Consider the following 71,393-nt stretch of genomic DNA (forward strand, 5'->3'; position numbering starts at 1 on the left):
GTATAAGATTAGGTTGTTTATTTGAAATTTTAATTTTGTTTCTCCAGGTAGGTCTGAATCAATATAAACGTCCCTTTTATAACTGTTTTTGCTTTGTCTCATATATTTTGCAATGCTGTGTTTTTATTTTCATTTGTCTCAGATATTTTTTGATATTGTCTTTGATTTTTTTGTTAACTTCTTGATTATTTAGTAGTGTGTTGTTTAGCCTGCACATGTTTGTGTTTTTTCTAGTTTTCTTCTTATAATTGATTTCTAGTTTCATACTATTGTCATCAGAAAAGATACTTGACATTTCAATCTTAAATATATTAAGATTTGTTTTGTGGCCTAATGTGTGATCTATCCAGAAAAATGTTCCAGAGACTTAACTTGGGGTGGTGAACACACAATACAGTGTACCGATGGTGTGTTTTAGAATTGTGCAACTGAAACCTGTATAATTTTGTTAATCAGTATCACCCAATAAATTCAGTAAAAAAAACAAAGAATATATTCTATGTGCACTTGAAAACAATGTGTATCCTGTTATATTTGGATGGACTATTTCTATAAATATCTACTAATTCCACCTGGTCTAATGTGTCTTTTAAGGCCAGTGTTTCCTTGTTGGTTATCTCGATGATGCATCCATTGATGTGGGTAGTGGGTCATTAAGGCCCCTACTACTATTGTCATACTATCAGTTTCTCCCTTTGTAGTGACTAATTTTTGCTTTATGTACTTAGCCATTTCTGTGTTAGTTGCATAAATGTGTATAAATATTATGTTATTATTATGTAATGCCCTTTGGCTTTTATTAGAGATTGTTCCGGGTTGTTGTGTCTGATATAAGTATTTCTACACCAGCTTTATTTTCATTGCCACTTGCATGAAATATCTTTTTTCTTCTCTTCAATTTCAGTTTGTATGTGCCTTTAGGTCTGAAGTAATTCTTTGTAAGCAGATAGGTGTAGCTCTTGTTATTATTCACTCAGCCAATCTTTGTCTTTTGATTGGAGAATTTAGGCCATTTACATTTAAAGTAATTATTGATAGGTATGTACTTAATTGCCATTTTATTAATTTCTATCTAATTGTTTTGTAGTTCACCTCTGTTCTTTTATTCTCGTGCTTTTTTCCCCTTGTGCATTGATGACTTTCTTTAGTGTTATGTTTGAATGCCTTTCTCTTTCGTGTGTGTGTGTACCTGTTACAGATTTTTGGTTTGTGGTTACCATGAACCTCACCTGTAACAACCTGTGTTTATAGTAGTCTATTGTAAGCTAATAGTCACTTAAGTTCAACATATTCTAAAAACACCACAATTTTTACTCATTCCCCACTCCCCACATATTTATGTTTTTGACATTGTATTTTACATCTTTGTGTATATACCTTAATTAATTTATTCCAGATACATGTGATTTTACTACTGTTGTCTTTTAATCTTCATATTAGCTTTATAATTAGTTGATCTGCCACTTTTACTGAATGCTTGCCTTTACCATTGAGTTTTTTTAATCTTATTTTTAGTTCTGTTCTCTTACTTTTTGCTTATAGAAGTCCATTTAGCATTTCTTTTGGTGCTGATTTAGTGGTGATGAACTTCTTCAGTTTTTGCTTTTCTGGGAAACTGTATTTCCTTTAATCCAAATGATAACCTTGCTGGGTAGAATATTGTTTGTTGGAGGTTTCTCTTTTATTACTTTGATTTTATTACCCCATTCCCTTCTGGCCTGCAAAGTTTTTGTTGCAAAATCAACTGATAGTCTTATGGAAGCACCCTTGTACATAACTGTTTTTCTCTTGCTACTTTTAAGATTTTGTCTTTATCTTTTGGCATTTTAATTATGTGTCTTGTGGGTATCTTTGAGTTCATCTTGTTTGGAAATCTCTGTGTTTTCTTCTTGAAGGTCTGTTTCCTTCACCAAGTTAGGGAAGTTTTTCATCATTATTTCGTCCGATAGGTTTTCTGTTCGTCTTTCTTCTGTGTGTGTCTTTTGATCTGAGGTTGGTCTCTTGGACACAGCATATATATGGATCTTGTTTTCTTATCCATTCAGCTATCCTGTGTCTTTTGGTTGGAGCATTTAAGCCATGTACATTTAAGTTAATTATTGATAGATACGTATTTAGTGCCATTTTATTGTTAGACTATTTTCCTCCCTTCCCTCTCCATCCCCCGTTTTTCTTCCTATTCTTAAAGAAAGCCCTTTAACATTTGTTGCAGTATGGTATTCCCTCACTTATCATGGGTATTACGTTCTAGAACCCCCCGCCCCCACCCGCAATAGGTGAAAATCCGCGAAGTAGGAACCTTACATTTATTTTAGTATTTATATATATTTTAAGGCTTTATAAACCCTTTCCACACTCTTATAAATCGTTCCCAGTTCCTTATTAACCTTTCCCACTCCCTTATTAACCTTTTCCACACTTTTATAAACACTACTTATATTCTTAAACATATTCTAACACTCTTAAACCTACGTAACTTTAACAACATACGTATACAGTACCGCAAAATCCCATGATATGGCAAAAAATTCGTGATAAATAATTAAATATAATATTTTTTAAAATGCTACAATACAGTGAGGCCACGATAAGTGAACCGCGATATAGAAAGGGACTACTGTATTGGTTTTGTGTCAACAAACTCCTTTAGCTTTTTCTTGTATGGGAAGCTCCTTATTTCTCCTTTGATTTTAAATGATATCCTTGCTGGGTAAAGTGGCCTTGGTTGTAGGTCCTTGCTTTTCATCACCTTGACTATTTCACACCACTCCCTTCTGGCCTGAAATGTTTCTGTTGAGAAATTAGATGACAGTCTAATTGGTGCTCCCTGATAGGTAACTTCCTGCTTTTCTCTTGCAGCTTTTAGTATTCCCTCCTTGTCTTTAAGCCTTGCCACTTTAATTATTGGACCCTGTTTGGGTCCAATATGTCTGGGACTCTCTGAACTTCCTGGACTTGTTCATCTTTTTGCTTCACCAGATTAGGAAATTTTTCAGTCTTTATTTCTTCAAATAGGTTCTTGATTTCTTGCTCACTCCTACTATTCCCATCATATGGATGTTGTTATGTTTCATGTTGTCCCAAAGGTTTCTTACGCTTTCCTCATTTTTAAATTCTTTTTTGTTTTTGCTGCTCTGCTTGGGGTTTCTTTTCTACCTTGTCTTCCAAATCACTGATTCAGTCCTCTGCCTCATCTAACCTACTGTTTATTCCTTCCAGAGTATTACTTTAGATATTGTGTTCTTTATTTCTGACTGGTCTTTTTTTCATGCTGTTGAGTATCCTTATAATGATTACCCTAAACTCTCTATCTGATAAATTACTTGCCTCCATTTCATCTAGTTCTTCTTCTGGAGAGTTCTCTTGTCCTTTCATTTGGAGCCTGTTTCTTTGTTTTCCCATTTTGGCCGCCTCTTTGGGTTTGCTCCTATGTAATAGGTAGATCTGCAAGACTCTGGTTCAGACCTAAGTCAAACCCTGCCTGTGACTGGCCCTGGACAACCTTTTTGGAGCTATCAGCAATCCACATTGTGTGGCTCCCTCTGCCAGGCCTGTGCAGATGACTGCTTTCACTGTTTCTACTTGTTGTCCTTGTTTAGTTTCTTTTTGTCTTTCTCCTTTTTCTGCCTTCTTTGGCTTTAATTGAGCATTTTTTTTTCATACTTTTATTTTCTACTCTGTTAGCAATTAATTACACATATTTTAAAACTTTTTTTGGTGCTTGCTGTTGAGTTTCAAGGGTATGTTTACCACTCAGTCACCCCTTCTGTTAAGTCACACTATACTGCTTTGCTGATTATGCAAGTGTCTCAGACCACTCTCTTCAAAGCTCTCACTGCTGTTACTTATTGCACGTATTTCTTAGCATATAATTGTCAATACATTGTTGATTATATTATTATTATTATTTTTAAATGTGTTTTATTGATTACAGTGTTACATTTGTTCCAATTTCCCTTCCCTCTGCTCCCCTCCACCCGGTGGCCCCCCTCCCTCCCCTTGTGCCCCCCCTTTTAGTCCATGTCCATTGGTTGTGCATATAGTTCTTCTCAACCTCTCTCTGTCTATTCCATTCCCTCCTACTATGTTTCTTAATTCCTATACCATCTTCCTCCCTCTCCCCCTCCCTGCTGACCTCCCCCCAATATGCTCCCCATACCTATAGTTCTTTTCCACTCTCATTGCCTATTTAGTTTGCCTTTGTTTCAATTCCCTAGCTTCTGTTGTTGTTTCTTGTGATGCAGTTTTCATTTTAGTGTTCATAGTTTTGATCCTCCTTTTTCTAAACCAGTCCCTTTAACATCTCATATAACAGTGGTTTGGATCTAATGAACTCTTTCAGTTTTATTTTGTCCTGGAAGCACTTTCTCTGCCCTTCTATTCTGAATGACAGCTTTGCTGGATAAAGTATTCGTGGTTGTAGGTTTTGGATTTTCATTAATTTGAATATTTCTTGCCAGTCCCTTCTTGCCTGCAGGGTCTCCCTTGAGAAGTCAGCTGGTAGTCTAATTGGGACCCCTTTGTACATGATTCTTTTCTTCTCTCTTGCTGCTTTTAAGATTCTCTCTTTATCTTTAACTTTTGACAATTTGATTATAATGTGTCTGGGAGCGGTTCTCCCTGGGTCCAGTTTTTCTGGAACTCTCTGTGCTTCCTGGACCTGTAAGTCTATTTCCTTCCCCAAGTTTGGGAATTTCTGCTTTATTTTATTTTCACTTAATTTTTCAATTTCTAGTTCTTCTTCGCCCTCTGGCAATCCGATAATCCGTATGTTCGATCTCTTATAGTTGTCCCAGAGGTTCCTGATCCTCTCATCATTTTCCTTGCTTCCCGTTTCCTCTCTCTGCACTGGTTGACTGTTTGTTCCTTCTCTATGTTCTGGTTTGTTGATTTGAACTCTGGATTTTATTTCCTCACCATCTGTCTCGTATGTGGTTTTGTTCCTTTCAGTATGAGTGTTTTTCAATTCTTTTTCATCTTTTTCCAGATCTTTTGTTAATTCTGTAAGCCACCTGATAACAATGGCCCTGAACTGAGCCTCTGACAGGTTTCTTATTTGTTCATCTGTCAGGTTCTTCATCTGTTGCCTGGTGAGCTGCGCCACTGGGATTTCTATAGTTGTCTGCCTCATTTTGACAGATGCATTTTGTTTTCTTGGGCGGGCTATAGGGGGCAGTGCCTGTGTACTCGTCACAACCCAGCGACCGGCGGCGATCTGCAACCATTTTTGCAGCGCTGTGGCCCTTTATTGTCACAACCCAGCGACCGGCGGTGGTCCAGCAACCTTTCTCGCCGTGCTGTGGCGCTTTGTCGTCACTGCCCAGCGACCAGTGGCGATCCGCAACCTATTTCGCAGCACTGTGGCGCTTTGTGTGGGGGCGGGGGTCCAAGATGGTTTCCTGCAGTTATTGCACTAGGAGGGCGGGATCCGTCCTCCCAACCTCTGGGCCTCACCGTTTGGTGATGTGGTGGCTGCTTTTCCCAGCGTTGGGGTCGCAAGCTGCTGGGGTTAGACTGCAGCTGAGATTGCTCTCCCTGCTGCTGTCCCTGGTGCTGCCGCAAACAGCACCGCCCACTTTTGCTCTTGTTACCTGGCCAAAGAGCGCCGCTGGTTTATAACTTTGTATGTTGGGCTTCCGCGTAGTTTTATTTTCTGGAATTTCTAGTTATCTTTTGTTTTGAAGTAGTTGTATTCCTCTCTAGTTGTAGAGGGAGACCAAGCATGTCCGTCTAAGCCTCCATCCTGGCAAGAGGTCCTGATTATATTATTTTAAACAAAGTGTCATCTGATATATTAATTATGATAAGAACACCAAAGATATTTTACCTCCATTTATTTATTTTCTAATTCACTACCTTCTACATTTACCTTCTTTCTGCTGAATCTTTGAAAGTTTCATTCAAAATAGGTGTAGTAATGACAGATTTTCTCATTTTTGTCTAAGAAAGTTTTATTTTTTATGTTTTGAAGGGTAATTTTGCTTGACACAGAGTTATAGCAGAGTGGTCTTTTTCCTTTGAAACTTTAAATTTTATACTCTGCTCTTTCTTGCATAATTTCTGATAGGAACTGTAATTTAATTCTAATTTTTCTCTCTTTATAACTAATTTGCTTTCCTTTCTGGCATTTTTCAATATATTATTATTTTTGTCTACATTGAATATGAGATAATTGGTTGTGCATTTTTGTTTTTCATTTTTAGTGTGTTATTTATCATTATTTTTAGGAAAATCTCACTGATTGTTACTTCATTGATTTTTTTATGTTCCTTTTCTGTCTTTTCCTTCATGTATTCCCATGGATAGATTTAATTTTTCTGTTTAAAGAAAGTATCTAGGGTTCATGGATATAGTTTTCTGACTTTTCTGTTCTTTTTTTTTCTTTGCATTAGACTTCAACGAGATATGTATTTTTTGAGTACAGGTAATGTTAAAAACCATATTTGGGGCATACTTCAAAATATTGTGTTTATTTTCTCTTTTCCAATGTTGTCCTGATCTAAACTATCTGATGGATTTAAAAAAAGAAGTTCAAGATTTTTTGCTTTTTTTATTGTAGTCTCAGAAATAGCAGCTTCTAATACTTCAATGCCAGACCAGACACTGGAAGTCTCTGATTCCCACTTTTTCATCATTGACTACTGACAGCTTTAAAACCCCATCCCTCCTCTTACCCCTTGTGCCCCACCTGTAGGAGGTGACGGGAAAGCCTGAGGGCTTTCTCCTTTGCAGTAGCAAGAGATTGAACCCACAAGGATCCTGCCCTTGCGTGTGAACTCTCACCTGTGCCCACCTCCTAACCTCATAAAACAACAAGTCGATGCACCTTTGCTTGTTCTCTCAAAGTATTTTATCCTTTCCTGAGAGGCCTCCAAGACCTCAATTATGGATGTATTAAACCCTTTCATACTCTGCTGATAGTGTGTGCTGTCATCAGCTAAGAGATCCCATGCTCAGGGGTTGCGCTGTCATGCTCCTTGACTCCACAAGGGAGCTTAGAAATGACAGAAGAAGGAAAGGCATTGTCTAAACACACAAATACTAATACCCTTGTGTTACAATTGCCTATAGTATTCAGTATAGCAATGAGCGGTACAGGTTTGTAGCCTAGGAGCAATCTGCTCTATCACATAGCCTAAATGCTTGGTAGGCTATACCATCCAGGTGTTCCCACAAAGATGAAATTGTCCAAACAATACATATCTCAGAATGTATCCCTGTAAATAAGTGGCACCAGACTGTAACTTTCTAGGCCATCATATTGGACAGAGAGAGAAAGGAGTAACTGAGTCTGTAATTGATATTACACAAGAAAAAAGCAATGCTGGTCTGTATGAATATTATTCAGCCAGCTGCAGCTGATGACTTTTAATGGTCTGGAGACCTTTAAGATGATATGGCTACCTGGAGCTTGCTAAAACTGGCATTGTCATAACCTCCTGGACTCATGTTTGGTGATGGCAGTAGAACAAAGAGCTTCTAGTTTTCAGTAAGTATTTATTCACTGAAACCTCGTGCAGATTTAACCTTCTGCCTCATGGAGTATTGTAAATAGTGAGTGATAAATTAAAAAGTTAAAAAAATGTTTTTCACAAGGAATTGATCATCTTAAAATGGTAATACAGACATTGACAAAAGTAAGTTTAAAGTTATTCATATGGAAAAAGACATGTAGGTAATGATCATTACAATAGCTTTATTAACTCTGTTCTACACACTCACAACCATAAACCTACTTTTACCCATCCTGGTATTTATATCATTTCTATAACATTTTTTTCTATTCCCAACATGCTCTGAACCCTGACAGCAGAGGAAATATATAAAATATAATGTGATCACAGTAAAAATGTGTAAATAATTTCCATGTGTTCATGATGGTGTTAAATTTATGAGGAAGTATTTGTGGACAGAGAGTAAGTTTCTGATGATCAAGTCATAGGTTAAATGTTTGGAGATGAAATAATCATATGTAACAGTCCCTTAAATGGAGCCTATGTGTCTAGTGCTGTCTGTCTCATAAATTTTACTGTACACATACTGGTGGTGTTTCAGGACTCAGTGACATTTGAGGATGTGGCTGTGAACTTCAGTCTGGAGGAGTGGGCTTTACTGGATTCTTTGCAGAAGAAACTCTATAGAGATGTGATGCAGGAAACCTTCAGGAACCTGGCCTCCATAGGTAAGGATGATGAGTCACCTTCATTTCCTCATGTGAAGGACAAGTGATTCTTACCCATCAGTACTGTGCTGACATGTAATGTAGGAATAGAGGACACTGGTAAATAAACTAGGCATAGTCATAGCTCATTATAGAACTAGAATCTGATAATTTTCTACAATTTCTAATACTTTGGAATTACATTTCTTTGTCTGCATTTTAGGGGAAAAATGGGAAGATCATGACATTGAAGATCAGTACAAAAGCCAGGGGAGAAAACACAGGTGAGTAACACTCATAATGGAGAGCAGTGTCTCAAGTGAGAAACCTGTTATGCTATACAATTTTTATTTTTTATTTTTATTTTTTAAAGATTTTATTTATTCTTAGAGAGAAGGGAAGGAAGGGAGAAAGAGAGGGAGAGAAACATCTTTGTGCCCAGTTGCCTCTTGCATGCCCCCAACTGGAGACATGGCCGGCAACCCAGGCACATACCCTGATTGGTGACCTTTGGATTTGCAGGCTGGTGCTCAATCCACTGAGCCACACCAGCCAGGGCTCTATGAAATTTGTAAAAGAATCAACTCAAACTACCCCTGCTTCAAATTAATTACTTCTCAAAATATTTTCACCAAATTACTTTTATATATATGACATAGATGTCTAGTGTTTGCAAAATATTTTACATGGAAACAGCATTAATGGATCCTATATATGATGGTCGCTGTTTTAATAACAGCAAGGCTGAAGTTGTCTTCCAGAGCTTTTAGTGCATTCAGTGTCCAACAATTTGGAAAAGACAGTAAACCTGTATTTTGCAGTAAATAAAAAAAAGGTAGTTCATATATTCTACGAATAAATATAAAATTATTAACAAAGAAATTAATAATGTGCTTCTTGTTATTTACAGAAATCAAATGGTAGAGAGATTCTGCAAAGGGAAGGAGGATAGTCAATGTGGAGAAAACTTCAGCCTTATTCCAAGTCTCAGTCTGAAGAAAACACTCCTTGGAGTAAAACCATGGGGATACAGTGTATGTGGGGAAGTCTTCATGCATCATTCATCCCATAATGGGGACATCACATGTCACATGGGACACAAGCCATCTGAGTATCAGAAATATGGAGAGAAACCATGTAAATGTATTGAATGTGGGAAAGGTTTTACTTATACTCAATTTTTTCAAAAACATGAAAGACATCACAATGGAGAAGAATCACATGAATGTGAGGAATGTGAAAAAGCCATCCTGTGGCTCAAAAGCCCTCAAAGACATGTGATCTCACACACTGCAGATGCTCTTTATAAATGTAAGGTGTGTGCGAAAACCTTTACTTCTTCAACTTCTCTTCAAACATGTGAGAGAAGCCACACTGGAGAGAAACCCTATCAGTGTAAACTCTGTGGAAAAGCCTTTCAATATTATAAAAGTTTTCAAAGACATGAAAGAAATCACCCTGGAGAGAAACCCTATGAATGTAAAAAATGTAGTAAAGCATTTAGGTATCCTAGTCATCTTCAAATACATGAAAAAACTCACACTGAAGAGAAACCCTATGAATGTAAGGAGTGTGGAAAGACCTTCAGATCATATAGTTCCTTACAACCACATGAAATGACTCACACAGGAGAGAAACCCTATGAATGTAAGGAATGTGGAAAAACATTCAGATATTACAGTTCCTTACAAATACATGAAAGGTCCCACACTGGAGAGAAACCATATGAGTGTAAAAAATGTAGTAAAGCATTCAGTGCTCCCAGTTGTCTTCGAAAACATGAAAGAATTCACAGTGCAGAGAAACCCTATGAATGTAAGGATTGTGGAAAAGCTTTCAGATTTTACAGTTCCTTACAAACACACGAAAGGACTCACACAGGAGAAAAACCCTATGAATGTAAGCAATGTGGAAAGGCTTTGAGATATTACAGCTCCTTACAAATACATGAAAGGATACACACAGGAGAGAAACCCTATGAATGTAAGGAATGTGGAAATGCATTCAGATGTAACAGTTTCTTAAAAATACACAAAAAATCTCACACTGGAGAGAAACCCTATGAATGTGAAAAATGTAGTAAAGTATTCAGTACTCCTAGTAATCTTCGAATACACGAAAGAACCCACACTGCAGAGAAACCCTATAAATGTAAGGAGTGTGGAAAAGCCTTCAGATATCATCGTTCCTTACAAACACATGAAAGAACCCACACGGGAGAGAAACCCTATAAATGTAAACATTGTGGTAAAGCCTTCATTTGTCGAACCACCATTCAAAGACACATGAAAATGCACACTGGAAATACACCTTATCAGTGTAAGGAATGTGGGAAAGCTTTCACTTGCCTTAGTTTGTATCAAAGACATGAAAGAACTCACACTGGAGAGAAACCCTATGAATGTAAACAATGTGGAAAAGCCTACAGAGATCACAGTTCCTTACAAAGACATGAAAGGACTCACACTGGAGAAAAACCCTATGAATGTAAGGAATGTGGAAAAGCCTTCATTTGTAACAAAATTTTTCGAATACACATGGTGAGAGTGCACACTACAGAAAAACCATATAAATGTGAAGAATGTGGGAAAGCCTTTAGTCATCCCTATTCCTTTCGAAGGCATGAAAGGACTCACTGGATAAAACCTCTTGACTGTAAATAGTGTAGGAAAGGCCCTGTCCTTACATGTAAAATTCCTACTGGGAAAAAAATTAAAAAATGGAAACATAAGAAGAATTGATGTAAATTAATTTAGTTATAGTGTTCTAGAAAACTTTGAAAAATTATTTTAGAGAGAAAAACAGCATTTTGTTGTTCCACTTATTTATGCATTCATTGGTTGCTCCTTGTATGTGCCCTGACCAGGGATTGAACCCACAACCTTGATGTATCGGGACAATGCTCTAACCAACTGATCTACTTGGCCAGGACTGTTCTAGAAAACTTTCAAGATTAAAGAGTTGTTATTAAAATAGCAAATAAATTATATTCACCAGGTTTCTTTAAGTGCATAATGGGACATGGGATTTCTGCTACAGTAGACCCTTGAAAAACTCAGGAACTATTTTCCATGCAGTTGAAAATTTGTGTATAACCTAAGCCAGCCTTCTGCATAAATGAATACCAAACCAAAGATCAAAAATACAGTTGACACTTGAACAGCCCAAGTTTGAAACTGCACAGGTCCACAGTTTATATTCTGCATAAAAGTAGACCTGTGCATTTCAAACTTATGTTGTTTAAGCATCAGTTACTTGTAGAAATGAATACTGAGGTGAAATTATTCTGCAATTTGTCTTCCAACTATTAAGATAACAATAATAGGTAGTTTTTTATCATCAGTTAATATTGTCTTTTTACATTTTGAAGCCCATTAGATCCATGGGTGAATTCAAGTTTATTTCTAATATGCAATTAGGTTTACTTTTTAATGATATTTTATATTTTTCATGTTAAGGGGCCATTGAAAAATGATATTTGCTGGGATTTTCCTATTGGTTTTATGACAGTTCCTGGGTATTTATTCCTTTATATCCTTACTTTCTTACAACTCCTTTTGTGGGGTGATAGGTATTAGATACTTTTTCCATTTTCTGTTCTAATAAACATGGAAGAAATTTTTAAGGATGTCAAGTTTATGAAAGATTTTAGTTTCATGTGAATTATTTTCAGATTTCAGCCTTTACTTGTGTTTTTTCTTCTGACTTGCATTTGGTGAATAGATTATTTAAGAAGAGAGAACTCTAATAGGAAAAAAATAGAGTTGAAAATATTAACTCTGTATACAGTGTTAGAAACTTGATTTTTTAGAATCTATACACTTTGTGGTTCCATATTAGAAATTACCAATAGCCCCACAGTATGTGATCTGGAAGGCAGAATGGAAGAAGTCATTAGATGGTAGAGCCACCACACAGGGAGAGGTACATAGTGGGTTTGAAGACACCATATTCCACTCATTTTTTTTTTTTTTTGGTTGTATGCCCTTCTAGTCTAGAGTATCCTTGCAGCCACCACCAACTGTTTGATTTCCATTTTTTTAGATCTAGGTTTTCACTGGTGTCTTCACAAATGGCACATCAAAGATCCATCAGAGTTCGGATTTTCCTGTAAGCCCTCTTGTGTCCACTGGGGATCTTATTTAGACTTTTATGCTTGCGAGTATTCTCTGATTCTCTTCTTTTCTGGGTTATATCAGTATAAAGTCTAGTTTGTATAGGAAACACCCTATGCTGTCAACAGTGCTAGTGAGTATGTTTTCCTGATGACCTATGACATCTGCAATGGTGCTGTCAAAAAAAAGGACATGGGATATTGTTTCTCTGCTTCTTGTGCAGTGACTGCCTTGACCTGGTCCTTTCATGTGAGAATTAGCACTTTCCTCTTGTCGGGAAGGCTGTGGGTGTTTCCTGTCACCTGTAGCTGAATGTAATCCCTCAGCATGTTTTCAATTATGTTTGATTGTATATGATTAAAACTTTGTGCATATTTTTTCAAACTAACATATGCAGTTGCTTCATAGATACATTTTATAATAAAGAAAAAGAAAAAAAAAAAAAAAAAAAAAATTATGTTTATTATGTTCCAAATCATTGACTTGAATCCCAGTTTTCTTCCTTCACCATTGGTTTTGTGTGGATTTTCCTTAATTTCACTTAGCATAGCCTTTACTTCTTCTCTTATGCTTTTGCCGTACTCAAGCATACCTGTGAAGCCTGTGAGCATTTTTATCACCAGTGTTTGGAATTCTGCATCTGTTAGGTTGGCTATCTCCTCATCACTTAGTTCTCCCACTGAAACCTTGATCCATCCCCTCTTTTGGGCCATACTTCTCTGTCTCCTCATCTTGACAGGCTCCTGTGCTTGTTTGCCTCTGTGTCTTAGGTAGGGCTGTCGCTCCTGTTTATGTTGTAAGGGGCAGAGCCTTAGGTTCTCTCATCAGTACAGGGCGACCTGTTTCACCGTGTTATGGCACTGTGTGTGGGGGAGGGGTCTGAGAGGGAACAATGCCGCTTGCTTAGTACTCGCCCCTGTTCCAGGCATTTCTCCCACTTCTGTATGGGACTGGCTCCTCTCTAGCTGTTGCCCTGGCCATCATTCTTAGAGTGGATGGGTCTGCAGATGTTCTAGGACCACGGGAGCCCTTTAAGCAAGTGGACCCTGCTGAGAGACCAGCAGTTTCTTCCTCAGCTCCAACCCCCCACTGGTTTGCACAGTCAGAAGCAATGAGGCTTGATTTTCTCCGGTGCTGGCACCAGAGCTGCATGGTTTCGTGAGGAGCTGGGAACTCTCCCCAGGTGTCCTTCCTGACTTTTTAGAACATGTGACTGTGCTTTCCTCTGGCCTGCTGCTGCCTCCGCCACCACCACACTTCGTCCTCTCCGCCCCTCCTACCTGTCTGGATGAGTATTTCTTTTTTATATCTTTGTTTGTTGAACTTCCATGCAGTTTGGTTTTCTGGAACTTCTGGTTGTTTCTAGTTTTGAGGTAGTTGTATTCCTTATTAGTTGTGGAGGAAGACGCAGCCTGTCTGTCTGCACCTCCATCTTGGCCGGAAGTCCCCAAGCTGCCTGTCTTTAGAGTGTGGTTATTTCTTTATGCCTTGTTATAACCTAGAAAATCTCAAAATGGAAATGTGCTAAAAATTGAGCTGCTTCATAGTTGGGTGGCCACGTGAGCATTTAAGGAAGCGCTTTGTGGTTCTATCTGTGAGCACATTTTATACTGGTTCTTGTGCGTCCACCCATTATTTGGGATCATGGCACTTCTAAGGAAAGAGCAGGCTTGCACCCTCAAGCCATTCTACCTTCGATCAGTTACTGAAGTGTATTTCATTCCTTGATCCACAGCCTTTGTGTTAGGTATCCATTTTGAAGTATTCCATATCGTTTTGAAGGTCAAAGTAGTCACCAATGACTGAAGCCTAATTTAGATTCTTACATTGAAATCATTGTTGAAGGATACTGCTCCTCCACTACAGATGTCTTCTGCATATCATGAGTATGTTCATCAGAGAACAAGCACTCACCCAGTCTCATAATATAAAAGCGTTTTTAATCCCTCTTAACAGGTGCTGCTGCAGTTTATTTATAACCAATGTATTAAAATGAAAAATAATGAAAGGGTCCTAAGTGGAAGGTGGCAATTGAAATATTGCGGTATTTAAATCATAGAATTTTGTCAGGTTGATTTGTGGAAAGGACGAGTCAATGTTGGCTGGTAAAGGATGTTCTCATTGGCTTCCTGTAAGTTTGGAAGGTGCTTTCTGCAGTGTACGTAAGTGCGTTGTGCAAAATCTGGGCCTAGTAATTGAATTGATTGCTCCCTTGCAACTTCATAATCATATTCATATTTGGTTAGCTTTCATGCTCTTTGACATTTCTGATCTTTATGAAACATGACATGTATTAGAACTCTGTTGGCCTTCTAGACTTATTGCAGCGCAGACTTGAGATCCTCGTTGAAAGAATTGTTAAGAGTGTTTCGTATAACCCCTTTCTTTCCAGTCCAAGTTTGATCTCACACATAGAGAAGGTAAATGTACATTTTAATATTGCTGCAACATCTTGGTATGAAGACATGCTAAGCTTTTGAAATTCTTGATTTATATTTCCATTGCATTTCTCTTGCCTGAAAAGTATCACCAGAGCCTGAAGTAGCTGGGCTGTGTTAGTGGGTGTTTACGTTGTCCTGTGACAGCTACTTTTGCTAATTTGTTTTTACAGGGCAGTTCATAGTAAGTGAATGAAATGGCATGCTGAATATTTCACTGAGATTTCAGATTATCTAAAGAATATTTTCCAGTTTACTAATTGGTAGAGAATACTGAGTACATTGATGTTGACATGAGCAAATGGATTTTAAATGATTTGAAGTAAGTTTCATTAAAAGATGCTCTAATCACAGTCAGCAGGAAATGTCCAACTAGTTCTGCCTTCATTCACTCTGGTGGACCAGGAAATCTTGAAGACTTAGGGTGCGGTAAGTCTTTGGGGCTCTGGTTTTAGGGTGACTTAGGGTGGAGGAAATGATGGAGGCTTATTCATAGCTTTTTTGGCTCCTATAATCTTTACAAGAAAGTAAATAACATGTAAGTTATTAATTACCTGCACAGTTAAATGAACATTCTCTAAAAATCATGGTTGTATTGCTGGAGTTCCATAATGCATTATGGATTAGATATGTGGAAATTGTGTTTGTGACCCACTCTGACATGGAAAGCAGTAAATTACCTGGTACCCATTGCAGCAGAAATCTTTTCTAGAACACCAATGTGCTCATTAAAAAAAATCAGGAACAACCTAGCCAAATGCATTTTAGATTCCCAGGTTAAAACTTATACTATTTGTTCTACTTTTCATTCCTGTAAAAAGTTATAGAGACTGTTTGATCAAATTGACCACTAGGAAACAAAAATCCGAGGATATCAAATACAGTAGATATATATAACAGGGAAAGCAGATTCTGGAGTAACACCTTTCAGGATTCAAATTTCCCTTTTCCGCATACCAACTAGGTGATCTGAACAAGTATCTTAACCTGTCTGAGCCCTAGTTTTCTTATCTGTAAAATGGGGATAAGAATATTCCTCTTGTGATGTTCTAGGAATTCTCTCTAGGTCTGTGTTTATTTATATTTATAGTGATATAATATTTATCACAGTACATGGCACTAGGTAAGGACTCCACCAGTTAGCAATTATAACCAAAGTAATTTTATTTCTTCTTTTGGATACCTGTGGACTTCATATGCCAAGGCATTAACCAGATATCTTATTTCTACTGATTTTTAAGTTTTATGAAACCCCTCCTGTCACTCAGAACATGGCTGCCTAGAACCATTAAAGGGTTCCTGATGAGGATCTGATATTGGTGAGCCTACTGCCAAATTCATGCAGCAGGTTGTTGGGGATGTTTGATGCAGTAATGTTTTTTCCTCTGAATCCCATCAACATGCCTTTTCTCTTAAAGCCCTGACATAGTATGCTGAGGTAGTAAGTGCTCCGAGGCAGGGATGAAGGATTCTAATTATTTCTCAGTAAAAATAATATGATGCAGGTGGTTCTATAGTGTTAATGAAATCTAGCTACGTAACAAGCAACTTGTTCTTTGTTTCCTTGTTAGCATTCCATTTGTGCTGCTAAGTGGCCTTACTGTTTGGATATCTTTTCAGAGGCATTCCTGTGGGTCATCCTGACATTGTAACATTGTAAGCTCCATGCCTGATCGATAGGGGAGCCTCCTGGTAATCACTTTAAAGCACCCTATTGGATTAGGAGATTGATCAGGTATGCTGGTGCTGGTGTAGAATGTTCTGGATCACACAAACAATATCCCCAAATGACCTAGTGTTGCTGGTTCTAAGCTTCTGGCCCTTGCTGCATTTGAATCTGGCCTGTGTACTTGAGTAAGAATTGTCCAGCTCATTCGTCTAGAGCTCTGTAGGGCAGCAGTTTGATTCCCCCTCTCACCTCTTAATGTCACAGTATGTTATTTTTTAAAAATTATATTTTATTGATTGTGCTATTACAGTTGTCCTGATTTTTTCCCCTTTGCCCCCCTCCACCCAGCACCACCACCTGCATTCCCCCCACCATTGTTCATGTACATGGGTCATGCATTTAGGTTCTTCGGCTACTCCATTTTCTATACTGCATGTTCCATCCCATGGCTATTCTGTAACTACCTATTTGTACTTCTTAATCCCCTTACCTCTTCACCCATTCCCCCACAACCCCTCCCGTCTGGCAACCATCAAAATGCTCTCAATATCCATGATTCTGTCTCTCTTCTTCTTGTTAGCTTAGTTTGATTTTAGGTTCAATTGTTGATAGATTTGTATTTTTTGACATTTTATTGTTCAGAGTTTTTATCTTCTTTTTCTTAAATAAGTCCCTTTAACATTTCATATAATAATGGTTTGTTGGTGATGAACTTCTTTAGTTTTTTCTTGTCTAGGAAGCTTTTTGTCTGCCCTTTGATTCTAAATGATAGCTTTGCTGGGTAGAGCAATCTTGGCTGTAGGTCTCTGCTTTTCATGACTTTGAGTGTTTCTTGCCAGTCCCTTCTAGCCTGAAAAGTTTCTTTTGAGAAATCAGCTGACAGTCTTATGGGAACTCCCCTGTAGGTAACTGACTTCTTTTCTCTTGCTGCTTTTAAGATTCTCTCTGTGTGTCATTTTAATTATGAAGTGTCTTGGAGTGGGCCTCTTTGCATCCATCTTGTTTGGGACTCTGTGCTTCCTGGACTTGCATGTCTATTTCCTTTACCAAACTAGAGAAGTTTTCTTTCATTATTTTTTAAAATAGATTTTCAACTTCTTTCTCTTTCTCTTTTCCTTCTGGCACCCCTATGATGCAAATGTTTGACCTCTTGAAGTTGTCTCAGAGGCTGCTTATACTATCCTCATTTTTTAAATTCTTTTTTCTATTTTGTTCTGATTGGTTGTTTTTTGCTTCCTTATGTTTCATATCACTGACTTGATTCTCAGTTTCATCCACTCCACTGTTGTTTCCCTGTAAATTATTCTTTATTTCAGTTAGTGTATCATTTGTTTCTGATTGGATCTTTTTTTTGCTGTTGAGGTCCTCACTATATTCCTTCAGCATCCTTATAACCACTGTTTTAAATTCTGCATCTGACAGATTGCTTATCTCCATTTTATTTAACTCTTTTTCTGGAGTTTTGACCTGTTCTTTCATTGGGACTATGTTTCTTTGTCTCCTCATTTTGGCAGCAATTCCTGGGTTTGTTTCTTTGTATTAGGTAGAGCTGCTTTGACTCTGTCTTGGTAACATGGCCTAATGTAGTAGGTGTTCTGCAGGGTCCAGTGGCACAGCTTCCCCTTTCTCCCAAGCTGGGTACTCGAGGTGAGCCCTTTGTGTGGGCTGAGTATACCCTTCTCTTGTAGTTGAGCCTTGGTAGCTGTTGGCAGATCAATGGGAGGGATTTACCCAGGCCAGTCAGCTGCAAGGACTGGCTGTGACCACTTACCACCAACCTCGGCCCTGTGTGGAGGATCAGCTGTGCAGGGGCAGAGCGGTGGTGCTATGACATTCTTTGTAGCTGTTCACTGGGTATGCTGGCCCCAGGGTTTCCCAGGTGGTACAGACCAAGGGCCCTGGCCTGGTTTAGCTCAGTGGATTGAGCGTCGGCCTGCGAGCTAAGTGTCGCTGGTTCGATCTTCCAGTCAGGGCACATCAGAGAAGGAAAACTCTGACTCCAAAAAACCTCCGCTGCCTTGCGGCATACCTCTTCAGGGGAAAGGCTAAGGGAGTAAACCCCGACAGAAAATCCGGAGCCGGAGTCCCTAAGGCGGTTTGACGTTGTAGTCAACACCGGCAACTCCTGCGGCGCACCTGAAGCCAAGCTGTATTGACTCCGTCTTTCCCTTGGACCCTTCAGCTGCGAAGAGAGGGGGGGTCTGCTGCATGGGCAACAGCAGACCCTCCATATTACCCTGCCCAGGCTCTGTAGCTTCAGCGTCATCACAAGATGTCGATTCAACACGGGAGGAGACAGATACCATGTCACTCCCGAGTCGAACTGCACAGCCATTCTCAGCGGTGCAGATAGACTCTTAAGAAGCTACACCATCGTCTCTCGAGATGGACGGCTGCCGACGACATTTTATAACTTTTTAAGATATAAAATACTAACAAATATTTTGTTTTTTATTTCCTGAGAGGCTATATTAAAATGTCTCATAATTATGAATTTTCAGGTACGATTTTTAAAATTTAATGATTATGTATTACTGTTAGTCAGTATTATCATGTGTATATAATTTCAGGTATTTTTCCCTTAGGCAACTTTTATATTTTAATCTTCCATGATACAGTTTTGTCATAAAACTGACTTGACTTTTATTCTTAATGCTAAAATTGTAAATCATGGTATTCTCAGTTTGGGGTTTTTTTTTTTTGCCTGTGACCTTCAGGATCACACCTATAGTCAAATGAGAGGTATAATGAATTCTAAAAAGAACAACCACAAAGCATCAAGGACTGTGAGGTATAATAATATCAGGGTGTTCAAAGGGACTTTTAATGGGATTTAGACTTGCATTAGGTGATTTGATTGCTATTCAAGGAAGTCAGACCTTTTTCTGTATTGAAGGCGTGAACAAGTAAACTTTTTCTGCCATTGGCAATCATAATCATTTTCTAGAAGGTAAAAACGAACTAAACAAACAACCAGAATAGGAACAGAATCATGTATGGGGATCATTTGGAGGGTTATCAGCTGGAGGGGGGGCGGGGAGAAATGGGGAAATGGTGCAGGGGTTAAGCATAATTGGTTGGTACAAAATAGACAGGGGGAAGTTAAAAATAATATAGGAAAGGGTGAAGCCAAAGAACTTTATATGCATGACCCATGGACATGAACAAAGGGGGGGATTGCTGGAGGGAAGGGGGTACTGTGTGGAGGGAAGCAAAGGGATAAGAAATTGGGACAATTGTAATAGCGTAATCAATAAAATATGCTTAAAAAAAAAGACTATTGGAGGTTAAAAAAAAAAAAAGACTATTGGAGGACTTGAATGGGAGGATGTGAAGCCCTGAGTGGTGACCGTAGGGAAGGTCCCCTGGAAGTTGTGTAGGAAGGTGACCCTGTGGCTGTGGTCCTGCTGGATGTTGAAAAGATGCTGTAAGGGTGGCAACAGGTGAAGCCAGGGAGGGGTCCTCCCAACAGAAATTAAATTCACTTGCTCCCAGTAGGATGCATCCTGTGGGCCAATCTACTGGGTTTGGTGAAGACCAGGAACGAAGTGAAGTGTTTCAAGGGCCCATGAGGTTGTGAGACTTCTCCCTTACCTTGGTGTTCAGCAGCTCAGAGGGGCAGGGCGGGGCGGCCTGGCAGGCAGAGCCCACCTCACACTTGAGCGGCTTAGCATCAAGCGTTGGAAAAGCAAGGGGGGTGGGGAGGCAAACAGTTAACTTGGGGGAGGATCCTACATAAGCATTCAGAGCAGCTACCAAGTACTGCGGAGTTGCTGGCCATCGTCACCATCCAGTCATCCTTGGTGTCATCTCTGCTGCAGTCAAAGGTCACAGATGAAGCATTCAAACTGCATTGTGTCCCACAATGTCATGGGCTTGGGCGTCGTCATCTCAAATCCTCGTGTGCTGTGTCGTCAGTGTTGTCATCTCTTAGATCGTCACATCCCGCGCTGTCCTGAGCTGAGACATTGTCATCTCCAGTGTTGTCGCTGGTGGAGTAAGCCATCCCCGGGAGGGGTGGTTTCCCAAAATAGTCACCCAGGGCGGGGACTGAGAGCCAAGGGGTCGGACAGGGTTTTGTTACAGAAACAGGGGAGTCCAAAAATCCCCAGAGCTTGCAGCTGGGGGATGGGGAGAAGGAAGCAGCTTTCAGAATGCCTCCACATGCCTGAGGCTGGTGGCTAGAGTCTTTCTTATGCAAATGGCTTTAATGCATCCAAAGCCTCAGGCAGATGGGAGGAGTCTTGAACCAGGGGACAGTATGGAGAAAGCACACAGAGCCTACGAAAGGGTCTGTGAATGGTCAGAACTGTTTGCAACGCCCACTGCGTCAGATGACGCAGTCAGGGATATATAAGCAGCTGCAGACATTTTAGACTCAGACTCTCTCTGGCTCTCTGACTCGGGCTCTCACTCTAGCTCTCGGGCTCTCTCGCTCTCTCGTGTGCTCCCTCCACGTAGCTTGGTGAAGGGGCCTTCTCCATGTGGCTTGGAGAAGGGGTCTCCAGGCTGAATAAGAGGCTCTTGCCATGCAGTTTTGAGAAGGAGAGAAGATCCACGTGGTTTGCAGGAAGAAGGCAGTTTGCAAGGAGGCTGAGAATCCAGGTGGTTCTGCATTGAGAGCTGGAGGGCACCACAGCACAGAAAGGACCTCCCCAATCAGATTGAATGATTGGCAGCTGCTGGTAAAGCTGAACTGTGTTTGGAAAGTAGGGAAACGGTTTCTCTGACTTTCCCAAAACTAGCCTGGTTTGGAAGGGGGGAGGCAAGGATATGTGTTTGTGGGTATTTTAAAGAGCATAAGACTTAAGAACAGAAATCCGCAAATAATCTAAATCTATATAACTGTTAAATAAACAATTCTTTTTCTTTTCACCAAACTCTGGTATTGAGAGTTATAATTTTGGCGGCGGGCAATCGGGGCCCTAACTAAAGAGCCCGTGGGTTGGTTTTCAACTGGAGCAGCCCAGGGGTTCTGTAACAGTTTATATATTTGGGGTGCCCTCATGAAGGCCGCATCGGAGATGTTTACTGGTATCATAAGTACTCAGCAAATTGTTGGCATCCTGTGGAGCACATTGCAAATGACTGGGTGGTGTTCTCTTCTGAGATATAGAAGCTTTCCTTCCCTACATAGTAAGGTTTAGGTTCCCGAAATAGGAAACCACATGTGTAGCCTGGTTTAAAGGAAATAGTCTATATTCTCCCCATAATTATACTCCCAAAGATGGGTCTGAAATGCATAAGCCAGTTAAGGGTAGAAACTCGGGCTCCAACACCCTTGCTGTGTGACAAGTCCCAGGGCTCCTCTGAGACTTGCTAATAAAATGGACTCTTGGTACCTTGGAGGTTTTTTAATTGTGAATTTTGGGGTCTTTGGCCAACCTGCCCAGTTGGTGCATCTTAGCCTCTGTGACCGGCAGCTGGGAGCCGGTTCCCAAGATGTGGAAGATACAATCAGAGTCCTCCTCCCCCTTTGTGTTACAGAACCCCTGGGCTGCTCCAGTTGAAAACAAACCCACGGGCTCTTTAGCTAGGGGCCCGATTGCCCGCCGCCAAAATTATAACTCTCAATACCAGAGTTTGGTGAAAAGAAAAAGAATTGTTTATTTAACAGTTATATAAATTTAGTTATTTGCGGATTTCTGTTGTTAAGTCTTATGCTCTTTAAAATACCCACAAACACATATCCTTGCCTCCCCGACTTCCAAACCAGGCTAGTTTTAGGAAAGTCAGAGAAACTGTTTCCCTACTTTCCAAACACAGTTCAGCTTTACCAGCAGCTGCCAATCATTCAATCTGATTGGGGAGGTCCTTTCTGTGCTGTGGTGCCCTCCAGCTCTCAATGCAGGACCGCCTGGATTCTCAGCCTCCTTGCAAACTGTCTTCTTCCTGCAAACTGCGCGGATCTCCTTTCCTTCTCAAAACCGTATGGCGAGAGCCTCTTAATGCAGCCTGGAGACCCCTTCTCCAAGCCACATGGAGGGAGGCCCCTTCACCAAGCCATGTGGAGGGAGCACACGAGAGAGCGAGAGAGCGAGAGCCCGAGAGCTAGAGTGAGAGCCCGAGTCAGAGTGCCAGAGCGAGAGCGCGAGCCAGAGAGTGAGAGTCCCAGAGTGAGAGCACGAGAGAGAGCCAGAGAGAGTCTGAGAGCGAGCGTCTGAGAGCCCGAGCGCCAGAGCCAGAGCGCGAGTGAGTGCTTGAGAGAGTCTGAGAGAGAGTCTCAGAGTGCCAGTGAGAGCCAGAGCCTGAACCAGAGCTTGAGAGAGAGTCTCAGAGTGAGAGCACGAGCGAGAGCCAGAGAGAGTCTCCGCTAAAATGTCTGCAGCTGCTTATATATCCCTGACTGCGTCATCTGACGCAGTGGGTGTTGCAAACAGTTCTGACCATTCACAGGTCCTTACGTAGGCTCTGTGTGCTTTCTCCATACTGTCCCCTGGTTCAAGACTCCTCCCATCTGCCTGAGGCTTTGGATGCATTAAAGCCATTTGCATAAGGAAGACAGTAGTCACCAGCCTCAGGCATGTGGAAGCATTTGAAAAGCTGCTTACTTCTCCCCATCCCCCAGCAGCAAACTCTGGGGATTTTTGGACTCCCCTGTTTCTGTAACATTTGGACAAAATGTTCTAGAAAACCTTGTTTTCCTCTATAAAATTATGTGTGTCCATCTCTCATTCTTGCTGGTCCTTGTTGGATATTTTGGTACAATGGATAGTAACAGGGAACCTGGGACAGAGATTGTCTCTCCCATGGCTCACATGCTGCCACCTCCCGGTGTAGGGTGTCCCACTCTGCCTCTGTGAGAAACGCTCACAATAAAAACTGGGACACAGGACTTGAGCAGCAAAGCGAGGCCTTTATTCATGAGTCTGCAGAGCCAGGCACACCCTCACAGCCAGGAGAATGTGTGCCCTGCGCGCCAAGTAGACAAAGGAAACTGGTTTTATAGTCTTAGCTTCCCCACCCTGAAATTGCCCTGAAGTGATTATCTCCCCCACCCTAAAATTGCCACCATAAAGTGATTATCTTCATTGCCCTAAAGTGAGAGCCATTAGCTTCCCCGCCCTAATGCCATTAGCTCCCCCTCCCCTCTCCTTCTTCCCCGTTTCTCCATTACTGGTTACTCCGGAGTTACAATCTAACACGGTTATCTAAATGCTCCTTCTGTGGTTTGTAGATATGCCAGTGCTGTCAGCTCCCTTCTCAGAGGTCCTCTAATTACATTTGCCCTTAAGACCCTTTAATTACATTTGTCTTTTGTTACTAATGACTTTCTACTGGTTTGGGAGTCACTATGTCCTTATTTCTTACACCTCTGAGGAGTTGGGGTCCACTCCCACCAGTGTGACATTAGCCAGTGTTTGGGGAAAGTCCCAAATCCTGACAAGGAAGCACCAGCAACTTGGCATGTTGGTACATCACCATTCAGTCAGGCCCAAGGCTGTTGATCAGGGCTCTTATAAAGCGTCTAGTTTGTGTAGGTTTCCGACCTCCTCTGGGAACTTGGGAGGAGCTGAGACCATGTGCTGGGGGGAGGAGGTGCTTTTACAGGGATTCATTTTGCTGAATGTACCACACCAAGCGTGGAGGATGATTTGTGAGGGTGGCAAGAAGAGGAGGTGCCTGCCTCGCACCATTTGCCCACCCCAGGTGACACAGTGTCCCTGGTAGAGTTGCTCGTGTCACAGGTTAGGGCTGACTCTCCAGGCTCAACACCCTGGTCCCACTGTGGACACAGTACGCCCCACAGCTGGCCTCCCCTTCCGCACACTTTAGGGGAGCCCTCATTGGTTCCTGGCCCTTTTGGTTAGTTCACCATGGCTTATTGCAGGGACTTGGTGAGAGAGACTCTGGGTCCCCCGGATTGGATGAAGAAACTACTCAGACACTCACCATCTGAGGAAGGATGGTAGGGAGGGAGTTTTCTCTGAGGAAAATTGCCCTCGTTTCTTTATTAGCCAGGGTTTTAATCTACTTTCTACACGGGAAATGCATAAGGAAAAACGTGCAGCCCCTCACCAAATGGTTGGGAATAATAAAGGGAAATGCAGATCAATACAGGGTTGAGGCGCCCAGGTATTTTACACAAGTTCAAAACATTTGCTCAGTCATTCTGTTTTTCCACATCCTACTGACAAGAATTAGGGGCTGTTTAGAGAAAAACAGAGCAGGTTCCCTTTTCCTTAAAAGCCACTTTGTATTTCCATTCTATCTTTAAAATCTCCAGGAGGGTGGGATTCAGAGCAAGCCTGGAAGACAACCTGGCGGCTAAGGACCCAGCAGGGGGGTTGGGGGGGAGGCGGCTCTGCCCAGTGGTCAAAGTCTTTTAAACCAAGTCTGTTTCCCACAACTTGACCTATAGGTAGAGCTAATCACCTCCAGACTGACACCCAGTGGGGTCTCCTTTAGAGACTAATGGCAAACTCAGCCACCTCAGGCTGGGGCCTGCTGGGCAGTCTCTGCAGGGGAGTCTGATGTTTGATGGCAACCACAATTTAGGGTGGGAATTTGCAGCAACACTTGCAGCCACAGTACAGAGCAGCCTCACAGAGACCAGCAAGCAGTGTTCCTTCCCGAGGGACAGAGCCCTCAGGGAAAGGAAGTGAGTGAGCCAGTGGTGGCCCCAGTGTTACAGAACCCCTGGGCTACTCCAGTTGAAAACAAACCCACGGGCTCTTTAGTTAGGGGCCCGATTGCCCGCTGCCAAAATTATAACTCTCAATACCAGAGTTTAGTGAAAAGAAAAAGAATAGTTTATTTAACAGTTATATAGATTTAGTTATTTGCGGATTTCTGTTAAGTCTTATGTTCTTTAAAACACCCATAAACACATATCCTTGCCTCCCCCCCCCCACCAAACCAGGCTAGTTTTAGAAAAGTCAGAGAAACCGTTTCCCTACTTTCCAAACACAGTTCAGCTTTACCAGTAGCTGCCAATCATTCAATCCTGATTGGGGAGACCTCGTCTGTGTTATGGGGTCCACCAGCTTTTAATCCAGAACCTCATGGATTCTCAGCCTCCTTGTAAACTGGATAGTTAGTCCTTTTGTAATCTGCACAGTCCGCCTCAGCCAGTCCAATTCGCACAGTCAGTCCTAACCTTAGTGAAATCCGCACAGTCAGCCCTAACCTTAGTTAAATCCGCACAGTCCGCCTCAGCCTTAGTCCAATTCGCACTGTAATGGGTTATTTTTTTTACTCTTTGCCATCTTTTGCGTTTTACCTCAGTGGCAGGTTATTTTTTGCTCACGTATCCTAGCAACCTTGAGCCCCCTTTTGCTAGCTGACTCTAGCTGTTATCTGGCTACCCCAAGGACATGAGAATAGTGTCCGGCCAAATATTTATCAGCTGAAGTTCCTTCTAAATTAGAAAGTATGTATATATGTAGTTTCTCACGCCTGTGTAGTTTTTTTTCTCTTTTGTTGTTATCTAGTTACCCCAAGGACATAGGAATAGTTCTGTTGCCTTTAAAAACCTTTTAGTCTGTAAGGCGGGGCGGCTCTCCCATCTTCTGCTTCTGAAAGTGGGAAGACCCGTCCCTGGCCAGGTAAATAAACGCCATAAATTTACTTCTAAATTGCCTCGTGTCCTCTTTGCTCGCTAATGCTCCATAACAGCACAGTCAGCCCTAACCTTAGTTAAATCCGCACAGTCCGACCTAACCTTAGTTAAATCCGCACAGTCAGCCCGCCTAAAATGTCTGCCGCTTATTTTTAAATCCCTGACTACGTCCTCTGATGTAGTGGGTGCAGTAACCAGTTCTGACCATTCACAGAACCTTACGCAGGTTCTGTGTGCTTTCTCCATACCATTCCCTAGTTCAAGACTCCTCCCATCTACCTGAGGCTTTGGATGCATTAAAGCCATTTTGCATAAAAAAGACACTAGCCACCGGCCTCAGGCATGTGGAGGCATTCTGAAAAGCTGCTTCCTTCTCCCCATCCCCCAGCTGCAAACTCTGGGTTTTTTTTGGAACACCCCTGTTTCTGTAACACCAGCACATGCTGTCTGGGTACAAACTACACCCACAAGCCCATTCTTGTTGCCAGTAGTGTTGGGGGCCCATAGCTGGTGTATGAAATAAAGAAGATGCAGATTAGGACCTGCTGAATGCCCACACGGGGGCATCAGGTAGAGCTCCCTCACCATCTCAGCTCCACTTGGAGGAAGCGAAAAGTCTGGGGTCATTTTGATGGAAGGTGCAGCATTAATTAGCACACTCACACAAACCAAGTAGAGTCACCAGATTTCTTACTGACAGATCCCAGAAAGGGCTGGGTGGGGTGGGTGGGTGCAGTGAGCTGGGTGGGGAAAGGGCAGTACCTTGTCCAACATTGCGTCAGCAGAAGATAGGCAACAGGATAGCATTTATCTGTTGTTTAAGAGGTGGTTAGGGAGAAGGTCACAAACTTTCTTGAGGCTTACTTTAAGGGGTTATTTTAATTGGTGCCCTGGGAAGAGCAAATCAGGAACCTGGGGTGGGATACTAACCTCAGGTCTCTGAGTGTGGAGGCTCTGGGTGAGGGCAGCGTTGTCCCACTGTACTATGCTTGGGCAGCAAGTCAAAATAGTTTTGTTTTTTTAAATCACAATGTAACCTATGTTAAACACAGTTTATTGTAGAAACTCTTGGATGTGGAAATAAATAGAGGGCAAGAATACTGAAAATCCTTTTTTCTGTGATTAACTGTAAAGATTCCCCATAAAGATAGATATATACACATGGTGCATTTTTGTACTTGTGAAGTCTTTTCTATATATATGTGATCATGTGTTTCAACATGGGTATCTGGGACTTGAGAACTTCCATTGATTTGAGCCACAGATATCTGGGGTGTCTTTTTGTGTTCAACATTATTTGAGAGGATTTTAATATGTAAGTTTAAATATTTTAGATTTTAATGTAATTGGCATTTTCTTTGTGCTGCTATTAAGACTGATGCACTATATACCTTATTAAACCATGTAGTTCCTCCAAGTTAGAGAAAAGTTACATTAATCTGTACTGTTCTAACCCATCCTAGATTTATTCTCTGAGGAGGGTGATAACCATGCATGTCCAGTGTGATTCTTGGTGGAAACTCCAAAAAGAGCTATGGGTGTTTAGAAAGAAAGTAATCATCCAAGGAATAATTGAGGTGAGCTGCAGACAGAGTGTATCATTTTGAGTGATATCTGAATTTACTGTATAAAAGGAGATATGGGAAATCTTAATGCCTTTTTAGAGCAAGCGTGTCTGTAAGTTTTTTGTTTCAAAGATGCACAAATCCTCATAGTCCATTTCCTGCTCACAGGTACCTTTCTATATGCTTGGACTTCCAGCACATCTTATGGAAGAGGGACAAAGAAAAGCAGGTGCTTTGAGTTTTACTAAAGAACAAAGGAAATGCAATCATTACTATATTTTTCTTTTTAGCACTGACTGTAGATGAAAAAGGGTTCTACAGAAAGTAACCTCACAGGGTGATCTGATCTGATCTGATCATCAATTACTCACTGGGTGGGTCATGGAGGATAGTCACACCTCAGACATATAACTTCTTTAGTAAAAGGCTTAGCTTTGCCTTAAGCAAGTCTTGGCCATTGTTTCTGTGCATCTAGATTAGCACCCCCTTGAAATAAGCTGTAACCACCCTCAGGAAAGCACAGAAACTTACCTGTGCTGTAATCCAGTCCCCACCTTGCTTTCTCCCACTTTCCTGTAATCTTCTTGATAATTCCTCCTTAATTTTAACTTTGTTTTTTAAAAACTGTACAACTGTTATTCTCCAGAGCATTTGAGATATTGCCTCTCAATATCTCAAACTGATTGTTGTCAGTTTGGCTCAAATAAACTCTTATAAAATTTTACTACAGGTTTGGACATTCGTATGTCAATATGACTTTTGTATTGGAGTATCTAGTAGAAATAGGCACCACAAGAGTGTCCTGTTGGGGAGATGGAGTGTTCTCCACCTTTGGGTGGTAGTGTTAGTATGTATTTGTGAAAAAACTCACAACTACACTTAAAGTAGTATGTATGTATATTCAAAATAATAGAAAGCAAACAAAAATACTTTTATGTTTCAGGAAAATGTTAAGCTCTGTCGAACCTTGATTTTTATGTGTCCATCTCTTCTTTCCACAGCTGTGGGATCCTCTGTAGGAAGAACAGAAGGACTGGGGAAGAAGGACTCAGGCCTCAACATGCTTGTCTTGCAGCCCTGTCTTAACTGAGAGAACAGCCTCTAGGGTTTCACTTGCCCTCATCCCATGCACATAACATAGAGTGAAGTGAGAGGATTCCCAGGTCTGTCTTTGGGTTTAAATTATGTTTCCCATACAGTTATGTAGAAATACTGTGGTTCTGAAACATAAAGTCATATCCCACCGTTTTTCCCAAGTGGAATCTAATTAGAGGCCCCTGTTGTAACCAGTAGGCCTGCTCTCTTTCTCTGATTTTGTGTAGCTGTGTTTTGGTGAATTCTGAAGAATCTGTCCAAGTACAACAGATGGTATTAGTGATGGCACAGAAGTCACTTCTTTCTGCCCTGCTATTTTATCATCAAGAGAGATTCTGTTATTTAAAACACCTTGAGCAAGTGAGTTGAAAGATATTCTCTTGAACAGCAATTTCCCCTGAAATTCTAGAAAAATTTCTGACCATATATTTATTTGTGCTGACAACTCACCATGGAAGAGAATTCTCAAAAATCTCATTTCTGCCCTGGCTGGGTAGCACATCAGTTGGTTAGAGCATCATCCCAACATGCCAAGGTTGTGTGTTTGATCCCTGGTCAGTACACATGCAAGAATCAACCAATAAATGCATAAGTAAGTGGAAGAAAAATAGATATTTCTCTCTCTCTCTCTCTCTCTCTCTCAAAAAAAAAAAAATCAATTAAAAAAAAACAACTAATTTCTTCATTGTCAGAAATACTACCAGAAAATTCTTGTTGTAATATGTGATGGAAATTTAAAAGTGATGTCCAATGCTGAGTCTCTTATTAAATGTATAATGAAATATGCATAATCAATTATATCTGACTGTGTAATATCTTCCAAGTTGATAAGAATTTAAGTAATGTGCCCCTATAGATATTTCTGCCAAATGCAAATAAAAATAAATCCTAATGGAGCACAGATCATGGAGTTATAACAAGAGTGATTGAACCAAGGATCTGAAAAATGTGAGCATTTAAGAAGTGGGGTAAAATTATCTTGGCATAACTAGTAAAAGTTGCAAAGAAACAACTGTTGAAACCTGGGATGCTTGGCAGGCTTAGTGTTCCATACTACAAATGTTACCCCTTAAATCTCTGGAGGTTTGATTAGGCAAGAGGTTCTAGAAGGAGTCCAGAAAAGTCTCACCTAATATGAAGGTTTAATATTAAAATTAGTACTCAGAGTTGGGGAAGGAATGCTGAGAAATTGGTAATTAAATGTTCTAAAGGGCTCTGGCTGGTGTGGCTTAAAGGATTGAGTTCCCGCCTGTGAACCAGAAGGTCGGTGGTTTGAGTCCTGGTCAGGGCACTTGCCTGGATTGCGGGTCAGGTCCCCAGTTGGAGGTGTGCAAGAGGCAACCACACATTGATGTTTCTCTCCCTCTCTTTCTCCCTCCCCCCCTTCTCTAAAAATAAATAAAGTCTTAAAAAAAAATGTTCTAAAGGAGTTACAGTTTCCTGAACAGAGAAAGGATTCTAATGACAAAGCCAACAGTTTGTTAAAATTCCTCCATATGCAAGGATTGAGATATGAGAACTAGGCAGTTATCCTTCCAGGAGAAACTAAAAAGAAGAAGGAAACAATAACGCTTGTAGCAGTGTTTGGTCTCCCATATTAACAGCTTTTATATTCCTCATTTGAGCAATAGAAAGTTATTGATCAAAATATGCAGAAATAAAATAAGTCCAATAACTAGCATTGTACTTGTAATGTACTCTGCAAAGAAAGGATTCTTGGGATACATTCCAAAATCACCAATCACTAAGGTGAACATGCTTCAACAGGGAAATTAGCATAAAAAAGGCAATAAGGGGTAGTAATAAAAAAATTTCCTGAAAAGTAGGCATCTAAGCCCTGGCTGCTGTGGCTCAGTGGACTGAGCGTCGGCCTGCGAGCCAACTGTTGCTGGTTCGATTCCCAGTCAGGGCACATGACTAGGTTGCACGTCAGGTCCCCAGTTGGGGGCGCCAGTGAGAGGCAACCACACAGTGATGTTTCTCTCCCTCTCTTTCTCCTTTCCCCTCTCTCTAAAAATAAATAAATAAACAAAACTAACAGATAAATAAATAAATAATTTAAAAAAAATAGGCATCTAAATTTTAATACCAACACACAATGCACCAGAGTTTTGCAATCCAGGCTCTTAGGCACATAAAAGCTTCCAAGTTAATTAGCACATCTATCAACTTTGTTATTCTGTGTGTGTGTGTGTGTGTGTGTGTGTGTGTGTGGTGAGAATGCTTACAATCCACTTTCTTAGCAGTTTACAAATATACAATTCAGGATATGTATATGAAACCATCATATAATCTTTAAATACATTTTATTAGTTAATTATATTTTAATAAAGCTGGGGGGGGGTTTCCAGGTGCATCTCAAAAGTGATTTAAATTAAATTTTCTTCCAGTGTAAAATGTACACCTGAGAATGTAATGAACACATCTCACACTTGCTGGTTAGATTGAGACGAATCCTTGCGCCCAGGCTAGGGCTGCAGGGTTCTATGTTCCTGCCAACGCCAAGTGCTCTGGGGTTCTTACTAAAAGGACCAAATGAGAGGGGATGGGAAAAGGATGAGCAGAAGGCTCAATGCTGTTAAGGATCAAAGATTTAAATGGAGCCAGATACTTTATTACAGATGGTGAGGTCAGATTAAGTGTCCATGTTTCTAAACAAGGACAGTTCCATGAACAAATTCATAGCCTTCCACCAAGGGGACATAAGACGCTCTTGTTCTGTCAGCCAGGTGTAAATGAATAAGGAGGACCTGGCTAGAAATAAATAATTACGATTTACTCAAGGATCTTTTAGTTTGCAACCTGGAAATACAGCGAGGCAAAATCCCAGAAGCATTCCAAAGAAGAAATAAGTCAAGAGTTCTTGAAGTCACATGGTGGAGAAAAATCAGTCCTGCATTCTTAGTCCTAGGATTGGTCCAGGAGGGTTATCAGACAGATGTCAGGAGGCCTGGAGGAGGGATGCTACGTGGGCTGGAGGCTGGGCGCCAGAAGGTCTGGTGGCCTCCTGCATGCTTCAGAAGATAATCCTAGGGTTATCTACCAGTAAATAAACGTCCGGGTATTGACACAGGACTGGAAGGTTCAGAAGTTTAAGTACCCAGGCAAGTTAAGACAAGAAAAAAGGTCATTTCCTCATGCCTCAATCTTCATAACGTTAATAATTTAGCAGCTTGGTTAAAGTGACTCCAATTTGTATTTTTTCTATCTTCACTCTTTTCCTCGGTTTCCATCAGTCCTGGCCTGTGATTAATCCGTGCATCTGGAAAGTGAACCAGGAATTCCCTGTGCACACCGAGGCCTTGGAGGGTCACAATGGTCTGGGGAAACAATACAGGTAGCCCCAGGCAAGGAAAAACCTCTGTTTAAAGTCAAATGTGCCGGGCGGGGTTAGGTTCCCGCCCACCTGCAGGGGCTTGTTCTGCTGAGAAAGTCCTCCAGCTGGCTGTCAGTCAGGCATATGGGGCGTGGCCTTGAGAGCTGTCTAATGAGGGAGGAAGCCGGGCTGGGTGGGTGGGAAGGGCGGGGGGCCTACCCGGCGCGCGCGTCCCTTTCTGCTCCAGGATTGCTTGGGATCTAGTGTCGCCTGCTCTTAATGGTCCCGGGTGGCTCTGCCAAAGCCTCCGTCGCGCTGTGCTCTGCACTGACTGTGGAGTCGTAGGAAGGACTCGGGAAGACCCAGGGAACCTGGACATGGTGAGTGTGAGGGGTCATGTGCGGAGACGGGGATGGGTGTGCTGGTCAGACCGGCGGTAGCCAGCGGGCCGCCCCGCCGTCGCCTCCCGGGTCTGCGGACCTCAGTCCCCTCCAGCATGCAGCGTCGTGGCTGGGCCGGCAGTAGATCGTCCTGTCACGTCAGCGCGCGTGGCCACTTCAGCCCCAGAGCCTCGCTGGGCAATTCTGCGTCCGCAGCCCCGAGTTTCCCCAGATGGTGCGGTGACCGCAGGAAGGGTCATCAGGGCACAGTCGCCACTCGGTCTGAGGGGTTTGAGTCTTGCAGGAGCTGTCGTCGGTGGGGTACGCAGCCCCTCCTTTGTTCCCAAGGGGAACTGTTTTCTCCTTTGTTTTCCAAATATTTGCGGAGGAGGTCTCAGATCCACTAACCTGTGCCCCAGGGTAGTTTTTCCTTTGACGGTCCGGAAGTCCCTAATTATTCAAATCCTCCTCACATTCTCAGGCCAACTTCCCTCCCGGTCACAACAGCAGCATTATGAACTATTTGTTCTCTGGGGTCCATTTCAAACAAACCCCAAATTTTGAAATTTTATTCTTTCCGCACCGAGTCATTTTCAGAGATTTATATTTGTTGTGGATATTTTATAGGAGCGAAAGCCTACAATAAGCACCTGGAAGACCTTGTATGAAATTGCCGTTCCTCTTCCCCCAGGATCTTCCCTGGGCACAGACATCCTATGGGAAGCCCTGAGTGGAGGGTCATTTTTGGAATTTTCCTGGGTGCTGTGTCCTGTCAGCACTGCCCCTCTGGGAGTCACCTGGATTTATTTATTCATTTAAGTTTACGTTCTAATGGGGGTAAAATATTTTGAATCATCAGAGTTTAAAAAACTGTATAAAATAGCTCCAAAGAGTCAGGAAAGAAGTGAATTTCAGAAAAAAGATTCCAGTATTACATTCCATTTCTGTAGCGGTCTTTCACTCTTTCTTCTCCTGACCATGCATAGTATGTTTCTGAAGTGAGTTTTTCACTTTTGGGTGTTTTCAAATAAAATTCCAGGGCGCACTGTTGCAGGGCAGAAGTGTTCAAGTCTGATTAATTATTTAAAAGACTAGAAATTTCCCTGGAAATAATAATTAACATCATTTTTTTTTTCCTGAAAGGAATAGTTATTTTTGTGTTTTTTTTTAGTTGAACTAGTACAAGTGCCTCACAGTTTTCTTTCTTGCCACATAAATGCTGGCTTGGAGTCATTTTGCTGGATGGTTCAATAACAAGGTTTGTGTCATTTAAAATACAAACCATGTTCTGCCCTGGATGGTGTGGCTCAGTGGATTGAGTACCAGCCTGTGAACCAAAGGGTTGCCATTCAATTCCCTGTCAGGGCACATGGCTGGGTTGCAGGTCAGGTCCCCACATGGGGGCACGTGAGAGGCAACCACTCATTGATGTTTCTCTCCCTCTCTTTCTTCCTCCCTTTCCCTCTCTCTAAAAATAAATAAATAAACAATCTTTAAAAAAATCAACCATGTTCCAAAGCAACTCCAAGTCAGAGCAGAGTCCTGAGGTCAGTGACCCAAGCTAAGCCCTTACCTTCACCCCCATCCAACCTTGAGCCTGAACAGGGAAGTACTTGAAGACCCAGTGGATCTTCCTGGGGACCCTCCCCCTGCAGGTGTCTTACCTGCTCACACTCACCATGGAAGGAGCCTGTACACTGAGAAGCTACAGCCCCCGGAAAGCTGGGGTGCGTGTGCACATGGGGCAGGGGGGTGATGCCCCTTCTGAGGTTTTAGTTGTGGTTCCCCTGGGCCTATTTCTAGGCATAGGCTGGAGTTTTGCATCCACAGTGTGGGTGCCCTCAGTGTAATTTGTGCACGTTGAGAAAGTCTGTGAAAGTCAGGAGTCTATCTGGGGTTAGGGCTCATGAATTTGGGAGTTCATTTGGGTCAGAACCTTACACTGAATCCAGCTGAGCATTTCCTTGCTGTGAGAGGAAGCCTGAGAAGGGAGAGTTTCCATTATTCCCCAGGGAAAGAAGGGTGTTGGAGCTCCCAGAGTTCACTCCTGGGGCAGCTCAGTATCCCTTCCCTTTATCCCAGGCACTGACTCACTCTAGGGCTTCTGTCTCAACCTGGAGAGTCTAGAATGTGGAACCTTCTGAGAGTCGCTTTCTTCTGTTCTGTGGGAGGCAGGCTGCTCATCTGAGCTGATTCCAATCCTGTTTCTTTCTTTCCTTTGGATCGTTTATCAACTCTTAATTTTCCTGAGCACTTTGTAATTTTATTCCCTGTGTCCGAAATAACACTTTTAGTGTCTTGGGCTTAAAAATGTAAATTGATTGAGAGATAACGATGTTGGCAAGGCAGGCAAATTGCGGGACTAAATAGAACTTCTTCTGTAGCTTTAGGCTAGAGAACCTCAAGATGTGAGATGAATGTACTTAAGATCTCAGGTCCATTTTTTATTTTTAGAACAGTATTTATAATTGATGTGAAGAAAACTAATCGAAATTTTTGTAAATCTTTAAAAATGTTACTATATTTAAGTAGCTGAACCCAAGCCCGAATTGCATCATAATATATTACTTATTTCAGAAAATGCCTCCATGTGAGATTAAGGAAAAGGACAAACTAGGATGCAACTTGTCCTTTTAGTTAGCAAGAGAATTAATTTTTTTCATTCGTATGGTTTGCACTACTGTAATTATTAGTGCTTAAAGGAATTAAATCCTAGAATGGTGTCCCATGTAAAAAAAATTGTAATTAAAGAATTCTAGTAGATGGTAAAACGTGGTGTATATATATTTCTTTGTTTATCTTAAACAAATCTGCAAGATTAAACAGTCTAATTTAAGAAGACTCACTGCCCCTCCACACATGTTACTCCAGTCACCCCCAAATACAGTTTTTATCATTTCAAGAGCCTCCTGTTAGTGGTTTTTTTTTTTTAAATTTAAAAACAAGTCATCGCAATGCATATTGTTCTTACCCATGTTTGTCCTCATAAAGAGCAGTCAGACTCCGCATTGTTTGGTGTTTGCTGACAGCTCAGGCCGCCCCCTCCCCCTCCCTGTGTCCACCCCTGGAAAAGGCTGAGGAGGAAGTCTGGGCTCCCTGCTCTGGCACTGGCTTCAGATTCCCACCACACAAGCCCCTATGTGTGCAGAACTCTTGCCCTGGCCCCGCCCCTGACCAGGATTCTTTGCTTGACCAAACTTTGTCAGGGTCCTGAACCTTCTCCCAGGCCTACCTTTGAAATTCCTTGTAAAGTCCAGTTTTAGCAGGATCCCTCACCCTCCTATCCGCCACCCTCCATATCTGATCAGGGTCCCCCTCCTCCACCATCAGGTGATGTCTGGTCACCCTGGCCTGTCCGCAGTAAGAGTCCTGTGATGTCGGTTTAGCAGGAACCCCCGAATATCTGGTTCTTCTCTCAGTCATTTTCCATCCACTGGCCCCGCCCTGCTCTCTGGCCATAAATTCCCACTTGCCCGCGCTGTTCTCAGAGTGGAGCCTGGTCTTACTTCTCATCTGCTGTAAAATCCCATAGCAGTGGCCTCCGTACCTGTCGCAGTGGTTCTGAACAAATGCTGCCTTACTATCTGCGACAGGTATCACTGAGTATTTTTTCTTTATCACCCTGTAGCCACAATCAAAACCCAGATCCATTTTTTTAAAACTCTGAAGCCATTTCAGATCTGCTTGAGAGGCCACTCTGCCCTCCCCAGAGACCTCAGTTATGTGACTCATAAGCCCTTTTCTGCCCTGCGTGTATGGGGGGTGGGGGGGGGCGCCTGCAGGTGACTGTAACCATTGGCTACGTGAGCAGCGTGTCCACACATGGGGACCCCCTGGGCTGCCTTCTCTTGCTCGGACTTGCTCACCTGCTCCGCTCCTGCCGGCGGCCTGCACTGTGGCTGCTGGTGCTGGTGCCCTGGTGCTGGGAGCCGTGCTGCCCGGGGGGCACTGCTGAGCCTGCCGAGCCTCAGTTCTGTGTGCAGCGCCTTAGGGGGCAGTTTCGGGAATTTCTAGGTGTTTGGGAGCAGGTGTGTGGGGTTGGGGCCTCCTTAAAGTGGTCCTGGGTTGCTATTTTTGTTGGGACTTACCTGTGGGTTAGAGTGAGGCTGTGACAGTGGCTGAGATGGCCCTGGCATGCCCCAGGGATGGGGACAGGAGAGGACTCCACCCTGTGCAGAGGCGGCCCATCCCATGGTCACTTACAAAAGTGAGAAAGAGAGAGAAAGAGGAGCGGGTGGCAAGGCAGCCAGCAGGTGACGGGCTGAGTCCACCCTGCGAGGAGGCACAGGGCTCCCCAGGACCCTCAGGTAGCTCTGCTGCCGCCGCCCCTGCATCTACTGCAACACACATCCTGACCATTGGGGTCAGTGGGACAACACCCACAGCACCCCGGTGGCGCAGCCAAGGGATTAGTTCAAACCTGATTTCAGCCTAGGTCCTGAAATTCTGTAAAGCAGCTGGTTTCAAGGGAAGGCTCTTAAATCTGATGGCACTGGTTAGAGGCTCTTGGGAGAAGAATATTCTAAATACCAAGGTAGAGAGGCACCTCTTCCACCGAAGTATATACAGTGTCCCTGCTCCCTGAAACAGGGAAGGTCAGGAGAAAGGAAACCCAGGAAAAAAAATACAGAAACTAAACTGATGTCTACAATTTCACTAATTAGAAACCCACAGTGTACTAGAAAAGTTTATACAAGAAAAGAAATGGAAGGACACTGTCTGGTTTTGGGACCTCACAACATCGGTTCCGCATTAATTTTGCCATCTGCTGTAACGGACTTACACACCTTCTTACAAAGTTTGTTAAGGTTTGTTTCACCTTAATAATGAGCACTCTAATCTTACATAAATTCCTTGTGGTCATCGCACCCATTGTCTTAAAATATTTTATACCTGGCAGGGAGGCTCTGAACAAATGATTCATAGACTAAACTTATATTGTCTTTGCAACTTTCAAATTAGCTTCACAAGAAGGGACCCCCAGGGCCTTACCCCCGCAGTTACTTAATATAATACAACGTAACGTAAGTAGGGTCTGGAAAGATTGCAAACTTATAAAAACCTATTTAGGAAGAAGCGATTGTCCCCGGTGCTTCTCCTTTAACCACTGGTCGAATCTTAAGCCTGGAAAGAATGGGTGACATCTCCCACTCTGGTCACACCAAATAAGCCCCTATTCCCTGTCCCCAACATAATGGAAATTATGGACTCCACCCACGCAACAATTGGTAAATATCTTGCTTCACACGTTTGACTATATTTGTTCTGTTCAGTGCCTATTTCAACAGTCTCAGCTGCACTTGGCCTTTGCCTCTGTAGGGACATGATACACCTTTACCTGGTCACCTTCAGGGAACCTCAGCACCATTACCACGGCACACAGCCTCTGCAGACAGAATCTGAACTGCAGACGCCTTTCTGCAGGAGCACAAATATGACACGACACTAATGGCATCCTCCTCTGAGGATGTTTTTTTGACAGTTATTCAGAACATACAAATATTGAACAAAAGGAGACTGAAAAAGCACATGGTTCCATCGACCTGCACATAAGGTGAGGCCCTGATGTTACAGAACCCCTGGGCTGCTCCAGTTGAAAACAAACCCGCGGGCTCTTTAGTTAGGGGCCCGATTGCCCGCCGCCAAAATTATAACTCTCAATACCAGAGTTTAGTGAAAGGAAAAGAATAGTTTATTTAACAGTTATATAGATTTAGTTATTTGCGGATTTCTGTTGTTAAGTCTTATGTTCTTTAAAACCCCTATAAACACATATCCTTGCCCACCCTTCCAAACCAGGCTAGTTTTAGAAAAGTCAGAGAAACCCTTTCCCTACTTTCCAAACACAGTTCAGCTTTACCAGTAGCTGCCAATCATTCAATCCTGATTGGGGAGACCTCGTCTGTGTTATGGGGTCCACCAGCTTTTAATCCAGAACCTCATGGATTCTCAGCCTCCTTGTAAACTGTATAGTTAGTCCTTTTGTAATCCGCACAGTCAGCCTTAACCTTAGTTAAATCCCCACAGTCAGTCCGCCTAAAATGTCTGCCGCTTATTTTTAAATCCCTGACTACATCCTCTGATGTAGTGGGTGCGGTAACCAGTTCTGACCATTCACAGAACCTTACGCAGGTTCTGTGTGCTTTCTCCATACCATCCCCTGGTTCAAGACTCCTCCCATCTACCTGAGGCTTTGGATGCATTAAAGCTATTTTGCATAAAAAAGACACTAGCCACCGGCCTCAGGCATGTGGAGGCATTCTGAAAAGCTGCTTCCTTTTCCCCATCCCCCAGCTGCAAACTCTGGGGTTTTTTGGACTCCCCTGTTTCTGTAACACTGACACCTTGGTTCAGTTTCTGAAAATTATTTGGTAAACGAGGGCTCCTCCCTCTCTCACACTGAAGAAATAGTGATTGTCCACCTCTGACTGGTGTGGCTCAGTGGGTTGAGCCTTGTACCGAAAACAAAAAGGTCTTTGGTTCAATTCCTGGTTAGGGCACATGCCTGGGTTGCAGACCAGGCAACCAATTGATGTTTCTCTCCCTCTTTTTCTCCCTCCTTTCCCTTCTCTCTAAAAATAAATAAATTAAAAAAAAAAATCTTTTTAAATAGGCTGAACTCATCTAGGAAAAATAAAAAATTTCAGGGTTAGCTAAGCATGTCAGCAGGAATCAGGTAAGGAACCCAAGGACCACCATCAAGAAACTGGTTTGCACCAGAAAAATGGAATATGGCTCCTGAAACTCCTTCTCAGTCAAACTTTTGACAAACTTTTCTTTATTAGTATACTGAAAATTCTGCCCAGGGATGGAGATTGAACATTAAAGTGACACAGGTGATGTATGGCTAGGCATGTCAAGCGTATCTGAGAGCTGCGAATGCTCCCTTGGAAATCTGAAAACTTTTTACCCTTTCTCAGGAATCCCCACCTCTGAACCTGCCACCTCCCCCCAAACTTTTAAATATTTTCTTAAGTTCGCAGAATCTTGGAGAAGGAATCATTAGATATTTGATTATCCTTTTCCAGTCCTTGGCCAAGGAATGAAGTTTCTGACTTGCTTTGCTAAATATGTCTTGTCCTATCCATGTGAGCGACACTTGGCAGAATGACCAAGGTTTGGGGTCTCTGACAGTTTCTTACCAGTAAGTATGTTGTAGATGATCTTTTCTGGATGAGGAAGTTCCCCTCTATTCCTAGTTTGCCAACATAAATGGATTTGGGATTTTGTCAGATGCTTTTACATTTTCATTCCTGAATTATTTGCCTTTTTTCCCCCTCAACTTTTAGAGACTTTTCTGAATTTTATTTAAGCTTTTCAAAGAACCACCTTTGGGTTGTGTTAATTTTTTAATTGATTGTCAATAACTTTATTAATTTTTAAAATAATTTTCATGTGTTTTGTTATGTGTTTATTTTGGCTTTAATTTGCTTTTCTTTTTCTAATTCCATCAGAGGGAGGCTTAGATAATTGATTACAGAATTTTTTTTTTCAATCATATGCCTTCAATGCAATAAATTTCTCTCTAGGGACTTTTTGCTGAACCCCACAACTTTTGACAATTTGTATTTTCATATCAATTTATTACAAAATAACTTTAATTACTCTTGAGAGTTCTTTTATCCATGAGTTTGTCAACATTTTTATAAAGTTCTTTCACTCTTTTTTCTTGAGAATATGTAGTAAGTTTCTGAAGTTTGTTTTACTTTTGAGTTGTGGACAAAAAAAGGGGTGGGAGGGTCTATGGAAAGTAACCTCACAGGATGATCTGGTCACAAATTCCTAACTGGGAAGGTCATAGTGGGTAGTATGTGATCTTCCTTATATCTGCTTCTTAACTTCAAATGTATAAAAGGAGCCCTTTAGATCTTGATTCCTGGCAATTGTCATTAGTTTTGGCTCAAATAAACTCTTACTAAAATTTTCTACAGGTTTGGCCATTTCTTACGTAGACACGGTGTTATAAAGTACAATTTCAGCCCAGACCGGCATGGCTCAGTGGGTTGGGTGTCTTCCGGCAAAGAGAAAAAAAAGTCCCCCGTCTATTCCAGGTACCTGGGGTTCAGACCAGGCCCCCATTTGGGGGGTGAACAAGAGGTAACCAGTTGATGTTTCTCTCCCTCTCTTCCCTTCTCTGAAAAAAGAAATACAATCTTAAGAAAAAAAAAAAAAAATCCACGGCTTCCTTTTGCAGACCAGTAGTGTTCAAGTAGATTCATGAGGAAGCTACACGGTCCTGGGACTTGGCATGCAAGTGCAGGGGGAGGGGGTGTGCAGTGGTGATGCCCTTTCTGAGGCTGTAATTTTTGTTCCTAAGGCCTAAATATTTTGCATTCAGAGTGTAATATGTGCATATAGAGAAAATCCATGAAGATCAGGTGTTCTGTGTCTTGGACAAATGGTTTATGAATGAGTTTGTTTAAATCAGAACTTAAAACTGAATCAGGCTGAGAGTTGCCTCATTCATGAGAATGGAAGCCTGGGGGAGGGAGCGCTCCATGCTTACAGGGGAGGGAGGGTGTGGGAGCTCCCACAGTTCACTCCTGCGCTCCTCAGGTGTCCCTCCCCGCCACCTTCCCCTGGGACTGACCCACTCCAGGGGGTTTATCTCAGATGGGGATATCTAGACCCAAAGTTTGCAGTTATAGTTACCTTTCTGAGTGTGGGTTTCCTTCCGAACTGTAGGGGAGCAGGGTGCTTATTTTGATTTCAATATTTGTGTTTCTTTTTATTGAATTCCTTTCGCCAGTGAATATTGCAGCTGCTTGATGTAGTTTCCGTTAGAACCTGGGTTGTTCTTTTAAAAATATGTTTTATTGATTATGCTGTTACAATTGTCCAAATTTCTCTTCCCCTCAACCCAGTGACCCCCCCTCCCTCCAGTTGTCCCCCTCTTAGTCCATGCCCATTGGTTGTGCATATAGTTCTTCTCATATAGTCTACTCCATTCCTTCCTACTCGTCGTCGGCAGCCGTCCGTCTCGAGAGACGATGGTGTAGCTTCTTAAGAGTCTATCTGCACCGCCAAGAATGGCTGTGCAGTCCGACTCGGGAGTGACACGGTATCTGTCTCCTCCCGTGTTGAATCGACATCTTGCGATGACGCTGGAGTGTCCTCTCCAGTGAAGCTGAAGCTACAGAGCCTCGAGAGACGATGGTGTAGCTTCTTAAGAGTCTATCTGCACCGCCGAGAATGGCTGTGCAGTCCGACTCGGGAGTGACACGGTATCTGTCTCCTCCCGTGTTGAATCGACATCTTGCGATGACGCTGGAGTGTCCTCTCCAGTGAAGCTGAAGCTACAGAGCCTGGGCAGGGTGATATGGAAGGTCTGCTGTTGCCCATGCAGCAGACCCCCCCTCTCTTCGCAGCTGAAGGGTCCAAGGGAAAGACGGAGTCAATACAGCTTGGCTTCAGGTGCGCCGCAGGAGTTGCCGGTGTTGACTACAACGTCAAACTGCCTTAGGGACTCCGGCTCCGGATTTTCTGTCGGGGTTTACTCCCTTAGCCTTTCCCCTGAAGAGGTATGCTGCAAGGCAGCGGAGGTTTTTTGGAATCAGAGTTTTCCTTCTCTGATGTGCCCTGACAGGAAGATCGAACCAGCGACACTTAGCTCGCAGGCCGACGCTCAATCCACTGAGCCAAACCAGCCAGGGTATATTCCTTCCTACTATGCTTCTTAATTCCTGCATCATCTCTCTCCCTTTCTCCCCTTCCCCCTACCAGCTGACCTCCCCCCAGTATATTCCCCATACCTATAATTCTTTTTCCACTTCCATTGCCTACTTCGGTTGCCTTTGTTTCGATTCCCTAGCTCAGTGGTTCTCAACCTTCCTAATGCCGCGACCCTTTAATACAGTTCCTCATGTTGTGGTGACCCTCAACCATAAAATTATTTTTGTTGCTACTTCATAACTGTAATTTTGCTACTGTTATGAATCGTAATGTTAATATCTGATATGCAGGATGTATTTTCATTGTTACAAATTGAACATAATTAAAGCATAGTGATTAATCACAAAAACAATATGTAATTATATATGTGTGTTCTGATGGTCTTAGGCGACCCCTGTGAAAGCGTCGTTCGACCCCCAAAGGGGTCGTGACTCACAAGTTGAGAACCGTTGCCCTAGCTTCTGTTGTTGGTTGTTGTGATACAGTTTTCATTTTAATGTTCATAGTTTTGATCTTCCTTCTTCTAAACAAGTCCCTTTAACATCTCATATAACAGTGGTTTGGATCTAACAAATTCCTTCAGTTTTACTTTGTCCTGGAAGCACTTTCTCTGCCCTTCTATTCTGAATGAAAGCTTCACTGGATAGAGTAATTGTGGCTGTAGGTTTTTGCTTTTCATTACTTTGAATATTTCTTGCCAGTCCCTTCTTACCTGCAGAGTTTCTGTTGAGAAATCAGCTGATAATCTAATTGGGACCCTTTTGTACATAATTCTCTTCTTCTCTCTTGTTGCTTTTAAGATTCTCTCTTTATCTTTAATTTTTGACATTCTGATGATAATGTGTCTTGGTGTGGTTCTCCTTGGGTCCAGTTTATTTGGAACTAACTCTCTGTGCTTCCTGGATCTGTAAGTCTATTTCCTTCCCCAAGTTAGGGAAGTTTTTTCACATAATTTTTCAATTTCTAGTTCTTCTTCTTCACCTTCTGGCAACCCTATAATTTGGATGTTTGCTCTCTTACAGTTGTTCCAGAGGTTTCTGAGCTTCTCATTTTTCTCACTTTTTGTTTCCTCTTTCTGCACTGGTTGACTGTTTGTTCCTTCCCTATGTTCCGATTTGTTGATTTGATCCCTGGTTTTCCTTCCCTCACCACTTGTTTCGTATGTGTTTTCGTTCATTTCAGCAGGACTAACCTTCATTCCTTCCCTGTCTTGATTAAGTCCTGCTGTTAGTTCTGTAAGCTGTCTTATAACTACAGTTCCGAACTGAACCTCAGAAAGATTGTCTGTCTGTTCATCCATTAAATCATGTATTTGCTTTCTGGTCAGCTGCGTGATTAGGATCTCTATCATGATCCCTGCCATCCTGACAGTTTTTTGCTTCCTGGGCAGGGCTGTCACACCCCGTACACTATAGGGAGTGGAGCCCCGTGCACTCATCACTATTGGGCCACCCTTTTCACCACACTGTGGCTCTTTGTGTGGGGGCAGGGGTCCAAGATGGATTCCTGCCATTCACTCTTCGCTGAGAGACTGGGAGCCTCCTCCTCTGTCCCCACGCCCTCTGGGCCTCACAGTCTGAGGCAATGGGGATCTGCCTTACGTGGCATTGGAATCGTGAGCTGACGGGTTCGGTCTGCAGCCAGGGGTGCTCCCAGGTGCTTCTCGCCTCCCCTTAAATACGGGTGCCTGTGCTTTCCACAGTCCTGCCGCTCATTGCTGTGGCTGCAGCCATCAGCATAGCTTGATCTCTCCGCGCCAGCTTCACCCCTCCTACCTGTGCAGAGGAGCACCACTTGTTCATAACTTCATACGTTGGACTTCCATGTAGCTTTATTTTCTGGAATTTCTGGTTATTTCTGGTTTTGCGGTAGTTGTAGTCCTTAGTTGTGGAGGGAGATGGAGTATGTCAGTCTAGACTGGAAGTTTAGTACCTGGGGTTTTAATATGTAAGTTGATTGAGCTATCCCATTTGAGTAAGGCAAGGTAATTATGGAATCAAATAGATTTTGGTTCTATTTAGCAAGAAAACCTAAAGATGTGAGATGGGTGCTTGTAACTTCTTGGGTGTTTCTGTATTTTTTGGTTAGTGTTTGTATGCCCATGTTTCTAGACAACTATGACATTGAAAAGGTTTACCATTTCTAAAGCAAATAATTACTTATTTCAATGGAATGAGAAAAAAACAACTGATTTTCTATTTTCATTGATACGAGGGAAATACCTTAAAACCTGTAAAATTTATGAAAATCATAGTCTTTTTGAGGGCTTCAATGCAAACCCCTAATGCATTACCATATGCCACTCATTCCTGAAAATATTCCTAGTGTGAAATACGAGGTCTGTCCGGAAAACGTCCAGCCATTATTAATATAATGAGAATGGTTTGTCTTGTAAACTGGCAGCCAAGGAGAGTGGACTGGAATGCACATGTGTGACATGTGTGAACAATGACAACTCCACTGTACTAGTCAGTGGGGGTGGTAGATGGCATTGAGTGAGCATGTGTACTGTGTGACTGAGTGAGCGGAGTAACGAATCGGCATCCAATTTCGAGTTAAGCTTAAACATTCCTCCGTGGAAACTATTCGAATAATTCAGAAGGCTGCAGCAATGGGTGATTGGCAGCTTCATCATGACAATGTGCCTGCTCATGCATTACATCTTCTGCAGAGTTTTTTGGTGAAACATCAAATCACCCAGGTGAGTCAGCCCCACTACAGTCCAGATTTGATGCCCTGCAACTTCTGACTTTTTCCAAAATTTAAATCACCTTTGAAAGGAAAGAGATTTCAGACCAATGATGAGATTCAGGAAAATATGACGGGGCAGCTGATGGCATTTGGAAGAACTGTGTGCGGTTCCTAGGTGCCTACTTTGAAGGGGACTGAGGCATCATTGTCCTATGTACAAGGTTTCTTGTGTCTTCTTGAATAAATATCTCTATTTTTCATATTGCATGGCTGGATACCTTCTGGACAGATCTCGTATAGTGATGGGAAAGACTATTATAATGCATTTTTTTTGTGAGAAAGGGACTGGGAAAGTTTTGATGTTCTGCTGTTTTGTACCCATTAATATTTAAATAATTAAATCTTGGAGTAGTATTCTGTGTAGAAAAGATGAAATTAAATTAATTCTAAAAAGCAAAAGTTAATTAAAAATACTAATTAAGCATAGAAGATATGGTATATATAAATATTTTTTATTTTTTCATAGCATATTGTAAGGTTAGTTACATTCCTAAGCTAGAAAAGAAGAATCCCTACCCATATATCTTGCTCTACCCTGTGCTCTGACTCCATCCACCCTCAAATAATCAATTTTAATCACTTTTTTTATTATCTTAGTGCTTCTTTATATAAAAACAAGCCAGTGAGAATGCATATCTTTCTTACTTGTATTTGTTCTTGTAATGAGACTAGATCCACATTTTTGATGTCTGTTTACTGACGACTTAAGCCTTCAGCCCTTCATTTCCCTCTGGTCCTTCTTATCTGTCAGGCTGGTAAGAACCTGGAGGCTCCTGCTCTGTGAGCGGCTGCTTGCTGGGGGCCCCTCCCCCAGGCTGTGCTGCCCTGGGTTCTATTGTTGACATCACTGAGCCTGGGTTCTATATTCAGAGGACTCTGGGTTGACAAGGTAATCCCTTGTTTTTTTTTTTTGTGAGCAGGAGTATGGGAATGAAGCTCTTTTTACAGTGGTCTTGGGTCAATATCTTTTCTGGAAACTGTCTGGTCTTTAGCATGAAGGTGTGACTGAGGCTAGGGTACCCCCAACAGCAGGATGTTCTCAGGGGGTCCGAGGATGATCACACCCTTTGAACGAGGTGAGTTCATCAGAAATTCACTCCTTCAAGAGCATTTATTTTAGAGAGAAAGAGAAGCGATAGGGAGAGGCAGCCCATAGGTGGCTCCCTAATACCAGAAGGCTCACCAGGTTTGCTAACTACCTCTGCTGCTGCAACTGCCCTCACTCAAGTGCAGATCCTGACCTCCGGGCTATTGCAGACAGCATCCATAGTCTCACTGTGGTGCAGCAAAGGGATTAGTGGACCCCAGTAAGTCTGACTTTTTTATACAAAGGATTCTGATTATAATTTTTGAAAATACATTGTCCTTCGGAGCGGAAGTATGGGAATGGGGTCTTCCTTACAGTGATTTTATTTTGATGTTTTGGTTGGAATCTATCTGTGCATTTAGAGTGAAGGTGTATCTGAGGCTAAGTTCTTCTTGCAATTTGGGTGGGTAATGGGTGGATACTAGGATAATTGTACCCTGTGAAGTTGGTGATACCATCAGAGGGTTAACTCCTTAAAAAGCAGGCTTTTTTTTGGCAATTTCTGATTTATGTTGAAGCATATAGTTGATATATACTATTAACATCGTTTTAAAGTGTATAAAATAGTAATTGAAAACGTATATAATTTAGAATTGATCAGCAAATAAGTCAGTAACCATCTGTTACCTTTCAAAATTATTATAATATTATTGACTATATTCCCTGTGCTGTACATTAAATTCCTGTGACTTATTTATTATGTAACTGGAATTCTGTACCTCTTCTTCCTCTTCATCTTTTCCACCCATCCCTCTGCCCCTCATTTCTCTGGCAGTCATCAGTTTGTTCTCTGTATCTCTGAATTTGTTTATGTTTTGTTTGTTGATTGGTTTAGTTCTTTTTAGATTCCCCACATAAATGAAATTATACAGTATTTGCCTTTGCCTGCAAAACACTTTTGAGTTCTAGCTGTACCTTATGATTATAACACTGATTCTCCTAAAATACTCCTTACTGAGCTGGAAAACTCCTAAACCATAGTTCATGAATTTAAGTTAAATATCTTTGCCACTTCCAATCTAGCTGCACAGAATGGTTTTTACTCCTTAGTAAAATCAGATGATATGACCCAGTATAAATGAATCAGGGCCTTCAAGGATTGAAAACTGTTATAAGAAACCTTTTAGGAAGAAGTGGTGATCTTCAGTTGTCCTTTGAAGAGCTGAATTTGGCCTGTACTTGATACTGGAAAGAAAGAATGACACCTTATAGTGGATTCTCTCAGCCTTGAGGTTGTGGTCACACCAAATAACCCCCTGTACCCAGTACCCAACCATACTGAATATACTGACTCTATCCACTTAGCCACTGGTACACATTTTGTAGGTAAGTCTGTTCTGTTTAGTGTCTGTTTCAACAGTCTCTCAACTGCAGCGGGGCTTCACCTTGAAGGGACATGATACACCTTTTCCTGTTAACACCGCACACAGCCTCTGCAGGCAGGATCTGAATTGCCTTTACCTTGCTCGAGAACAGGTATGACATGACATTCATGACATTCTCCTCTGTGGACATTCATTTGACATATCTAAGAAAAGTGAATGGTTCACTTACTGAATGAAACATGAGGCCCTGATTCCTTGGTTACTTAAAAAAAATTAGTTTAATAAACACAATGCCACAACATTCCTACCAACATGATGACATAGCTCCTGCCCTTGTATGTCAGTTTTCACCCTAGTGCATTTCTAACCTCAAAAAACAAGTCCATGAAGTTTTCTTTTGTTGTTCTCTCAAGCTATTTCATGCCTGCGAGAGATGACTGGCTCACTCTCTCCAAAGACCTCATCTTGGAAGTAATAAGTCCTTTGGTACCCTACTGGGCATGTGTGTTGTCATCAGCTGAGGGTGCCATGTTTGGGTTAAGCTATCCTGTGCCTTTACTCCATGGGGAACAGGGGGGAGAGTGGGTTTGGAAATGGAAGGAGAAGGGAGGGCATTCTTTAGAGCGGCTGATCAGGACAAGCTCCCTTCTAATTGGGAAATAGAGATTTTATGCTCTTTTGAAGGAAAACACTGCTGACACCATTATATAATTTACAATCATGTGCAAATTCTTCACGAAACCATTGTGGATGTCAATGAACTCTCTTGCAAGCTGCAGCTTTGAATTTGCTCCTCAGTGTCTGCAGGTCCCCAAATTGACTGTTACGGTTGTTCTAGAGGGAGCACGCTGGTATATTAGTGTCTCGTGTGTGTGCCTGTGTGTGTCTGAAATGGGCTGGCAGCAGCCTGGCGCACAGGAGTATAGGGGTTTTGTGGCCTAAGTTGTCCTGCCTTCTTCCTAGTATCTGAGCTCCAAGTTCCAGGAACCGAGTCTGTAATAAATATTACACAAGGTAAAAGCAGAGCTTCCCCACAAGGATATTTTTATTGAGGCAGCTGCCTCTGATTACAGGTATACCTTGGTGATATTACAGACCATTGCAATAAAGTGTTTGAGTCAGTAATCAATTGTACAATGTTTTTGATTTCCCAGTGTATAAAGAAGTTCTATTGACGTGATACTTTAGTCTGTTAAGTGTGCAGTACCTTGTGTCAATAATGTCAGTGTACATGCCTTAATTTAAAAAATACTTTACTGCTAAAAAATGCTCACCATCATCTGAGCCTTCAGGGAATTGTAATTTATTGTTGGTGGAGGGTCTTATCTCCATATTGATGAAAATGCAATTATCTGCCAAGTGAAATAGATTGAAGCTCAATAAGTAATGGGGATAGAAAGTTTTTCACTACTTTTTAAAAAATTTAAACCTCATGCAGATGAGGTTTTGTAGGATGCTGTAAATAGGTAATAACATGAAGGAATTTTTTTCATAAGAAATAGGTGGTTTTAAAATAATAATATTTGTTTTATTTGTGTCATTTCTGTCATTTCCTGGCATTCTCTGAACTTTTCCATTAGAGAAAAATATAATGTAATGTGATCACAGAAAAAAAATGTGTTAATAATTTTTACTTGTTAATTATATAAGGAATCAAGTGTTGATGGATTTTTTTTTTTTTATAATGTGCTTTCTGAATACACTTAAAAGGATAAATAGTCCTTTTAATGCAGAGGAAAAGGACAGGCATTGCTCTAGCACAGAGTTAAAGCCAAGGGAACTATAAAGCACACTTGGGTGTTCACTGTGCCATGATGGATAAATTTTTGATGATTAATTCATAGTATAAATGTTTGGAGGTAAGAAGATTATAGGTAACCTTCCTATAAATAGGGTCTAGGTGTCCAGTACTGTCAGTCTTACAAATCATGTATTTGGGGTGTTTTAGGACTCAGTGGCCTTTGAGGATGTGGCTGTGAACTTCAGTCCAGAGGAATGGGCCTTACTGAATCCTGCACAGAAGAAACTCTACAGAGATGTGATGCAGGAAACCTTGAGGAACCTGGCCTCCATAGGTAAGGATGACAAGCTACCCTCACTTCCTCAATGAGAGGATGTGGGATGTGGGAAGGGAGGATATTGGTCAATAAACTGGGCATTGCCATGTTACGGCTACATAGGCAAGATTGAACACTCTGAAGCAGTGTATAAAGTAAGCAAAGGATTTTTAATAATGGCCAGGAGTGGGGCAGACCCTGAGCTGATCTTTAACATGCTCCAACCTACAGTGGAGGCTAAACGCTGGGTTTTTATACTGGTGCAGTCTCTTTGTTTCTTCTTTGGTGGGAAACAGCCTTAGGAAGAGGGGACTGAGCAGAACTGCAGAAATGTCTTGGCAGTAACAGGAACAGAAATTTGCAAGGCTATAAGGTTATCTCTGGCGGCAACATAGCTCTTCAGCCAGGGACGAACTCCCTGTGAAGCAATTTATCTTCAAAAGGCTAGACATTCTGCAAAGCACAACCTTCACAAATGTTATAAACCAGACACAAGCAAGCAAATGGGAGGTGATAGCGGCTGAGGTGCTTTTAGCTTGTAAATGACTAATTGCTATAACACTCCTTTTTACATTTCTTTTTCCAAGGCCTTTTAGCAAGTCCTTGCTACTTCTTACAAAGAACATTTAAAGCCCTTACATACTTACATATTTAGCAGACCTTTGAAACTTTTTTTTACAGGGAATATTTGGTGCCCCTACAGCCACAGCTCATCATAGAACTAGAAGCTAATGATTTTTCTGTAATTTATAATACTTTGGACTGATTTCTCTGGGTCTGCGTTATAGGTAAACTGTGGAAAGATGTTGTTATGGAAGACCAGTACAAAAACCAGGGGAGCAAACAAAGGTGAGTCACATGATAGAAAGCAGGATCTCACATAAAAGCCTGTTATGCTACACATTTTAAAAAGAAGCAACCAAAACAACTCCTGCTTCAAATTAATTACTTCTCAGAAATTGTCACCAAATTACTTTCTTATATATGATGTAGATGTTCACTTTTGCAAACTAGTTCTCATGAAAACAGCATTAGTAAACCCTGTATGAATGTCACTGTTTTGATAATCGTAAGGTAAAGTTTTTCAGAATTTTCAGTGTATTCTATTTTAAACAATACTGATAAAGCAGCATATCTATAATTTTGCTACAAATTATAAAAATGTAGTTCAATTATTCTAATAAATATAAAATCACTAATAAATACCTCATTAATAATGGGTTTGCTTCATGTTTTTTACAGAAGTCATGGGGTAGAGAGACTCTGTGAAGGGGGAAAAAGTAGTCAATGTGGAGAAAACTTCAGCCTTTTTCCAAATCTCAGTGTGAAGAAGAAAACTCTTCCTGGAGTAAAACCGTGGGAATACAGTGTGTGTGGGGAAGTCTTCATGCATCATTCATCTCATAATAGGCACGTCCGGTGTCACACTGGACACAAGCCCTCTGTGTATCAGAAATATGGAGAGAAGCCGTATAGATGTAACATATGTGGAAGAGCTTTCAGTTATCTTCAGTGTTTTGAAAAACATGAACAAAATCACAATGTCGAGAAGTCATATAAATGTGAGGAATGTGGGAAAACCTTCATGTGGCTCAAAACCCTTCAAAGACACAAGATCACACATACTGCAGATGCTGCTTATAAGTGTAAGGTATGTGCGAAAACCTTTACTTCTTCAACTTCATTGCAAATATGTGAAAGAACCCACACAGGAGAGAAGCCTTATCAATGTCAACACTGTGGGAAAACCTTCAGATGTTATAGAAGTTTTCAAAGACATGAAAGAAATCACACGGAAGAGAAACCCTATCAATGTAAAAAGTGTAGTAAAGCCTTCATGTATCCCAGTTATCTTCGAATACATGAAAGAACTCACGCTGAAGAGAAACCCTATGAATGTAAGGAGTGTGGAAAGACCTTCAGATCTCCCAGTTCCTTACAACCACACAAAAGAAGTCACAAAGGAGAGAAACCCTATGAATGTAAGGAGTGCGGAAAAGCCTTCAGTAATTATAGGTCCTTACAAATACATGGAAGGTCTCATACTGGGGAGAAACCTTATGAATGTCAACATTGTGGTAAAGCATTCAGTGCTCCTAATTATCTTCGAAAGCATGAAAGAACTCATATTGCAGAAAAACAATATAAATGTAAGGAATGTGGAAAAGCCTTTAGGTTTTCTAATTCCTTACAAACACATGAAAGGACTCACACAGGAGAGAAACCCTATGCATGTAAAGAATGTGGGAAAGCCTTCGGATCTTCTGGTAACTTACAAACACATGAAAGAATTCACACAGGAGAGAAACCCTACGAATGTAAGGAATGTGGAAAATCCTTCAGATACTCCAGTTCTTTACAAATGCACAAAAGGACTCACAAAGGAGAAGAACCCTATGTATGTAAAAAATGTAGTAAAGCATTCAAATATCCCAGTAATCTTCGAATACATGAAAGAATTCACAGTGGAGAGAGACCCTATGAATGTAAGAAATGTGGAAAGACCTTCATATCTTACATTTCCTTACAAACGCATGAGAGAACTCACACTGGAGAGAAACCCTTTGAATGTAAACATTGTGGTAGAGCCTTCATTTCTCAAAAATCCCTGCAAAGACACCTGAAAATGCATACTTGAAATATACCTTTTCAATGTTAGGAATGTGGGAAAGCAGTCACTTGCCTTATTTTGTATCAAAGACATAAAATATTTTTATACTGGAAAGAAACACTATGAATGAAAACAATGTGGTAAAGCCTGCATAGAACAGAGTACCTTACAATGATATGAAAGAACTTATACTGGGAAAAAGAAAGGTGAATGTTAGGTATGTAGAAAAGCTTTTATTTTATTTTTTTGAAAAGCTTTTAACAAAATCCTTCAAAGTCACAAGATGAGAGTGCACACAACTGAGAAAAATATATAAATGTGTGGCATGTGGGATAAACTTCAGTCATTTCTCTTCTGAAGGCATGAAAGGACTCACTGGATCAAACCTCTTGAATGTAAAAAAGCTTGGGGAAGAATTAAATTGACCTATATCTGTACATGTAAAACTTTTACCAAAAATATAAAAATGAGAATAATGTAATAAGGCTTAATGAAAATGAATTCATATATAATTTTCTAGAAAAAAATTGACATTAAAGCATTGATAGTAGAATTGTAAATTATGTGGGGGTGGGATATAAGGAGACTAAATGGTAATGGAAAAATACAATAAATTTTTTAAAATTGTAAATTATGTTTACCAAGCTTTTTTCTTTTCTTACTATCCGGTGCATCATTGTATAACTTAAGCTGCTCTTCTGCATGGATAGATTCCCAATTTTTTACTGAGATTTTAATCCCAGTATAAGTGGACCTGTGCAATTCAAACTTTTGTTGTTCAAGGGTCAACTGTAATTATTTTCAGAAGTGAATATTGATTTGAGATAATTCTGCAGTTGTCTTCCAGTAGTATTATATAACATTACTAGGGACTGATTTTTTAAAGTTAAATAAGTTAATAACATTGTTTTGTTATATTTTTAAGGCTGTTAGATTTATGGGTTAATTCAAGTGTATTTCTAATATGCAGTTAGGTTTGTTTTTTTATGATGTTTATTTCTTGTGTGTGTTAAAGGGCCATTGAAAAATGACAGTATTGTATAAGCTGGGGTTTTCCTACAGCTCTTGTGACAGTTCCTGGGTACTTGTAGTCCATTATATATAGTCTTCCTTTCTTACTAAACAAGCCTCCTTTTTCCATTCTTATAAAAAGTTGAAGTAAATTTTATGTTTGTCAAATTTATGAAAGAATGAAGTTTCCTGTGAGTTATTATTTTTAATTTTAAACTTTTGCTTTTTCTCTCGGCTGGCATATAGTAAATAGATGTTGATTTAAGAAGAGAGACAGAACATTTAAGTTGGACACATTCCCTCTTTTGATAGTGTTAGAAATTAGGTTTTTCAGGATTCATTTTCTCTATTGTTCCATATTAAAATTCACCACTAGGCTCACTTGCATGTGATTTGGAAGGCAGAAGCAAAGAAGGCATTTGTCAAATATTGGCACCACCACCATATAGGGGGAGACAGAAATACACAGGGGCTTTGAGGGTGCCACCTTCCAGCTGATTTCTTAAAGCCCTTCAACTCTTTGATTTTCATTTTCTTAGTGGTGTAGTTTTCCTCTGATATCTTCACAAGATCTACATCAAAGACCTATCAGAGTGTGGATTATTTTTAAGTACTCTGGTATCCACCAGGAAACTGATTTAGATTATGCATATTTCTGATTCCTGTCTTCTCTAGATTATATCTGTATGAGGTCTAACTTGTATGGAAACATTTTATGCTGTCAGCGATGCTAGTGAATATGTTTTCCTGATTGAATGTGACATCTGCAATGGTGCTGTCAAAAGGAAGGATATGGGACATTGTTTCTCTGCTGCTTGTGCAGTGGATGCCTTGACCCGGTCCTTCCATGTGAGAATCAGTACCTTCCTCCTGTCCAGAAGGCTGTGGGTGTTGCCTGTTACTTGTAACTGAATGCAGTCCCTCAGCATGTTTTCAGTTATGTGTGACTGTATGTGATTAAAACTATGTGCCTGTTTTGTAAAACTAACACTTATGCAGTTTGCTTCATAGAAATATTTTATTAACTGTCTTTTAAGTCATAGAATGCTAAAAAATATTGTGCTTCCTGTGATGATATATTGACATGTTCCATTATAATTATGGAATTCCAGATAAAGGTTGCAATTTTCAATGTAATTATTATATAAGACAATTTTATCATGTGCATGTAATTTCAGGTATTTTTTTCCTCAGGCAACTTCTATTGTTTATTCTTTTTTTAATTAAAAAAAAACTTTTAAAGATTTTATTTATTTATTTTTTAGAGAGAGGGGAAGGCATGGAAAAAGAAAGGGAGAGAAATATTGATTGGTTGCCTCTCACATGTGCCCCAATCAGGGACCAGGCTATAACCCAGGCATGTGCCCTGATTGGGAATCGAACTGGAAACCTTTTGCTTTGCTGGACAATGCCCAATCGAGCCACACTGGTCAGAGCTATTTTTAATTCTTTTATAACTATAATTTTTTGTCATATAACTATATTTTTTAGTCTTAATACTGAAAATGGAAATTATGGTTTTCTCAGTACCCTGTTGCCAGTAACCTACAGGATTGTACCTCTAGTCGAAACTAGAGGCATAATGAATTCTGATAAGAATGACCACAAACCGTCAAGGACTGTGAGGTATGACAGTAACATGGTGCTCAAAAGCACTTATAGGATTTTAGCTTTTGTTAGATGATTTGATTGCTAGTCAAGGGAGCAAGAACTTTTCCTGTATTGAATGCTGTGAGGAAGTAAATTTTATTCTATCATTGGTAATCTTAATCATTTTCTAGAAGAAAAAATAATTTAGTGGAGCTAGAGATAATTTGTAAGACACTCCAGTCAGTAATATTAGTAGGAAGAGGGGAATATTGGTCCTTGTTATTATTTGGAAATGCATCCATTACCCCTTATAATGACATGGGCACAAAATATGCTTATGAATATCTTGGTGTAGGATAAGACTGGCCTCACAATGAGAACAAAGCCAGTTCTTGGTCCTCTGCAATAGCTTTTGTTTTTCCTACCTTTTATTTAAGACACGTGTATCATTCTACAGTGTATTAGATACAGTTTATCATAAAATACCTTACACAATAATTCATTCTTAGTATATTACATATTTAATATTTCCTTTAGGTTTCTACTGAGGCCTATACGTTTCAGTCAATTGTGAGAGAACATAAACCTAGCAAAGGAGAAAGACTAGACCAGTATTACAAACAGCCTTTACTTCTCCAAATACATTCTGGACGTTAATGTTTGAACATGCCTCATTGCCATGCACTTTAGAGTCGTCATACCCAATTTAGCACATATAATCAACAACCTGTAGGATTTCGATATAGTGACATAAAACAAACTTGTTCAAGTCGTGGTGCTCATGCTTTTGTAGGAAAAGAGAGATGGTTAACAAATGGTAAAACTTTGGTTTATAAGATAGAAATAAGGGCTGTGATGGAATGTAAGAATAATGTGAGATAATAGTGAGGCTGGAGTGTGCATATATCTGCTATGAAGGTAGGAGCCTCAGGGAGTGACAATGTTACTAGTGATCACCCAAATTCCTAGCATGTAATACATCTTAAACACTTTTAGGAACTGCTTGGGTGTGCAAGTAAATAGAGTGTACAAAGTCTTACACTTTTGTAATTAACAGTAAAGATTCTCCCCGAAAATAAAGATACAGAAGTAATTTATCTTCATTTTTTAAATTATTGAACATTTTGTATATAGAATATGTGTGTAGGTGTGTGGTGAGCGGGGCGGGGGGAGGGGCACGGGTGAGCAGGGTGGGCGGTGTCCCAGGTCCTAGCTGTACCACCGGGGGCCTACGAGGCCGGGGCGCCCCGTCGGAGTGAGGGTGCTGGTGCCGTGGTGTGTCTCGGGGATCCCTGGGTTCCGTTGGGAACTGCGGAGGAGGGGGTTAGTCCCTGGGCCCGCGGCAGCCACCTGCCCCAAGTGCTGCGCCTAAAGCAGCAGCAGGAGCCCAAGCGCCACCAGGTGCCGGACCCGGGGAATAGCCGCGGCGGCCGCCAGGTGCGGTCCATGGGAACTGGCCAAGCCAGGCCCGAATCTGAGCCAGGCAAGGGGCCTGCGAGGCTGCGAGTGCCCGGAGAGAGAGAGAAGCAAGGCAGGAAACATCGCTCATATCCTACCTGCATGACCGAACTCACTGGAGTGCGTTTGAGCAGCTTGCCTTCGGAGCCCACCCAAAATATCTGGATGATGGTTGCCCCGTCCTCAGTGCATTGGGCTTGGCGTGGACTACGAGGTTCAGACCCAGGGACCACCATGATAATTTGGGGGTCTGGGGAAACCATCTCCTGGAGAGTTGGAACCATTTAAGAACTCGTGACTTTTACTAAATCAAAACCACGCATAAGCTCCTGTGCCCCGCCCGCCCACCCCTCTCCACCCGGAAGGGGCTGCAGGTGGAAGCCCACGAGGGGCTCGCTCCTCACTCCGCCATCAATCACCTCGCCCGCGATCCGCGCCTGCACTTCCCCAAATCCTCGCCAGGTGGGCTGGAGGCCTCTCATCCACGTCCCTCCGACCCAGCTCCTTGCCTGCCCAGCTTCCGAGGCCGTCAAGGCGCTATTCCCACAATTACGATCTTTGAAAAACAAACAAACAACAAAACAAAAACCCCAAAACTAAATAGGCGCGGGTTTGGGGACTCCCAGCCTCAGTGAGTGCGGCCGCCCAGCGGCAAGCCCGCAGCGGGCTCCCGTGCCCGGCGCTGATATTCCCCACGGCCGCTCGGCCGCTCGAGGCGAGCGCGAGCCCAGGCAGTGCCACGGCCGGTGCGGGCCAGAAGCCCGGCCGGGGCTCGGAGACCGAGAGCCTCGCCTCGACCCTGGAAGCTGCGTCTGCGGGCGCTCTGGGAGCCAGAGCAGGAGAGAGGGTTCTGCGGCGGACGGTGGGGCTGCTGAAGGCCCTGCCCTGGAGAAGCCTCTGCCTGGTGCTTAGAGATACGCCTGGACCTTGCAAAAGAGTGCCCTGCGGAAGATCTCGCTGTTGCCCCTGACAGCAGGACCCTGCTCTGCCCACACCTCAGCCCCCCAGGGAGGGGATCATGGGGCGGCCACCTGAATCCCAAACACCAGCCTTCTGACTGAATACACCCCCCAGCCGTGCTGAGGCTCAGCTCCTAGTGGAAGGGCAGACGGGACTAAAACTACTTGCGGGGCTCCGAGGACTGAAAGAAAAGTGTCTGACACCTTGGACACATGGAGAGTGTGCCAGTGGACACCTCGGTCCTGCTTGGGGGTCCAGTGACATTCACCTCTGTGGGCTGGGTCTGGCTGCCGGCCTCAGCTCTGAACACAGACTGCAGCAGCTCACCTCGGAGCTGAGTTCGAGGGCAGCTCTGGTCTGCTTCTGCCTGGGCTTCTGCTTGGGCTGGGGGTCAGGCTGGGCAGGGGGCTGAGCTGGCAGAGATGCAGGGTCCTGGAGCTGGGGGCTGGAATTCCCCTCCTCCTCCAGGAGCTCAGCAGTGACTCTTCTGCCCCTGAGAAAACACAAAGGTTATGTTTTTAAATAATAAATGTCCCCCAAACCAGAGTCCTGGGCCCCTCTCCTCCCCATCTGTTTGGTGGGGAGGCCTGCGGGTCACCTTATCAGAGTTTGGGTGGTGGCTCCCCTGCCTGCCACTCTCGCTGCTGAGCTCTCCCTTTGTCACGTACAAGGGCAGGGGAAGTGGCCCCGCAACTCAGCTAGAGCTGGGCTTTCCAGCTGCTAGGCCTGAGAAAGTGCCCATGGAGGTGCCGGAGACCTTCTGTTGGATGGGAGACCCTGTCTGGGCATGGGGGTGGGGGCCTGCCTTGGGGTATTACAACATATAGTATAAAAACCCTTCCCTCCACTCTCCAACAACTGCACCTCAGATGGAAGCAAGGAGGGGACCAGGCACAAAGCAAAGGACACAGCTCTGCCCTGGGAAGGCAGCTAAGAGCAAGGAAGGTGGGCTTCTCTGGGGAATGACCCTCCTCCCCACAAAATCCCCACCCTGATGGACAGGAGAGCAGAGCCTGGGGCCCCTGTTGGAGGATAGAGGAACTGCCCCTGCGCCAGTGTTAGTTCTGGGGGCAGAGGGGCCACCCGGAGAACTGGATACACTGTCAGGTAGGGAGAAGCTTGATTTTCAGTCTCCCCGTGGACACTGCCTCTTTATTGTGATGGGCTCCAGTACATGGTGGGTCTCTGGTGTGGTCAGGAGGTACAGAGGGTGGAAGACAGGGGAACTTGAACTTTTTAAATGATATTAAAAAAAAAACAAAACTTAAATCGCCAAGTGAGACAAATAGTTTTGGGACAGTTCACTCACCTCTGATTAGACCTGAAGTGGCAGGTTTCGGGGGTTATATTTATTTAGCCTTCTGAGCTTTCTCTGCTGACTTGGTGACTTTTTCAGCTCCAGCTGCCTTCTTGACCACTGCTTTGACGACACCAACAGCAACTGTCTGTCTCCTGTCATGAACGTGAAAATGGCCCAGAGGAGGAGAGTCAGAAAAGCTCTCAACACACACAAGCTTGCAAGGAACCATATCAACAATGGCAGCATCACCAGATTTCAAAAACTTTGGGCCATCTTCCAACTTCCTTCCAGAATGATGATCAATCTTCTCCTTCAGCTCAGCAATATGAGCTGTGTGACAATCCAGCACAAGTGCATACCCAGCACTGATCTGACCTGGGTGATTCAGTGTAATCATCTGAATTGTGAAGCCAGCTGCTTCCATTGTTTCTCTCACCAGCCACATTGCCATGGTGAACATCTTTGACAGACACATTCTTGACCTTGAAGCCCATATTGTCCCCAGGAAGGGCTTCACTCCAAGCTTCATGGTACATTTTAATATACTTCAGTTGTTATGTTGACTGGAGCAAAGGTGACCACGGTGTCAGGTTTGAAAACACCAGTCTCCACTTGGCCCACAGGGACAGTATCAATACAACCAATTTTGTAGACATTTTGGAGGGCCATTATAGATCCTTGTCAGCTGGACGAGTGGGTGGCAGGATGTAATCCAGTGCTTCAAGCCGAGGGGTTCCACTGGAATTTCCATATTTATTACTGACTTTCCATCCCTTGAACTAAGGCATGTTGGCACTTGGCTCCAGCATATTGTCATCATTCCAACCAGAAACTGGTACAAATACTACTAGTCATGGCTAGAGCCAATTGTTTTAACATAAGTGCTGACTTCCTTAACAATTCCCTTGTATCTCTTTTGACTGTAGGGTGGAATCCATTTTATTAACCCTATTAATTGTTTGACATCCAGTGTGTAAGCCAGAAGGGCCTGCTCATGGGTTTGCCAATTCTTGAAGATATCTGCTTCAAATTCTCTATTGTCAGCAGCAACAATTAGGACAGAACATTCGACCTGACATGCACCTGTCATCATGTTTTTGATAAAGTCTCTGTGTCCTGGGGCATCGATGATGGTCACATAATACTTGCTGGTCTTGAATTTCTACAGGGAGATATCAGCGGTGATACCACACTATATTTCAGCTTTCCCACTTGAAGGAACCCTTCCCCATCTCAACAGCTTCTTTCTCAGAACTTTGGATGGTTCTTCTGTCAATCCCACTACATGGTCAGATGGCCAGCACTGGCAGACTTGCTCAAATCTACATGTCCAATGACATTGCTATGAGTTTTTCCCTTTCCATTGTGGCTTAGATTTAGTGTTGGTTTTCACAACACTATTTTTATGACAAAATGTATGGTAAAAAATGAGATTCTGTTTCTATTTTGAACTTTTTGCATTTTAATTATGTTGTATCTTGGTTTGAGCCTATTTGAGGTACCCTTGTTTATTATTCTCTATACCTCCTGACTTGGATGTCTGTTTCCTTCATCATGTTAGGGACATTTCCAGCAATTATTTCTTCATGTAGGTTCTCTGTCTGTTTCTCCTTCTGGGAGCCATATGCTGTGAATGTTAATAAGCTTGATGTCTCACAGGTCCCTTAAACTATTTTTGTTTTTTAACAGTCCTTTATTTATTTTTGTGTTTCGATTGTGTGATTTCCGCTATCTTTCCTTCTGGACTGCTGATTGTTATTCTGCATCATTCAATCTGCTGTTGATTGCCTCTAGTGTATTTTTTATTTCAGTTATTGTATTCTTCAGTTCTGATTGGTTATTTCTTAACGTTTTCTATTTTGTTGTTGACATTCTCATTGAGTTTATTCTTTTATGATTTTGTTGAGTATTTTTATAACTATTGCTTTGAATTCCTTATTTGATGGATTGCCTCTTTCTGTTTCTTTATTTCATTTTCTGGGGTCTTGGGTCAACAGCTGTATGTGTCAGGTCTAGGGCCACTTAGGTCTAGGGACAACAATTAGAGCTAAGGCTAGAGCTGTGTTTACCATTGTTGGAGCTGCTTGGAATGAGGTATGTTGCAAGCTGGTGATGATTACCACAAGCGGTGAGGCTGGATCTACCTTTGGGAGTAGTACTATTAGAATGGTGTCATTTAAAAATGATCCTCAGCAGATGTATTTCCTAGAACCTGCAATAATCTTTTGAGTGATAGATGCTGGGGTTGCCCTGACAGTAGGACGAGAGTCATAGGAGGAAATGAGGAAGACTGAATTCTGTGAATAAGGCACACCTATCTGATGGTCACCTTTTAAAGAGCAGTTATTTCAGAGAAAGAAAGGGAAGAGCCCAGGAAAAGCAGCAAGTAGGTGGTGGGCTCAGTCCAGTCTGCTAGTACCAGAGAGCTTGCCAGAACCCTCAGTACCTCTGCTGCTGCTGCCCCTGCATCTACTTTAACACAGACCCTGGCTCTGGTTTGGGGGACAACATTTAGTCTGTGTCACAGCAATAAAATTAGTTTGAACTAGACTCAAGCCCAGGGTCCTTAAGTCCTATACAGTAATTATTTCAATAGTAGAGGCCTCTAAACCTGGTGTTACTGATTTGAGGCCCTTGGAGGAAAAAGATTTTGAATAGCACAGTTGATAGATTACACACTTCCTCAATATTTACATAGTGGCATAAAATATACACACAAAATAGATAATGGCCTGAAAAAAGGAATGAGAGTAAAAAAGATAAACAATTTGTCCCAATTGAAAATCCAAGCTATACAGAAAGAATTTACAGGAAAAAAAAAAATAAATAAAGGGCACTTTTTGGATTTTGAGTCTAAGAATAATTTTGGATTGTTAAAAATCTCTTGTAACATAGTAATATGCAACCTTCCATACAATTCAATGCTGGGTCTCAAGTTATAATTATACCTGGGATCTCAATAAATTGAAGGAAGGTACCCTGTGACCTTCAGGGAATTACTGAAATAATATGGAGGAGAGAGGGGTATACTTTATTTAAAAAATCAAGAGTCTGCCTTGACTGACTTTTGGTCATATAGCCCACTTTTCTAAAATATCCTTAGTGAGCAAGAAAGCTCTGAAACAATAATGCATGAATTAAAATTCAATTAAATTAAGTCTTTACCACTTTAAATTGGCTTCACAAAATGAGACTCTATGGTCCTTACTCTTTAGTAATGTTAGTTAATATGGCCCAGTGTAAATTAAACATGGCCTTCCATAACTGAAAACTGTTCAAAGTAACTTGTTAGAAAGAAATATTTTCTGGGCCCTGGCCAGGTAGCCCAGCTGGTTAGAGCATCATCCTGATACCCAAGGTTGCAGGCTCCATCCCTGGTCAGGGCACATACAAGAAACAACCAATGAATGCATACATAAATGGAACAACAAATCTCTCCCTCAAATCAATAAATAAAAACTTTAAAAAAGGAAGTAATTTTCTCCAGTCATACTTTGAACAAATGAATTTTGCCTGTTTTTAAACCTAGAAAGCATGAATGATTCCTCACACTGGATCACTGCAATCTTGAGGTAGTGCTTTTACCAAATAAATTTGTACTTCTACTTTCTAACATTATGAAAATTACTGACTCCATTTACTAAGTGACTGGTATGCATTCTGCTACCATAGGTTTGGGTAAGCTTGTTGTGTTCAGTGCCTATTTTAACAGCCTTTTTAGCACAGTTGGGCTTCACCTTGAAGAAGAGACATGATACAGATTTCCCTGGTTACCCTCAGGGAACCTCAGCACCATTACTGCTGCATACAGTCTCTGCATGTAAGATCTTAACTGCATTTACCTTGCTCCCGAACAGGTATGACATTACATTCATGACATTCTCAATGGTGGGCAGTCTTTTGACATTTAGGATGTGCACATATTGAAAAAAAGGGGAGCTTGCAAAAGGGAGATGGACCATTGCCCAAAACATGTGAGGCCTTGATGCCTGGTTACTTTAAAAAACAAACAAACGATTTTAATGAAAAAATGCCACAATCTTTCTGACACCATGAAGAAATAACTATAGTACTCTCAGCACCCATCATGTTATCTAGATTATTTTTTTGTGTGATTGTGAGACAACATATTTTTTTATTTACAAACATGCTTGAGTCCACTTGTGCTATTACATGCAAACTGTCAGCTTTGAAAAGGTACCTCTAGAATATTTAAATTGCCACACAACAGGCACAACTGAGTCCTGTCCTCAAAGACTCCTTCATAATAAGGCTTCAGTGAATACCTCTCATACCTACTAGGGTTACCCATGATGGCTGATTGCCTTATGTTGTAATTGCTCCCTCTCTCTTTTCTTGGTTCTATTTAATAGCTGTTTATTTATTTATTTGGTCAAGTAAACAGCTATTTTTGTTTTTACTTTTAAAATTGACTTCCCACAATGACATCAATTACTTTTCTAATTTTTATCTTACACTGCTTACTTTGGGTTTAATTAGCTCTTCCTTTTATAATTTTGTATGTTGGGTGCTCATATTAATGATTATACATTTTTCTTTGCTAGTGTATTTGGTGACATAAGGGAATATTGGGCATTAGCTTTTGCTGCATCTCACAAATTTTAATATTGTATTTTTCTGTCATGGAGTTCAAAATAACTTTTAAAATTTATCTTGAGACTTCTTTTTAAATTCCATATATTATTTAAAAGTGTCTTATTGAATGACCACTCATTTGGCGATTTTCCAAGTGACCTGTTATTGATTTCTAGATCAATGTCTCTGTGATGTGAGAGTAAATTCTGTATGATTTCTCTTCCTTCAAATGTATTAAGTTGTGTTTTATGTTCTGGTTTGGTGAATGTTCCATGTGAACTTGAGAATAATGAATATTCTGCTCTTGTTGCATAAAGAATTTCACAGATTACAATTAAATCCATTTGTTAAATGGCACGGTTTAGTTCATCTTTGTCTTAGGCAATGTTCTTTCTGCTAGAAATTATAATTTATGATAAGGGGTTGTTGAAGTCAATGACTATACTAGTGCTTGTTTCTCTGTTATGCACATACATATGAGAGATTGCTATTTCTTCTTGAGAATTGACCTTTCCTTATTATTTAAAATTTGTCTATTGTTTTAAACAAAGTGTCATTTGTTATATTAATTATAGAAATTATAAAAGATACTAAACCTTCATTCATTTTTAGTTGACTAGTATCATTATTTATGTACTTTCTGATGAATTTTTTAATGTTTCTGTCAAAGTAGGTATATTCATGACAAATTTCATCAGTTTTAACCTCACAACATTTTTATTTTCCTTTCCATTTTTAAAAAGATTTTATTTATTTACTTTTAGAGATAGGGTAGGAGAGAGATAAAGAGAGGGAGAGAAACATTGATGTGAAAGAAAAACATTGATCAGTTGCCTCTCGTAAGTGCCCCAATCTGGGACTGAACCTGCAACCCAGGCATGTGCCCTGACCAGGAATTGAACTGGCAACCTTTCGCTTTGTGGGACAATGCTCAACCAACAGAGCCACACTGGTCAGGGCAATTTTCCTTTAGTTTTTCAAGAATAATTTTGCTTGACACAGAATTCTAGGAGTGGTTTTATTCTCTCAAAAGATTAAATGTATTATTATTATTTTGTTTTGCTAGCATGGTTTATGAAGAGAAGTTTGATTTAACCTCTAATTTTTTTGTTTTGTATATATAAGGTGTTTTCTCCTCTGGCTTTTTTCAATACATGTCATTTGTCTTTGATGTTTGTCCAATTTAATATGATCCATTTGGTTGTGCTGCTTTGTTGTTTATTATGTTTAGTGTCATGTGAGCTTCCTGGATTAACAGTTCTCTGTCTTTAGTTTTAGAAAAATTTCAGTGATTGGTACTACACTGATTTGTTTCTTTTTGTCTTTTTTGTTTTGGGTATTCATTCCCAAAATGTGTTTTTACTAAATTATACACATTAAAGGGATGCATTATATGGCATTTCCATTTTACCTCAATAAAGCTATTCAAATATATAAATAATTAAAATTTTGAATCAGCGTGTTAAGTATATTGAGATTTCACATACATCCCATTTTCCAATATCTTTTATTGTTTTTATGTTGGTGAACATAAAAATTCAGTTGCCTTATGGATATCATAGCCATTTACATTACAAAATCTCTAGGCTCACACTCAGAAAGTACCAAAGATAAGTTTCCTCCTACTTTAAAATGTACACCTGTGAGTTTTACTGAGCACAGCTCAAGCTTATGATTGTTCATAGAAGAGTCCCTGCGCCCACATGGCTCTGCTGGGTTCAGATTTGCCACCAGATCCAAATGTTTGGGAAGCACTGGGACTCTTTAGCTAAAATACCACATGTATGGAGGTGGAGATGGGATGGATGGAAGTCTAAACGCTGTCAACAAACAGGTTGGAGCTAGACTCTCTATTGTATATGGTAAGGTCATTTTTAAGTGTGTTTGTAAACATTATTTTTCTATTCACAATTCTTATTTAAAAAAAATATTTATTTAAAGAGAGGGGAAGGAAAGGAGAAAGAGAGGGAAACATCAATGTGAGAGAGAAACATTGACTGAGTTGCCCTTCAAGGGCTTCCCCACCAGTGACTGAACCACAACCCAGGGATATACCCTGACTGGTAATTGAACCTGTTACTTTTTGGTTTGGGGAATCACGCCCCATCAACTGAGCCACACCGGCCAGGGCTCACACTTGTTTTTGATTTAGTAATATATCATTGTTACCAGAGAAACCCTATTCTTCTCATTGATACAGTAAAGAATTACAGGTCAGTGAGCCTATTGGCGTCCATGCAAAGTTTATTAGTGAATGGCAGAACAAAAGCAAGGGTGGCCAAAGGCCAGGGTGGCAAGCTTGCCCTAGGGTGGCCAGAGGCCCTGTGGCCAAAAAGCCAAGAGCACCAAGAGCGCCATGATGGCCAAGAGCCAAGAAAGCAAGTCCTTTGTTCTGAGGACATATATAGTTGACAGGATGGGTAGGAAGAAATTACATTTTGATTGACTGATAAAAGTAGAGCCAGCTTTTCTCTTGGGGACGTGACTACCCAAACTTAGGCATGTGTGTGGACCTGTTAGCCCGAATCCTTATCTTGCTTCAGACTATTTGTTCATTTCGCATACGTGACAGGGGCCAGGCAGTTAACCAAAGTTGTTTAATGGTCTTTTTTCTTTGGGCACTTTAGTTCCCCCTCGCCTTCCGGGCCTTGGGATGAGTACACAGTCTCAAGGTTTCCCTTTTGCTAGCTAGTGGAGATGATACACTCAGACTTTCAAGGGCTCCCCCCACCTGATCTATCATAGTTTTGCTTGTGTAGTTCAGAATGCCTGGCATCCTTATCAGACCAGGCTCAGGATTATTGGGTCAGCGGCTGAGACATGTCTTCTTTGCTTTTAGCTTTCTGTATTAAGTTCTTTGTTAGATTGCAATGGTGAGGGCCCTGCCCTTGTTTCTCCTCTGGTACTTATTCTACTGTAACATCATGAACATATTTCTAAGCCACAGACCTCTTTTTTTGGGAGGTGGGGTGGATAAATGTAGTTTATTTTGGAGAGATCCTAGCAGACAGGAGTGATAGAGCAGGGAGAGTGAGACTGGGATAGAGAAAAGGCCAGATGCAGCGCTGAGGACCTGCAGGGGTGTGGGTAGTGTTAATGTTTCTAAGTGTGTTTGCCAACTTCTGACCAGGGGAGGACTTATCTCCATCTAGCCCCAGTCTGGCTTGGGCCTGGGTGGCCCTTTCACCGAGGACAAGGGAATTGCAACATTTGGAATTCCTTGTGCACATTGTCCCCTTTCAGAATAGGCTGCAGGAAGACACCACTATCCTTCTAGAACCAGGAAGAAGTTTTGTTTAAAAGCAAACGTCCCTGGGGTTGTTCAAAGTCCAATCTTTGCCTTGGCGCTAGGGGGACATTTGATAACTGAGCCTGCTCTTCCCGCTCTGTGGCCACCCCCAACCTCCAACACACACAGAAAGGCACGTAAGTGGATCTAGTACTCAGACAAATACTTCCACGAACACAGTGAGCATAGGAATGTCATGTCCCTCAAAGAGCTTTTCCAAACAAGTACCCCAAAGCCGTCTGATGTCTTAAGAGGAGTGGAGGATACTTGGTATCTAACAGTCTGTGCTGGGTTCATGACATGGTTCACGAGCCAGAAACACATATTTTTCTCTTCAGACGACCTCGTCCAAAAGATCAACAAAACTGAAGTACTCCTGGGGATCGTCAATTAAATTTTTTTCAAATTTAATACACGGTAGTATTCATTGGATATTTGAAAAAAAAATATACAAATCGTTCATACCTGTGCAGGAGCTGTATTCTTCACAGCAATAGAGATCAGTTAAATGCAACTGCGAGTAGGTTACAGTAAGGTGTTTAACATAAAATTTCTTCTAGTCACTTTTTCTTCTAATAAAAGTGCTTGTTTGACTATACCTTTTACTTTTGTTAAATAGTTTGTATGTTGATTAAAAAAAAAAAAAAAGGAAACGTCCCTGGAGGGGATGATCCCACCCACCAGCGGAAGCTGGTTCTGCTTATCCATCTGAGCCGTTTTCTCGATTGTCACTCAGGAATGAGGGAGGCGGGTCCTCGAGAAGTGTCCAATCGGGCGGAGCAGGGCAGGTGGCTCAGCTGAGCAAACCTGTGGACGTTCCTGGCCTCCCTAAGTCAAGACCTACCTGCGCTAAACGGTGTAGCGTCAGTGCCGCTGTGGCTTCTACCCTCCGCGGGAGCGGAAGGGACCATGCAGGGGGACCCCAGAAGCCGGGACATGGTGAGTGTGCGTGGCTGGGGTCTTAGGATGGGGACGAGGGACTGGTCCTTTGGAACCGTCCGAGGCAAGACCGGTCTTCCCCGTGGTCAAGTGCGGAGTCTGCAGACCCGAGACTGCCCCGGACGCAGCTCGGATTTGGCTTCCGGGATTTGTTGAGCGAGAGGAGCTGTGGTACTCTTTTCACTTCTTGGGTAACAGTTTTTTTTCCCGAGTTTTCGAATTGTTTGGAAAGTATTTCTCAAATCCAAGATCCTGTTCCCCCAAGTTGGCTCTTCCTAGGAGTGGCAATAAATCTCCAAATTTCCAAATCCCTCTTCAATTTCCGAATGCCAAATATCGGTCATGGAGTCATTTTGACTTAAAAAAAAAACAACAGTAAGTGCTATTCAAAAATATTAACTTTTTAACGGTTTATATTCGTTGTGGGTATTTTACATGAGAAAAAAGCCGACAATAACCAGCTGGAAGAAGTGGATGAGATCTTCGGTCTTTCCGCAGGACATTTCCTGGGCACATACAACCTCTGGGAAGTCCTTTGGGTGGAGATTTCTCTTTGGAAACCTTCCCGGGTGTTCTCTCCTGTCAGCACCGCTCCTCCCTGGGTTTGTCACTTGAAAACATTTATTAATTTGACTCATTTGTTTTCAATAAGGGTATAATGTAATTAATACAGCTTGAAAGACAGTATGAAATAGTTCCAAACAGGCACGAAAGGTGTAAACTCAGAAAAAATTAAAATATTGCAGTATTACATTCTATTTTTGTAGAATTCTTTCACTCTTCCTTATGGAATTTGCGTAGTAAGTTTCTAACATTCGTTTTGTTCTTTGGAGTTTTAATGTATAATTCCAGGGCTTAGTCTTGCAAAGCTGAGAAAAGCCACTGAGCCTGGAAAGCTGGGTATGCAAGGGGGTGGGGAAATGGGGAACAGGACAGGGAGGGGTGGGGAACAGGGATAGTGATGATGCCTTTTCTGGGGTTGTAGTTATGGCTTTTTAGGTTTAGACATTTTTAGATTTTATATTGTTTTGCACTCAGATTATAGTTTGTGCACATTGAGAAAGTCTGAAGATCAGGTGTTTTATCTCAAAGACAAATGGTTCATGAAATTGGGGGTCATTTGAGTCAGAATCTGAAACGGAGTCAGGCTGAGTTGCCTCACGGAGAATGGAAGCCTGCGGCAGGGGGGCACTTCCATGCCTCCAGGAGAGGGAAGGGTGTGTGGAGTTCTGAGAGTTCAATCCTGGGGCTGCTTAGGGATCCCCACCCTCCTTCCCCATGGACTGACCAACTCTAGGGGTTTTGTCTCAACTGGGTTGTCTGAACCCCAAGTCTGGTGTTAACATGAAAACGTCCAAAGCTGTGAAAAAATAGTTTATTTGGCCTAAACACAGGATAGGCCTAGAAACAGGATTCCCAACAGACTGAGAAAATGCTCCTGAGGATGACAGTTTGCAGTTCTTTTAACATATTTGGAATTAAGGAGGGAACATCGATTACATGGAGGTGAAAGACAGCAAGGCCAGGATTGGATTACAGGACACTGATCAAGACTATGTGCTCCCTTAAGGGTTGTTAAACTTTAGGGTTCTGAAAAGGACAGGACTCTCACATTTCAAAGGTGTGTTAACCTTGTAGTAGGGATATGAGGCCTGAGGCTGGATGACCCTTCACGACCCACCCAGTTATGAATTTGTGATCAGATCACCCTGTGAGGTGACTTTCCTCACTGAGCTTTGTCAGGTTTGTTACGGAGCCCTTTTTCATCCACACTGGGGATAGGTTCCATTTTCTTTTTCTTTTTAAAAAAAAATTGGATATTTGTCTTTTTGTTTATTTTATTGATTATGCTGTTAAAGTTGTCCCAATTTCTTTCCCCTTTGCTCCCCTCCACCCACCTCCCCCACCCATCAGTCTCACCCCCTCTTAGTTCATGTCCATGGTTCATGCATATAAGTTCCTTGACTGCCCTTTCCTATACCATTCTTAATATCCCTGTCTATTCTGCACCCTCCTACTCTGCTTAATTCCTGCACCACTTCCTCCTTCTCCCCCTTTCCCTTCCCAGCTGACATCCCTCCACCGGCTCCCCATACCTATGATTCTGTTCCACTCTGGTTGTCTGCTTAGTTTGTTTTTGCTTTTATTTTTTTAGATTCTGTTGTTGACAGTTGTGATTTTGTTGTCATTTTAATGTTCATAGTTTTGATCTTTTTTCTTAAGTAAGTCCCTTTGACATTTCATATAATAATGGCTTGGTGGTGATGTACTCCTTTAGCTTTACCTTATCTGGGAAGCACTTTATCTGCCCTTCCATTCTAAATGATAGCTTTGCTGGGTAGAGTAATCTTGGTTGTACGTCCTTGGTTTTCATCACATTGAATACTTCTTTCCAGTCCCTTCTTGCCTGCAAAGTTTCTTTCAAGGAATCAGCTGATAATCTAATAAGTAAATATCCCTTTGTAGGTAACTCTCTTCTCTTGCTGCTGTTAAGATTCTCTCTTTATCCTTAATCTTTACCATTTTAATTATGATGTGTCTTGGTGTGGTCCTCCCTGGGTCTAGTTTGTTTGGGGTTCCCTGTGCTTCCTGGACTTGTATGTCCAGTTCCTTCCCCAAATTAGGGAAGTTTTCCTTCATTATTTTTTCACATAATTTTTCAATTTCTTGCTCTTCCCCTTCTTCTTCCGGCACCCCTATGGTTCAGACGTAGGCATGTTTAAAGTTATCCCAGAGGTTTGTAAGCCTCTCCTCATTTTTTTCAATTCTCTTTTCCTCCTTCTGTATTGCTTGACTGTTTATTTCTTCCTTATGGTCCAGTTTGTTGATTTGAACCCTGGTTTCCTTTCCTTCATCATTAGTTTCGTGTGGATTTTCCTTCATTTCATTTAGTATTGCCTTCACTTCTTCCTGGTCCTGCTTAATCTTTTCTGTCAAATCTGTGAGCATTTTATCACCAGTGCTTTAAATTGCACATCTGTTAGGTTCACTATCTCCTCATCGGTTAGGTTCGCTATTTCCTTGTCACTTAGTTCTCCCACTGGAACCTTGATCTTCCTGGCCTTTTGGGCCATACTTCTCTGTCTCCTCATTTTGACAGCTTTCCACGTTTGCTTCTGTGATTTAGGTAGAGCTGTTGCATCTGTTATCAGGGGTGGAGCCTTAGGTATTCGTTAGTGCTGGTGACCCGGTTCACCATGCTGTGGTGCTGTATGTGGGGGAGGGGTTTGAAAGCGAGCAGTGCCGGTTGCTGCCGCTTTTCCAGGCATTTCTCCCCCTTCCTATACTAAGCCAACTGCCTCCTTTGATAGACCAGCAGTTTCTTCCTCCATCCTAACCCTCACTGGCTTTCACAATCAGAAGCAATGTGGCTCTGTTTTCCCTGCTGCTGGAACCGTGTGTGAGCGATCTGATTTGGGTCTGGGATGGGTCTGTTTGGTCTGGGACTGGAATTGCTTCCTAGGTTTAAAATGTATGACTTTGCATTTGGCTGCAGCTATGGTCCCTGTGCCCCTGCTGCTGTCACCAGCCCAGCTGCTGCTACAAAGCTCCACCACCCCATGGCCCCGCAGCCCTGCACTCCCTGCACCTCCATCTCTCCGTTCCAGTTCTGCCCCTCCTACTCTCTGGCTGAATCGATCTTCTTTATTTCTTTGTTGCACTTTTATGTATCATAGTTTGATTTTCGGGATCTTCTGAGTTGTTTTTAGGTTTGAAGTGGTTGTAAATTCTTTCTTAGTCGTGAGGGAGATGCAGCACATCTGGTTATGCCTGCATCTTGGCTGGGAGTCCAGGTTCTATTTTCTTAATGTGAGTTTTTCTTCTGAACTCTAGGGAAGCAGGCTGTTATGTTTTCATTCCAAGATTTGGGTTTCTTTTCTTTGGATTTTTTCCCCCTCCATTGAGTATAGCAACTCTTTTCTTTTAGTTTACCTTAGCACTTGGGCTTTTAGTGTGTAAGGTGAGAGACACCATGTAAGGCAAGGAAATTCTGTAATTGATCGAATTCTGGTTCTTTTGAGGCAAGAGAACCAAAAGATGTGAGATGGGTGTCTCAGATGCTTTTTCCATTTTTTTTTGTTATTATTTGTATGTTTATATCTCTAGAAAAGTTTGACTATTAAAAAGTCATACTAATTCTAAGGCAAATGGATTTCTATGTTCATTGATATTAGGAAAACACCTCAAAACATGGAACTCTTGAATTTCTTGTTCATTTTGGCGTAGGGGTTTAATTACAAATCCCTAATGCATTATAATGTGCTAGTCATGAGGTAACTGTCTTCAGAGTGAAGTATATTAGAAATCATCTTGTCCTTTTTATCAGAAAGAGATTTGGAAGATTTTGATGGTCTGTAGTATTGTATCCTTAAGTGGTTAAAAGATTGAATTTTGGAGTGGTTTTCTTTGTCAAAAAGTTAAAATTTAATTTTAAAATGTAAAAGT

General features: G+C 41.7%; 3 protein-coding genes, 1 non-coding gene and 1 pseudogene across 4 annotated transcripts in view; 3 read left to right on the forward strand and 2 right to left on the reverse strand.

The window, feature by feature from the left end:
- Window positions 1–7,988: 7,988 nt before the first annotated feature.
- Window positions 7,989–11,343, forward strand: LOC149999901 (uncharacterized). The gene is made up of 3 exons (XM_090289656.1): window positions 7,989–8,182; window positions 8,385–8,445; window positions 9,072–11,343. Exons 1-3 carry the CDS (start codon window positions 8,149–8,151, stop codon window positions 10,822–10,824), a joined length of 1,848 nt encoding a protein of 615 aa, XP_090145782.1. The 5' UTR covers window positions 7,989–8,148; the 3' UTR covers window positions 10,825–11,343.
- A 24,713-nt stretch (window positions 11,344–36,056) lies between these two features.
- LOC149999902 (uncharacterized) lies at window positions 36,057–51,831 on the forward strand. Its single transcript, XM_090290193.1, has 5 exons — window positions 36,057–36,329; window positions 49,085–49,211; window positions 49,982–50,042; window positions 50,436–51,199; window positions 51,278–51,831. Exons 1-5 carry the CDS (start codon window positions 36,057–36,059, stop codon window positions 51,829–51,831), a joined length of 1,779 nt encoding a protein of 592 aa, XP_090146319.1.
- Window positions 48,819–48,948, reverse strand: LOC149999903 (small nucleolar RNA SNORA22). The gene has a single exon (XR_016513826.1). It is a non-coding gene; the product is annotated as a small nucleolar RNA SNORA22 (small nucleolar RNA).
- Window positions 51,832–58,172: 6,341 nt separating the features above from the next.
- Window positions 58,173–59,216, reverse strand: LOC149999904 (elongation factor 1-alpha 1 pseudogene; annotated as a pseudogene).
- A 7,575-nt stretch (window positions 59,217–66,791) lies between these two features.
- Window positions 66,792–71,393, forward strand: part of LOC149999905 (uncharacterized) — a 17,519-nt gene continuing 12,917 nt past the window's right edge. Inside the window, exon 1 of the mRNA XM_090288815.1 lies at window positions 66,792–66,947. Coding sequence (XP_090144941.1) covers window positions 66,918–66,947 — 30 coding nt within the window. The 5' untranslated portion in view covers window positions 66,792–66,917. The remainder of the gene's footprint in view (window positions 66,948–71,393) is intronic.

This window comes from Furipterus horrens, unplaced genomic scaffold (genome assembly GCF_987537825.1).
Source record: "Furipterus horrens unplaced genomic scaffold, mFurHor1.1.pri manual_scaffold_10, whole genome shotgun sequence".
NCBI lineage: Eukaryota > Metazoa > Chordata > Mammalia > Chiroptera > Furipteridae > Furipterus > Furipterus horrens.

Coding starts and splice junctions, on each gene's coding strand:
- LOC149999901 (XM_090289656.1), top strand. CDS start 8,149: ATGCAGGAAACCTTCAGGAACCTGGCCTCCATAG. Junction 8,183..8,384: donor CAGGAACCTGGCCTCCATAG/GTAAGGATGATG, acceptor TCTGCATTTTAG/GGGAAAAATGGGAAGATCAT. Junction 8,446..9,071: donor AGCCAGGGGAGAAAACACAG/GTGAGTAACACT, acceptor TGTTATTTACAG/AAATCAAATGGTAGAGAGAT.
- LOC149999902 (XM_090290193.1), top strand. CDS start 36,057: ATGGGGGGTGGGGGGGGGCGCCTGCAGGTGACTGTAACCATTGGCTAC. Junction 36,330..49,084: donor TTCTAGGTGTTTGGGAGCAG/GTGTGTGGGGTT, acceptor GGGGTGTTTTAG/GACTCAGTGGCCTTTGAGGA. Junction 49,212..49,981: donor GAGGAACCTGGCCTCCATAG/GTAAGGATGACA, acceptor TCTGCGTTATAG/GTAAACTGTGGAAAGATGTT.